Raw genomic sequence first — 66,581 nt, 5'->3', positions numbered from 1 at the left:
ATAGTCCACCTTGACATTTTATTTTCCTCCCTTGTGATGGACACAGCACTGGAAGGGCCAGAGCTCCAGATACCACCTGGTCACGCGAGAATTCCGGGACTTCATTGTCTGGATCCAGGTCAGGGCTCTGTGGTCCATGTGCAGGTAAACTGTTATCCCAAGAAGGTAGTACCAGAGGCTATCTGGTGCCCACTTTATAGCCAGGCACTCCTTCTTGATTTTTGAATACCTGGTTTGCCCACTGACACTTCAGGAGGTTAAGCGTGAGGCCCACATCATGGATCTTCTCCAGGAGTCTGCTAAGATGCTGTATGTGCCCCTCCCAGGAATGGCTGTAGATCACCACTTTGTCCAAGCACAGCAATCGTCACAGTCCTGGAGGACCTTGTCCATCAGCCTCTGGAAAGTTGCAGGGGCCCCATGAAGGCCAAACAACATAACCTTAAACTGGAACAGGCCCATCGGCATCCGGAAGGCAGTGTTCGTCCAGGGGCACCTGCCAATACCCTTTGCAGAGTTCCAAATGTAATGAGCTCTACCTATTCTCTCCAGTAAGTTGTCAATGCGGGGCATGGGGTAGGCATCAAACTGGGAGATGGCATTCACCTTCCTGAAGTCCACGCAGATGCGCAAAGAGCCATCCTTCTTTGGGACAATGACAATGGGGCTGCTCCATTCACTTGACGATGGCTCGACAACATCCATTTCTATCATGGTGTGGACCTCTTCCTTGAGGGCTACCACCAGCCTCTCGGGCACAGGGTAAGGATGCAGGTGCACAGGGTTCTGGTCAGGCTTCAAACGGATGACGTGTTCCACGACCTTTGTTCTTCTTGGCCTCTAACTGAAGAGGGCCAGATACTTGCCAAACAGCTCCTTCAGCTCATCTTGCTTTAAAGTGTATGACCTCTACTCGTCCCTTCCATGCCTCTGGGACCCCGTCCAACACGTCCTCTTTTTCTACTCTGTGGACCAGGAAATACATCCCCTTGGACAGTTCCTCTCTCTCCTCCCAGGCCTTGAAGAGGTTCACATGGTAGGTTTGCTTCTCCTTACCCTTGTTCGGGTGCAGCACCTCGTCGGTCACCGGGCCCATCTTCCTCCCGATTAGGTTCGGCCCTTGCCACTGCGCGAGGAGCTTGCTGGTAGACGAGGGAATAAGATGATGAGTGAGCTCAAAGTCGTGAGGGATCAGGCTACTTCCGCTGCTGCTAAGCAGAGCAGACCATCATCAGTAGTCAAGACTCCAGGCCACCCTCAAAGAGTGGCTACACCTTTGCCGTGTCCCAGAGAGTCAAGCTACCACCCAGATGTGGACTATAGCCAACCTCCTCATCAGGCCAGTGCTGCACCCTCACAGCATTACGTCGGTACAGTGACCCTTTTCCTCCAAGGGCTCACCCTCATGCAGCAGCCTATGAGCCATGAAGCGATGCCAGCCAAAGGCAACCAGAACACCCACCAGGTCACTGAACAGGTCAAGTTCCATGGATACCTGGGCCATAATCTCAACTCCATCCACAGCCCTCTAGAGGCTCCACTGCCGCAGCAGCAGTGCAGACCTACAGAGAGCCTAGGCCAACCAACTAACTTCAACAGCCGAGACCCAAGTCAGATCCTGCCAGCTGACGGGAACAAGCTCTTCATGTATCAGATCCTAGTGGATAACCTAAAGCAAGAAGAAGCCTGCCTGGTGGTAGATTCATATCTCAACTCCCCCATGCCTTACTCAGACACCATGGCAGCCGTGAACGAGAAGTTTGGACAGCCACACCATGCCACTCTGAAGAAGATAGCCAGTGTCATGGACTCTCCCGATGTATGCCTTGGAGATACAGCTGCCTTCAAGAAGTTTGAACTACAGGTCTAATCCTCAGGGGGCATGCTCCGGACACTGGGTCCAGATGGCGACATAGAGCTGATGTGTGAGTCTCATGTGGCATGCCTACTCAGCAAGCTACCATCCGAGATGAGGTCAGACTTCCACTGTCACATGTTTCATCAGCCAGGTACTACATTCACCTTGAGTTCTCAGAGTGGTTACAGTATGTCCTGGTATCAAGAATATGATGGCCAGTCATCAAGAAAAGTGCATAAGGACAGACTTGGGCAGAAGTCAGAAGGGCGAAATGTGCAACATCTATCCTTCACGGAGCTAAAGACAACCCGGAGAATGGATCCGCTGCCTCAGCATTCAATAGTTTGGCTGCAAGAAGAAATATACTGTCCTTATTGCAAAAACCCTGAGCACTATCTCAACCAGTGCTCAGCCATCCAGACGCTCACCAAGTAGCAAGTAACAGAGTGGATGATCAAGACCAACAAGAAGTGCTGGCATAGTGGAAGGGGTCATCAGGCGTCCTAGTGCACCCACAACAAGCCCTGCGGTCTCTGCAAGGAAACACATCTACAAGTCTTTCACAAGGTCACTGCCAGAACCCCCAAAGAGGCACCAAAAGAGGAGAGCTGCTTGGTAAGCACAGTCACAGAGTTGCTCTACTTGGACAGACCAGCTGATTGTAATCACGTCCTACTGAAGGTGATCGGAGTGCTCCTACACCATGGAGAGTGTACCCTAGACACCTACGCTATTCTGGACGACGGGTCCGAGCATACCATGCTCCTTCCAGATGTTGCACAGAAGCTTGGGTTACAGGGGAACACAGAATAACTAGCCCTCAGAACCATTCGCCTGGACATCCAAACCCTCTGTGGTGCATCAGTGACCCTTCTAAACTCTCCTGCCTCGCAATCAGAGACCAACTTTAGAAGAGGTACAAGCACTTGGTTGGTCTCCCCCTACAGTTGTTCATCAAAGCCAACCCTCTAGTCCTCATTGGTGAAGATCATCCTCATTTGATCTTCCCATCAAACCAGTGAGGTTGGATCCTCCTGGAGTACACCACCTGAGCCAAAGTGTTGGTCCAGCACCTCTGACATAAACATCGGGACTGGGATGACCCTCTTCTCATTCAAGATCTTCTCCAGGCTTGGAACAATTGGGAAGGAGAGCTACAGATCCTGCCACGCATCACTCTGCCTAGGTGCTACATACCTGCAGATGTCTACCAGTCGAGTGTCACCAGAGAGGTCCATGTGTTCTGTGACGTTTCAGAGAAGGCCTACAGGTTTGTTGCGTAACTGAGGACAGATGAGTCACAACAAGACCTACCTGTCATTCCTGATGGCCAGGTCCAGAGTTTCTCCCTAGTGACTACATTCCATGCCAAGACAGGAGCTCTGTGCAGCCGTCACTGGAACCCAGCTTGCCAAGCTGCTAGAGAAAGAGCTTACCTTGAAGATAGACCAGACCACGCTGTGGACATATTCCACAACATTGCTGATGTGGTTGCAGTGGAAATCCTGCCGCTTTCAAGTTTTTTTAGGCACCCAGGTGGCTGAGATTCAAGAACTTACAGACCTCCGTGCATGGCGCTATGTGGATTTGGCGAGGAATCCCACAGATGACATCACAAGAGGCAAGACTCTGAAAGACCTTACGGAGCCCAACAGATGGAGCCAAGGACCATCGTTTCTCATTCAAAGTCCAGACGAGTGGCCAGCTAAGCCAAACGTTCATTGTGAAGAGAACATGTCTGAACTCCCAGAAGCCCACCTTCTGTCGTGTCACTGCAGTTGCTGGTCCCCAAGACCCAGATGTGAGCCAGTATACCACATGGCGCGACGAGAAGAGAGGGGGATAATCTTCAAGTGTCTCACCATGAGGGGTGTACAGTCGTGGCCAAAGGTTTTGAGAATGACACAAATATTCATTTTCACAAAGTCTGCTGCCTCAGATTGCATGATGGCAATGTGCATATACTCCAGAATGTTATGAAGAGTGATCAGATGAATTAAAATTAATTGCAAAGTCCCTCTTTGCCATGCAAATGAACTGAATCCCCCCCCCAAAAAAAACATTTCCACTGCATTTCAGCCCTGCCACAAAAGGACCAACTGACATCATGTCAGTGATTCTCTCATTAACACAGGTGTGAGTATTGACAAGGACAAGGCTGGAGATCACGCTGTCATGCTGATTGAGTTCGAATAACAGATTGGAAGCGTCAAAAGGAGGATGGTGCTTGGAATCATTGTTCTTCCTCTGCCAACCATGGTTATGTGCAACGAAACTTGTGCAGTCATCATTGCTTTGCACAAAAAGGGCTTCACAGCCAAGGATATTGCTGCCAGTAAGATTGCACCTAAATCAATAATTTATCGGATCATCAAGAACTTCAAGGAGAGCGGTTCAATTGTTGTGAAGAAGGCTTCAGGGCGCCAAAGAGAGTCCAGCAAGCGCCAGGACCGTCTCCTAAAGTTGATTTAGCTGCGGGATCGGGGCACCACCAGTACAGACCTTGCTCAGGAATGGCAGCAGGCAGGCATGAGTGCATCTGCACGCACAGTGAGGCGAAGACTTTTGGAGGATGGCCTGGTGTCAAGAAGGGCAGCAAAGAAGCCACTTCTCTCCAGGAAAAACATCTGGGACTGCAAAGGGTACAGGGATTGGACTGCTGAGGACTGGGGTAAAGTCATTTTCTCTGATGAATCCCTTTTCCGATTGTTTGGGGCATCCGGAAAAAAGCTTGTCTGGAGAAGACAAGGTGAGCCCTACCATCAGTCCTGTGTCATGCCAACAGTAAAGCATCCTGAGACCATTCATGTGTGGGGTTGCTTCTCAGCCAAGGGAGTGGGCTCACTCACAATTTTGCCTAAGAACAGCCATGAATAAAGAATGGTACCAACACATCTTCCGAGAGCAACTTCTCCCAACCATCCAGGAACTGTTTGGTGGAGCCCCTTGCCATAAGGCAATAGTGATAACTAAGTGGCTTGGGGAACAAAACATCTATATTTTGGCCCAGAAGTTAATTGACAGCATGCCATGGCAGAGGTCTTGAAAAAGAACACTGCAAATATTGACTCTTTGCATCAACTTCATGTAATTGTCAATAAAAGCCTTTGACACTTATGAAATGCTTGTAACTATACTTCAGTATTCCATAGTAACAAAATATCTAATATCTAATGACAGTGAAGCAGCAAACTTTGTGGAAATTAATGTGTCATTCTCAAAACTTTCGCTTTAACCTCCCTGCAGTCCACATTTCGGAGTAGTTTTGGAGAGAGAGATTGGCTCCGTTACCACTACCCTCATAACTACAGTGGGTGTCTAGTCAGTGACCGAAGAAGTGCTCAGAACTGTCCTCATTGAATTGAAGGGTATCCTGAATTCGAAGCCCTTGGGCTACGTGTACTGCAGTATCGCAGATCTGGACCCCGTGACTCTTAACCTCCTGTTGATGGGGCAGCCAGACGAATCCCTGCCGTAAGTGGTGTACCCGGAGACTGAGTTCCTCAGCAGACGTCAATGGAGACACTGCCAGATCCTGATGGATCACTTCTGGGCCAGCTACATCAGGCACTACCTAACCAGCCTGCAAGCCCGCCAGAAGTGGCATGCCATACCTGCCAACCTCAAAAGGGATGCGGTGGTTATGTTGTTGGACCCCAGCTTCTGAGAGCCCTCTGGCCTATCGGACGGATCATTAAAGTTCACCCAAGCGCAGATGGTCATGTGAGTACTGCCGAGGTCAAGATCAAGGACAGAACATACACCCGTCCTGTTGTCCGGTTGGTAGACCTCCCAGCTCTCCCGGACAGAAAGGACGATGACAGTACGCCTGTAGTCTCAAAAGCCATTAGCCTTTCTCAGGAGGAAATTGACGTCGCAATTTGGGGGCGGCTGTACGAAAGACTATTGAGAGTAAATATTAGTTAGAGTAGATATTAGTGTTGCCCTGTGCAGCAGATAAGCTATACATAATATGGCTACAATAGGTTATGTAATTTGAGTTTGTATTAAGCCTATACCTGCCATTTACTATTGTATTTAATTTCCCCCTTTTCAAAACCACACCTCCTTGGTTAACACAATTGTCAAGCCATACACTGTGCTGCTCTATGTGAATCAGCCTCATTAAACCACTTCAACTGGAATCCTACCGGTCTGTCATCTGTGCTCTGACAAGCACCTGGGAGTGAACCAAGTAAGACGTAACCCAAATGAATATACAGTCCACCAAGTCCTCAACTACTCTAGCGGTTAAACAGGAATATGGTTCAAATAGTTTTTCCCATATGGGATTTTAGAAAAACTTAAAATCAGGGCTGTTTCGTGTAGGGCTTACCCTGGCGTGACGTTTTGATAGGCATGTAAATCTCTCTCGGACATGGTGATTTTTTATATATATTCTGCGCTTTTTAGTTAATTTGCCTTGTTAAAGGTTAAATAAAAATGATATATATATTTTTAAATGTACTCTGACTGGAAAATGCTTAGCATCAAAGTAGACATCATGCAAAACTACAAAATCCCTGCACGCCATCTCTAGCTGACGCCTTTGCTAACATGTATTGTGTCAATTTAAAACTTGCACAAGACAGTTCACAGAATTGTCTACTAAAGAAATGTTGTCAATTTATTCAATACTACATTTAGCTAACATTAGATAGTTCATCCAGAGATTCTTAACTTTGCCTTGATTTGGCACGCTCGTCCAGATCATCATGGCATTTGTAGTTCTTTATGATAGCCACATTAGCAGGAAATCAGCATTTCATTTTTGGGAGGTGAATATACTGATAAAACTCACCTTGTCCTAGAGAAATTTACATGGTTATCAAAATATCACACCAGGGTAAGTCTACATGAAACACAGCCCTTATTTTAATAGTTTTCAAAATCCCCTATGGGGAATGGTGGAAAAACAATTGGAACATTTCCGTTTGACTGCTAGGTTTTTAGGTATTACGACTCATACTGCAGCGCTGTCATAATTTGTATATACACTGACTAGACTGACAGGGGGACTGCTTTTTTGGGGGAGTGCCAAAATGGCCGACTAGTGGCTTCAAAGCGTTTCATTGGCCAATACATAAGGTCAGCAATCCAGGGTTTATATTCATTGGTTAATCCTTACCACATACATGAATAGAGGGGTTGGTTGTTTAGCAGCAAAACAGGGTTGGCATAGAGCACTTTACTCTCAAATACATTGATACAGTTGTTGGTTAGCTAGCTAGTGAATTTTAGCCATATTGACATGAAATCAGTAAAAACACCTCAAAACAAGGCATGGTATCATGAACAAGATGAAATGAGCCACTTAAGATAGCAACAATGACAAGAAACTGCCATGTGGGTTATCTGGCCATCCAGAATCACAACACATACACAAACGTACTTTGTTTTCATGACATTGTCAGCTAACCCATCTACACGAAGGACTGCTTCTTCAGGGGAGTGCCAATATGTCTGGCTAGTTGCTTCAAAGCATCTCAGTAGCCCATACATAGCATCAGCAAGTCAGGGTTTATATACATCATTGGTTAATCCATACCACATAGTGACTTCAGACCCCTAGAATTTTTCTACATTGTTTTGTTACAGCCGGAATTTAAAATGGATTAATTTGCAATTGTGTCACAGATCTACACACAATATTCAATAGTGTCAAAGTGGAGTTAATTTATAGGCATTTCTAAAAACAGAATAAAAAAAGTAATATTAATGTTCACTGCGTTTGTTATGGCAAGCCTAAGTTAGTTATGAATAAAAATGTGCTTAAAGTCACAAATTGCATGGACTCACTTTGTACAATAAGTGTTTAACAATTTTGAAATGGCTACCTCATCACTACACCCCACACGGTCGAGCAGTGAATTTCAAGCACAGATTTAACTACAAAGACTAGAGAGGCTTTCCATGGTTCACAAAGGGCACCTGTTTTGGTAGATGGGTAAACAAAAGTTGACATTGAATTTACCTTTGAGCATGGTGTAGTTATGAATTACACTTTGGATGGTGTATCAATGCAGCCAGCCACAACAAGGATAGAGGCGCCCTTCCGAAATCAGTTGCCATGTTCTAATATGTGAAATGCGCATCTCCTGAGTTGGGATCGTAGGTGGTTCAACAAATTTGTCCTTAGTTTAATGCACTATAAATTATTCTGCATGTGTTTGCTATTGTAAATATATGTTTTATTGCCACATACACCGGATAGGGTGCAGTGAAATGTGTTGTTTTACAGGGTCAGCCATAGTTGGACGCCACCACTTTAGCAAATTAGGGATAAGTGCCTTGCTCAAGGGCACAGAGAACAGATTTTTCACCTTGTCTGCTCAGGTATTCGAATCAGCAACCTTTCGGTTACTGGCCCAATGCTCTAACTGCTAGGCCTCAAAAACTATAATGACAGTGTATTTTAAAAGTAGAAATTACAAGACTTCAATGTAATTACAATAACTAACATTGTTACTTGCATAATCACACATTTGCAGAATTAAACTCAGAACACAACAGATCTCAAACTGCTTTTTATTTAATCTTAAATAACAGTACATTTTAATATAGTTTCTATCTTGCAGCCAGCTTTCAGTTGTACACTGACTGACTTTAAATTTAAATACAAAAGGTGAGAAGGGAACAGCTGGGTGGAGAGATCTACAGTTATTTCATGGCAAGAAAAGGAAAAGGAATTTTATTTAATATTTCTGTATTGATTTTCTTTGTTGCCAACTCCAGGCCTAACGCACAAATACAGCACATTTTTGTACAGAATTTTGCAAAGGAAAAACAGAATGGGGGAAAAAAATGCCACTACTGCTAAAGAAAGTGTTTACACAAGGAGGGGAACAGAAAATTCTGTCATTCAAATGCTGCAAGTTCTCTTTTATTATTAAAGGACAGAAATAAAACCTGTGTTACAAAATGTTTATTTTCTTTGTCCCTGGAATTTGTTTGCTACAGAAGGAATGAAAATGTCTTTGTTCCATTTGTGTGTGCATGTTTTAAATGTTTACATTACTTTTATCAAGGAATCCATCCCAAGAATGGATGTTGTAAGACCAGGTAACCATTTGTTATGCTGTGGTGTTTGCTTCTCTCAAGTGCATAGGATTGACATTTTAATTGAATTATGTATGCACAGAGTAGCCAAAAACAAGATAAATACCATTGTAATGATATATTTAACAGGTTATTTTCTTAAAGAAAAACATCAAAAGGACTTAGTTCTATATGCACCTCTTTTTAAGCAATTCTACAGCATGCGATTCTAAGAGTTAACCCACCCATGGCAGAATGCCAAAATATTTTTTATTTTATTTTTTAACTTAAAAAGCTTCGATATCATTATTTTCAAACATTGATTTATACAACATGTCATTCACAGAGTAGTCACTGCATTTCCAAGCACGGAATGGGCACCTCTGTTGAATGAAACCGGGGTAATAAGTAGAGGCCTCCCTACCCAACGAAATCACTTCTCCGGTCGCAACCACGGTCATCAAAAGGGTAACAAAACAGAAATAAAACGAAGAAAGTGAACCAATGGGTTAATCTTCATTTAATTATTCTACATTGCCGCCCAACAAAAGGTGAAGAGAATGGTTCAAATGTTTGTTTTCATTTTGAAAATGAGCATTCATTATCATAAACAGAATATGCTTGGTTAGTTAACTTTTCTTGAAACATTATTCTATACATGCAAAGTTTAAATTTGTGCAAACAAACATTTGTGACTAAACAGAAAAAAATAAACAAATAGTGAAGTATCTTGGGACTAAATTTACAGAATGGCCAGATCCTCCTGTTGGTGGCTCATGGACTCGACTCCCTGCTGAAGCTCAATTCTCTTGCCTTTTTTTCTGATGTGATTAAGATGACGATAATTTGTCATTTTTATTTCCAACCTACAAAACTTGACTCTAAACTATATCAAGACTGATAAAACAAAGCTCTCAATCCTCATTTTACCAACAGGTCACTGATCTAGTTCCCTGAACCAAAAATAAAGGTGGGGGAAAAATAAACATGACCAAAAAGCTATCAAGAGTTAAATCACCGTTGTGTAGATTACCTTCACTCAAACCTGTGTATTGAAGATGGATTACACATTTGCATGGGGGTGAATGTATTTTCTTATGACACAATATCAGAAAATGGTCCCAGGAGGAATGCACAATTCTCTCCCCCATTCCATTCCACTGAAATTCCTCAACTTTTTAGCTGAGTGAAACAATTGTGCTCTTCTTTTAAATGAGAAGGAGAGAATTTTTCCCTTGGTAGTTTTTGGGGGTTGGAGTCAGTTTCATGGTTTTGAGAAGATTGGATATGCAATAAAATTGAACATTTTGGAATAGTCTTCCACTCAACTTCGGAGTCCAGATGCCATCTGAAAAAAGGCGGGACACAAAGAAGAAAATGTGCATTATTGTTATTTGCAACAAAAGTACCTCCTAAAAGTGCATAGTAATTGTAGACAATTAACCTCTTAAATTTCCAAACTTAGTCGTCAATGGTGAGCTACAATTCATTGTTGGCCAACTCCCATGTTCACCTCCAGGATGCAGCAGACACATTCAGACTAAAGTTTTGAGAATTACACAAATATTAATTTTCACAAAGTCTGCAGCCTCAGGTTGTATGATGGCAATTGACATACTCCAGAATGTTATGAAGAGTGATCAGATGAATTGCAATTAATTGCAAAGTCCCTCTTTGCCATGCAAATGAACTGACCCCCCCCCCCCCCCCCAAAAAAAAATCCGCCGCATTTCAGCCCTGCCACAAAAAGACCAGCTGACATGTCAGTGATTCTCTCGTTAACACAGGTGTGAGTGTTGACGAGGACACGGCTGGCGATCACTCTGTCATGCTGATTGAGTTTGAATATCAGACTGGAAGCTTCAAAAGGAGGGTGGTGCTTGGAATCATTGTTCTTCCTCTGCCAACCATGGTTACCTGCAAAGAAACATGTGCCGTCATCATTGCTTTGCACAAAAAGGGCTTCACAGGCAAGGATATTGCTGCCAGTAAGATTGAACCTAAATCAACCATTTATCGGATCATCAAGAATTTCAAGGAGAGCGGTTCAATTGTTGTGAAGGCGGCTTCAGGGCGCCCAAGAAAGTCCAGCAAGCGCCAGGACACACTTCTAAAGTTGATTCAGCTGCGGGATCGGGGCACTACCAGTACCACCTTGCTCAGGAATGGCAGCAGGCAGGAAAAACATCAGGGAGACTGATATTCTGCAAAGGTACAGGGATTGGACTGCTGATGAATCCCTTTTCCGATTGTTTGGGGCATCCGGAAAAAAGCTTGTCCGGAGAAGACAAGGTGAACTCTACCATCAGTCCTGTGTCATGCCAACCGTAAAGCATCCTGAGACCATTCATGTGTGGGGTTGCTTCTAAACCAAGGGAGTGGGCTCACTCACAATTTTGCCTAAGAACAGCCATGAATAAAGAATGGTACCAACACATCTTCCGAGAGCAACTTCTCCCAACCATCCAGGAACAGTTTGGTGGAGCCCCTTGCCATAAGGCAATAGTGATAACTAAGTGGTTCAGGGAACAAAACATTGATATTTTGGGTCCAGGGCCAGGAAACTCCCCAGACCTTAATCCCATTGAAAACTTGTGGTCAATCCACAAAAAGGCAGGTGGACAAACAAAACCCCACAAATTCTGACAAACTCCAAGCATTGATTATGCAAGAATGGGCTGCCATCAGTAAGGATGTGGCCCAGCAGTTAATTGACAGCATGCCAGGGCGGATTGCAGAGGTCTTGAAAAAGAAGGGTCAACACTGCAAATATTGACTCTTTGCATCAACTTCATGTAATTGTCAATAAAAGCCTTTGACAGCTATGAAATGCTTGTAACTATACTTTAGTATTCCAAAGTAACATCTGACAAAAATATCTAAAGACACTGAAGCAGCCAACTTTGTGGAAATTAATATTTGTGTCATTCTCAAAACCTTTGGCCACGACTGTAGAGAACATAATATTCAGTACTACTAAATATATACACTCCACTCTGAAATACATTTGGCAAGGGTGATGAGATCAATCTATATCCTAGCTGAGAAACGATCAACTCCGCTTCTTGTATCGAGGCGGAGTTGAGTTTTGATAACTGGTCATGGGATTTGCTAGCAATAACATTGAGTCACCATCAGTCGTTTCCTGTAAAAAAAAATGTAAATTCTGGAAACACAGTGCCTTCAGAAAGTATACAACCTAAATTCAAAATGGATATCGATTTTTTTTCCTCTCACCCATCTACACACAATACCTTATGACAGTGAAAATGTGTTTAGATATTTTGGCAAATGTACTAAAAATGTAATAAAGAAATATAATTTATATAAGTATTCACACCCCTTTGCTATGACACTCCAAATTGAGCACAGGTGCATACAATTTCCTTTGATCATCCTTGAGATATCGCTACAACTTGGGAGTCCACCTGGGGCTAGGGTTGTTGCGGTGACCGTATTACTGCCACAACGGTGGTCACGAGTCATGAAGGCAGTCACGGTAATTAGGCTTCTCCAAGCTCTGGTGTTGCTCATGGTCATTAGTCATCTATTATCTATAATCACTCTGACATGAATGCAAAAGTATTTGGAAATCTAATCAAACACTTGTGCAACATTTCAATAGGCTATGCAATTGCATGAGAAAACAGAATGATGGCCTCTACTAAAAATAGGGTAAGGTTTCTATAGGCTAGGCCTACTATAGCTCATCTTTTTAAAATGTTTAATTAAGCACATTGCTTATATTTACAGGGGTATAGCCTACCTGGGTGGCATGAAAATAAACAGCTGGAGGCAGGGCTTTCTCCTATAGAGCTCCATTTTTATGGAACGGTCTGCCTACCCATGTCAGAGACGCAAACTCGGTCTCAACCTTTAAGTCTTTACTGAAGACTCATCTCTTCAGTGGGTCATATGATTGAGTGTAGTCTGGCCCAGGAGTGGGAAGGTGAACGGAAAGGCTCTGGAGCAACGAACCGCCCTTGCCGTCTCTGCCTGGCCGGTTCCCCGCTCCACTGGGATTCTCTGCCTCTAACCCTATTACAGGGGCTTACTGGCTTACTGGGGGTCTCTCATGCCGTCCCTGGAAGGGGTGCGTCACCTGAGTGGGTTGATTCACTGATGTGGTCATCCTGCCTGGGTTGGCGCCCCCCCTTGGGTTGTGCCATGGCGGAGATCTTTGTGGGCTATACTCGGCCCTGTCTCAGGATGGTAAGTTGGTGGTTGAAGATATCCCTCTAGTGGTGTGGGGGCTGTGCTTTGGCAAAGTGGGTGGGGTTATATCCTTCCTGTTTGGCCCTATCCGGGGGTGTCCTCGGATGGGTCCACAGTGTCTCCTGACCCCTCCTGTCTCAGCCTCCAGTATTTATGCTGCAGTAGTTTGTGTCGGGGGGCTAGGGTCAGTTTGTTATATCTGGAGTACTTCTCCTGTCCTATTCGGTGTCCTGTGTGAATCTAAGTGTGCGTTCTCTAGTTCTCTCCTTCTCTCCTTCTCTCTGAGGACCTGAGCCCTATAGGACCATGCCCCAGGATTACCTGACATGATGACTCCTTGCTGTCCCCAGTCCACCTGGCCGTGCTGCTGCTCCAGTTTCAACTGTTCTGCCTTCTTATTATTCGAACATGCTGATAATTTATGAACATTTGAACATCTTGGCCATGTTCTGTTATAATCTCCACCCGGCACAGCCAGAAGAGGACTGGCCACCCCACATAGCCTGGTTCCTCTCTAGGTTTCTTCCTAGGTTTTGGCCTTTCTAGGGAGTTTTTCCTAGCCACCGTGCTTCTACACCTGCATTGCTTGCTGTTTGGGGTTTTAGGCTGGGTTTCTGTACAGCACTTTGAGATATCAGCTGATGTACGAAGGGCTATATAAATAAATTTGATTTGATTTGAATAAACTACAGGGAAAGCATCCATTTGCTATTTAAGTGCACAGATGACATGTATTTTGTCCCTCTGTCCCCGTTTTGATACAGGTGCATGATAATGGTCCATTCTAAATTAAAACAAATTTCACACATTATTTAGTATATGTAAAGACAATAATACATTTTAAAAAATGGTCTGATGGGTGACAATATAAGCTTATCACTTTTGAATGATGACCAGCATAAGAAACAATGCCTTTTTTTGCAACTTTGAGTCCTAGTCGTAAAAATATGGAACTACCCAGACTCCGGCTCTGGCCATCTGACCAAACTGAGCAACCGGGCAAGAAGGACTTTGGTTAGGGACGTAGCCAAGAACCCAGTATGGGAGAGCGGCCAGACGGAAGCCACCCAGGAAAAAAAGGCAAATGACAGCACACCTGGAGTTTACAAAAAGGCCTGTGAAAGGCAAAATATGTGGGTTGATGACAAAAAATAAACTGTCCTTTTTGCAAAGCACTATGTCTAGAAAAAAAATGGCACAGCGTATCACCCGTCTAACACCAACCCTACCGCATGGTGGCAGCATCATGCTATGCGGATGCTTTTCAGCAGAAGGGACTGGGAGACTGGTAAGAACTGAGAGAACAATGAATGGAGACAAATACAGGCAAATCCTTGATGAGAACCTGCCTCAGAGTGCAACGGACCTTAGACTGAGGCAAAGATTTACATTCCAACAGGACAAGCATACAGCCAAAGCAACGCGGGAATGGCTTCAGAACAAAAAATGTTGAAGTCCTTGACTTGAATCCCATTGAAGACTGCTTTTCACCGCCGCTCCCTTCGAACTTAAGAGTTTGATCAAATCTGCAAGGAAGAATGGGAGAAATTCCCCACATCCAGATGTGCAAAGCTGATAAACAGACAAAAAAAAAAGAAGTTGTAATCGCCACCAAAGGTGCTCTTACAAAGTCTTGAACACTTATGTAAATTAGATGTTTGTGTTTAATTTTCAAAATATTAGCAAACATTTCTAAAAACATGTTTTCACTTTGTTATTATGGGGTATTATGTGTGTATGATCTTTTAATGGCGTCAGACCGAGGCTCTGCATCTGTCATCGTGCTCCTGGACCTTAGTGCTGCTTTTGATACCATCGACCACCACATTCTTTTGGAGAGATTGGAAACCCAAACTGGTCTACACGGACAAGTTCTGGCCTGGTTTAGATCTTATCTGTCGGAAAGATATCAATTTGTCTCTGTGGATGGTTTGTCCTCTGACAAATCAACTGTACATTTCGGTGTTCCTCAAGGTTCCGTTTTAGGACCTCTACTGTTTTCACTATATATTGTACCTCTTGGTGATAACATTATGTTTCCGAATGACAACTTTCACTGCTATGCGGATGACACAGCTGTACATTGATGAAACATGGTGAAGCCCCAAAATTGCCCTCCCTGGAAGCCTGTGTTTCAGACATAAGGAACTGGGTGGTGACAAATATACTTTTAAAGTCGGACAAAACAGAGATGTTTGTGCTAGGTCCCAAGAAACAAAGAGATATTCTGTTGAATCTGACAATGAATCTTGATTGGTGTACAGTCGTCTCAAATAAAAACTATGAAGGACCTCGGCATTACTCTGTACCCTGATCTCTCTTTTGACAAACATATCAAGACTGTTTGAAGGACAGCTTTTTTCCAACTATGTAAAATTGCAAAAATCAGAAACTTTGCCAAAAATTATGCAGAAAAATTAATCCATGCTTTTGTCACTTCTAGGTTAGACTACTGCAATGCTCTACTTTCCAGCTACCCGGATAAAGCACTAAATAAACTTCAGTTGGTGCTAAACATGGCTGCTAGAATCTTGACTAGAACCAAAAAATGTGATCATGTTACTCCAGTGCTAGCCTCTCTACACTGGCTTTCTGTTTAGGCAAGGGCTGGTAAGGTTTTACTGCTAACCTACAAAGAATTACACAGGCGTGCTACCTATCTTTCCGATTTGGTCCTGCCGTACATACCTACACGTACGCTACGGTCACAAGACGCAGGCCTCCTTACGGTCCCTAGAATTTCTAAGCAAACAGCTAAGGGCTTTCTCCTATAGAGCTCCATTTTTATGGAATGGTCTGCCTACCCATGTGAGAGACGCAGACTCGGTCACAACCTTTAAGTCTTCATTGACGACTCATCTCTTCACTCATATGATTGAGTGTAGTCTGACCCAGGAGTGTGAAGGTGGACAGAAAGGCACTGGAGCAATTAACCGCCCATGCCGTCTCTGCCTGGCCTGTTCCCCTCTCCACTGGGATTCTCTGCCTCTAACCCTATTACAGAGGCTGAGTCACTGGCTTACTGGTGCTCTTCCATGCTGTCCCTAGGAGGGGTGCGTCACTTGAGTGGGTTGAGTCACGTGATCTTCCTGTCCGGTTTGGCGCTCCCCCTTGGGTTGTGCCGTGGCAGAGATCTTTGTGGGCAATACTCGGCCTCGTCTCAGTTGGTGGTTGGTGGTTGAAGATATCCCTCTAATGGTGTGGGGACTGTGTGGGGACTGTGCTTTGGCAAAGTAGGTGGGGTTATATCCTGCCCGTTTGGCCCTGTCCGGGGGTATTGTCGGGCGGGGCCACAGTGTCTCCCGACCCCTCCTTTCTCAGCCTCTAGTATTTATGCTGCAGTAGTTTGTGTGTCAGGGGGCTAGGGTCAGTCTTATATCTGGAGTATTTCTCCAGTCTTATCCAGTGTCCTGTGTGAATTTAAGTATGCTCTCTCTCGGAGGACCTGAACCCTAGGACCATGCCTCAGGACTACCTGGCATGATGACTCCTTGCTGTCCTCAGTCCGCCTGGCCATGTTGCTGCTCCAGTTTCAACTGTTCTTCCTGCGGCTATGGAACCCTGACCTGTTCACCGGACGTGCTACCTGTCCCAGACCTGCTGTTTTCAATTCTCTAGAGACAGCAGGAGCGGTAGAGATACTCTGAATGATAGGTGATGAAAAGCCAACTGACATTTACTCCTGAGGTGCTGACCTGTTGCATCCTCGACAACCACTGTGATTATTATTATTTGACCCTGCTGGTCATCTATAAACATTTGAACATCTTGGCCGTTCTGTTATAATCTCCACCCGGCACAGCCAGAAGAGGACTGGCCACCCCTCATAGCCTGGTTTCTTCCTACGTTCTGGCCTTTCTAGGGAGTCGTGTCCTAGCAATCGTGCTTCTACACCTGCACTGCTTGCTGTTTTAGGCTGGGTTTCTGTACAGCACTTTGTGACATCAGCTGATGTAAGGGCTTTATAAATACATTTGATTTGAATTTGATTTGTATATGTGTAAAATACAAATCTATCCCATTTGAATTCAGATTGTAACAAAATTTGGAATAAGTCAAGGGGTATGAATACTTTCTGAAAGCACCGTACCTATGTTTGTCTGGTACAACTGCTGTTCCTGTGTGTGGGTGCTGAAATCTATACTTATTTTTTTTATCGAATACAACCACCAACTCATCTCAGGGCGAATGTGCAGACTTAAATCGGTCCGTTCTATCTGGGGTCCTTGGGACGTCCCTACTAGAAGAGGTCGACCGATTAAAATTAGCACGGCCAATTAATTAGGGCCAATTTCAAGTTCATATAACAAATCGGTAATCAGCCTTTTTGGACGCCGATTATGGACGATTTCGTTGCAATCCACGGGGAGACTGTGTGGCAGGCTGAACACCCGTTAAGTGAGTGCAGCATCAAAAGGACCGTGTGTATGCAAGGATCCAAGGTAAGTTGCTAGCTAACATTAAACTTCTTATACAAAAACTATGAATCTTCACATAATCACTAGTTAACTACACATGGTTGATGATATTACTAGGTTAACTAGCTTGTTTTGCATTGCATATAATCAATCAATTATTTAAACCAAATTGAACATGTTGAACATGTTTCCTTAATTTGAGACAAAATTGATATAAGTTCAAATAAGTGTTCATTGTTCATTCAGTATTGCTGTAATTGTTATTACAAAAATATATATAAAAAATTTATCAATCTTCCGATTAATCGGTATTGGCTTTTTTTTTTTGTCCTCCAATAATCGGTATAGGCGTTGAAAAATCATAATCGGTCGGCCTCTAGTCCCTACCCTAAACCTTAACCCTTACCTTGACAATTTTACATTTAAATGGAATTGGGACGTCCCACGGATCCCGGATGGCACGGACCCAATTGAATCTCAGCATACGTAGTACAAGCAACCCAAATGAGGAAGACGTTGGTGGATGTATTGGGCTCCCGAGTGGCGCAGCGGTCTAAGGCACTGCATCTCAGTGCTAGAGGCGTCACTACAGACCCTGGTTCGATTCCAGGCTGTATCACAACCGGATATGAATATCTTAACAGACTTGCCTGGTTAAATGGTTAAATATATATAGATATCACACACACATACATTCACTAAAAGCTTTTATTAAAAGTATGAAGGACCACAGTTGTACAGGACAAACAAACATAGGTACAGTAAGCGGTTATAGATATGAAATTTTTTACAAGAGTCAACTGATTGTGACTCAATGTTGTTGCTACCAAATCCCATGACCAGTTATCAAAACTCAACTTCGCCTCGATATAACAGAGCTGACATTTCCTCAGCTATCTTCATCCAAGTTAAACTGGTACATGGTTCCCTATAGAGAAACCCCTTTTTTCCATCAACTGACAGACTGCATTCTCAGACTGCATTCCCACTTTATGAAGTGCAACTACATGGCATCTTTACTTGTTGGTGTTACATGTGAATACAAAGTAACTCATTTGAAACCACAGACTACTTGTCCAGTTTACATTCAGTATAATTATAGTTTCACATAGCATATCTGCATAGTGTTCAGCGGAGTAATTATCTCATTCTGGTTACTGACATAGCTGTACAGGAACTAGATGGCATTTATAGAGGAACTATAGGACATAATGAAACAACCAGGAGAAACAGAGCAAGTACAAATACATTAGTATTCAACTCAACCATGCATTCATGCCTTACTTTACGGTGTCTATGCTACTGTAAATCATATTGAGATGTTTATATGCACTGAAGTTAAAGTCCCCCTCCAGATATTTTGGAACCTTTCCAGTTGAAAAATGATATCCAGAGTAGAACCACAGCAATATACACATATTACATTTAAAGGGATACTTGGCAATGAAGCCCTTTATTTACTTCACCTGAGTCAGATTAACTCGTGGATACAGTTATGTCTTTGCATGCAGTTTGAAGGAAGTTACTAACTAGCACCAGCTCAATTGTTATCTAACGTTAGCGCAGACTGGAAGTCTATGGATATCTGCTAGCATGCTAGCATATACCCATTAACTTCCAGTCATTGAGCTAATGCTAGTTAGCATTGACTAGCGAAACTACTTCTAACTTCCTTCATAATGGACACCGAGACATACACTACATGACCAAATGTATGTGGACACCTTCGAGGAGTTGGTCCCCCCTTTGCTGCTATAACATCCTCCACTCTTCTGGGAAGGGTTTCCACTAGATGTTGGAACATTGCTGCAGGGACTTGCATCTATTCAGCCACAAGAGCATTAGTGAGGCCGGGCACTGATTTTGGGCGATTAGGCCTGGCTCGCAGTCGGTGTTCCAATTCATCCCAAAGGTGTTCGATGGGGTTGAGGTCAGGGTTCTGTGCAGGCCAGTCAAGTTCTTCCACACCAATCTTGACCATTTTTTTTTTTATGGACCTCACTTTGTGCACGGGGGCATTGTCATGCTGAAACAGGAAAGGGCCTTCCCACAAAGTTGGAAGCACAGAAATTTCATAGAAAGTCATTGTATGCTGTAGTGTTGATTTCTAGTCACTGGAACTTAAGGGCCTAGCCCGAACAATAAAAAAAACTGCCCGAGAACATTATTCCTCCTCCACCAAACTTTACAGTTGGCACTACGCAGATGGTGACGCGTGATTAATCACTCCAGGGAACGTGATTTCACTTCTCCAGAGTCCAATGGCGGTGAGCTTTACACCACTCCAGCCGACGCTTGGCATTGCGCATGGTGATCTTAGGCTTGTGGTGCGGCTGCTTGGCCATGGAAACCCATTTCATGAAGCTCCCGACAAACAGTTACAGTGCTGACGTTGCTTCCAGAGGCAGTTTGGAACTCGGTAGTGTGTTGCAACGGAGGACAGACGTTCTGTGAGCTTGTGTGGCTTACCACTTCGCAGCTGAGCCCTTGTTACTCCTAGTCATTTCCACTGGTTTCATTTCCAACCTACAGTTGACCAGGGAAGCTCTAGCAGGGCAGAAATTTGACATGCTGACTTGATGGAAAGGTGGCATCCTACAAAGGTGCCACATTGAAAGTAATTGAGCTCTTCAGTATGGGCCATTTTGCCAATGTTTGTCTATGGAGATTGCATGGCTGTGTGCTTGATTTTATACACCTGTCAGCAATGGGTGTGGCTGAAAGAGCAAATTCCACTAATTTGAAGGGGTGTCCACATACTTTCGTATATAGAGTGTACATGAAAAAATACAGAAGTATCCCTTTAAGCATCAATAAATAAATGTGGAGCAAATCAGCAATATATCTTAGAGTGCCATGGCATGTCGGGCACACTTGTGGTGGAAGGGCGGCTACGCTGTGCAGTTACCTTCAGACTCTAGTTCCAGATCTTGAGGAAGCTGTCCCAGGACCCTGTTGACACGGCCATGCCGTCATCAGTCACACCCAAGCAGCTGACACGGTTGTCATGTCCAGCCAGGACACCTAGGGACAGAGCAGGGTCAGCGGTTAGAAGTCAGGCGATGATATATCACAACACGCTTAGCCAACGCCACTCTATAAAAGACTCCATTAAAGACGTGGCTGTGTATCAGTTCTATTCTGTTGTATATCGGTAAACTCAGTTACTAGAAAATGTTGCTAGTACAAGTGTGTGTGTGGCAGACCCATCCCATCTCTTATCCAGACCACATATGTAATCAATAGAACTTAGCAATTCATGCCTCTGTGGGACCAGATCAACTGCTGGAGCAAGCAAAACAGCAGGGGCTATATCCACAAACCCTGCTGCTGTACAAACTAGCCTTCACTTGTACAATGGCTGTCATGGATTTAACAGTGAAAACTCCCTCTAGCCAATGCTTACATCAGTCCTATGCTTTTGAATCGATGACAGGAAGTCTAAGTGCTCAATTCTGGAAAAGGGTGGATAATTGGGAATTCTCCTGTTCAATCTGCTTTATATCTTGTCTAGTAATGCTGCATGTATGAAGTATCCCTGCTGTGCTTGAGGAACTAGCCTTGCTACAAAACTGATCAATTGCGTGGCTGCAGACGGTACCACCGATGTGCTCAACTAAAGTAACCCTGCTGTCATCTGATACCTATTGAACCCCAGTAATTTCTGTACCAGAGACCACTAGGTGCTCTAAATCAATGTCCCTCAGGGACTCCCCACATCTAGTCCATTTCAACCCACTCCCCCTCCACCAGCCCTGGCTCCTCTAGCTACATTCCACCCTGTTCCACTACAGGGAGCTGTACAGGCCTACAGCGTTTTGGCTGATGACGTCAAATATGTGTACAGCCTTCGCAATAACATCAGGAACCTAGCTTGACCACTGTACTGTACTCCACTGTACTGTCGTCATCATGGTGGCCTCAAAGTATGATTTAAAAAATGTGTATTACATTTATTTTACCTTTATTTAACTAGGCAAGTCAGTTAAGAACAAATTCTTATTTACAATGACGGCCTAGGAACAGTGGGTTAACTGCCTGTTCAGGGGCAGAACGACAGATTTGTACCTTGTCAGCTCGGGGATTTGAACTTGCAACCTTTTGGTTACTAGTCCAACGCTCTAACCACTAGGCTTACGCTGCCGCCCCAATGATGAGGTGGCCCATAGATTTAGGGTCAGTTATTAAACACCCCCCCCCCCCCAACCATTAAGGTTTGGGAGTACTGTGCTCTGATCCTAGACCTGTGATTTGGGCGTTTAAAAAAAAAAACCTCACACCCGCCCGCTGGTCACCTGCACGGTCGGCCTTGAGGCTATCCCACACGTTGCAGTTGAAGTCGTCGTAGCCGGCGAGCAGCAGGCGGCCGCTCTTGGAGAACGCCACTGAGGTGATGCCACAGATAATGTTGTCATGGGAGTAGACCATCAGCTCCTGGTCGGCGCGCAGGTCAAAGAGCCTGCATGTTGCGTCGTCTGAGCCCGTGGCAAAGGCGTTACCATTGGGGAAGAACTGGGCGGGACGGGAAAGAGGGGAGAGATGGTATGAGGCTAGGTCCGATAATATCTTCCTCATCACTCTACGTGCGGTGTATGTGTCCGTGTGTAATGAGCTAGTGCATAATGGTTGCCGTGGCATTATCAAGGTGGGTGCTACACATTGGTAGTGACTTCACCCTTTCATAATGTAAAGTGCTTGGTATTGACCAAGTGACCATCCATACAAAATACACAAGGGACAATAGATACAGATGTAGCATGTCCACATTCACGCTTCTACACGTATCACAGAATCCACCCTTAAGCATGCTAGTGTATATACAATGTCCGTATTGAAGTCTATGTATACACAGGTTGACCGGTGGTCGGATCGTGTGATTGGCTTACGCAGATGGCATTAATGTCCGACTCGTGCCCGGTGAAGGTTTGTCGGCACATTCCTTCTCTGATGTCCCAGAGCTTGGCGGAAGCGTCGCACGCCCCGGACACAAACAGCTGCGTGTCGGGCGCAAGCGACAGGCTCATGACATCGCCGGTGTGGCCGGCGAACGTGGTCGTCTGCAGGCCCGTCTCAATGTCCCAGAGACCACTGGGGGAAGGAGAGGCAGGGAGAAAAAAGAAAGTTTGAGGCGTTTGGAGTGACTGTTTTCCGCCATACTCTTGGGATGCATTCAGATATTCGCCGTTGCGTTTAACCTCAATTTTAACAAACAGTGTAGAGCTGGCATATCCACTCAGTGAACATGGGAAGGGGGAGGCAGGCAGGCACAGTTCCCCCACTCACCATGTGGTATCTCCAGAGCTGGTGACGATCTTGGTGTCATCCACGAAGCGACAGCAGGACAGGTAACCTGGAGGCCACAGCAGAATTAAGTCAGTCATCAGACATGATTTGATTTGAGACAGTCAGCACTGAGAAGCAGTCACAAAACAGGGGAAATGGTCTAAAGCTACAAGGAGGAACTACATTACAGGCCTTGACCCAGTATGTTCATTATATTAGCCTTACCACCAAAAGGGTACAATATAAATGAAGACTATAGGAAATGAACATGTGCAAGTACAACAGAACCCACTCAATAACACAAACATAACTTTTCAGTGAGCTGACAGACATGGGTCCTGTCATGTGAGACTAAAATCAGTGGTATTGAAAGCATTCAAGACTTCCAAGGCACTGGTTAATAAATAAATTGTGTGCATAAACAATACCAGTCTTGTAAAGTGGTGGTTAACCATGGTCTATGATGTGTCACAGGTGCGCTAGCTGTGCGCCTTTAGAAAACACACCCCTCGACTTTTACCACATTGTGTTGTTACAGCCCGAATTTAAAACAGATTATATTTAGATATTTGTTGTCCCTGGCCTACCCCGTAATGTCAAAGTAGAATTATGTTTGTCAACATTTTTACAAATCAATTAAAAATGAAAACGCTGAAATGTAGTATTCAAGTATTCAACCCCTTTGTCATGGCAAGTCTAAATACAGTGTATTCGGAAAGCATTCAGACCCCTTCACCTTTTCCACATTTTGTTACTTTACAGCCTTATTCTAAAAAGGATTAAATAGTTTTTTCCCCTCATCAATCTACGCACAATACACCATAATGACCAATCAAAAAACTAGACATTTTTGCAAATTTATTTCAAAAAAATCTAAAACTGATTTACATAAGTATTCAGACCCTTTACTCAGTACTTTGTTGACGCACTTTTGGCAGTGATTAAAACCTCGAGTTCTCTTGGGTATGATGCTTCGAACTTTGCACACCTGTATTTTGGGAGTTTCTCCCATTCTTCTCTGCAGATCCTCTCATGCTCTGTCAGGTTGGATGGGGAGAATCGCTGCACAGCTATTTTTAGGTCTCCAGAGATGTTCGATCAAGTTCAAGTCCGGGTTCTGGCTGGGCCATTCGAGGACATTCAAAGACATGTCCCTAAGCCACTCTTGCCTTGTCTTGTCTTGGCTGTGTGCTTAGGGTTGTTGTCCTGTTGGAAGGTGAACCTTCGCCCCAGTCTGAGAACCTGCTCCAAAGAGCTCAGGACTTCATCAAGGATCTCTGTACTTTGCTACGTTACGCATTCCCTCGATCCTGACTAGTCTCACAGTCCCTGCCGCTGAAAAACATCCCAACAGCAAGATGCTGCCACCACCATGCTTCACCGTAGGGATTGTGCCAGGTTTCCTCCAGATGTGATGCTTTGCATTCAGGCCAAAGGGTTCAAGCTTGGTTTCATCAGACCTGAGAATCTTATTTCTCATGGTCAGAGTATTTAGGTGCGTTTTGGGAAACTCCAAGCATGCTGTCCTGCCTTTTTTACTGAGGAGTGGCTTCTGTCTTACCCCTCTACCATAAAGGCCTGATTGGTGAAGTGCTGCAGAGATGGATGTCCTTCTGGAAGGTTCTCCCATCTCCACAGAGGAACTCTGGAGCTCTGTCAGAGTGACCATCGGGTTCTTGGTCCCCTCTGAGACCAATGCCCTTCTCCCCCTATTGCTCAGTTTTGCTGGGCAGCCAGCTCTAGGAAGAGTATTGGTTGTTCCAAACTTCTTCCATTTAAGAATGATCAATTTCACTGTTTTCTTGGACCTTAAATAGTGCATAAATGTTTTGGTACCCTCCTTCAGATCTGTGCCTCGACAATATCCTGTCTCGGAGCTCTACCGACAATTCCTTTGACCTCATGGCTTGGTTTTTCCTCTGACATGCACTGTCAACTGTGGGGCCTTAAATAGACACGTGTGTGCCTTTCTAGATCATGTCCAATCAATTGAATTTACCACAGGTGGACTCCAAGTTGTTTAAACGTCTCAAGGTTGATCAATGGAAACAGGTTGCACCTGAGCTCAATTTCGAGTCTCATAGCAAAGGGTCTGAATACTTATGTAAATAAGTTATTTCAGTTTTTTTTCTTAACCTGTTTTCGCTTTGTCATTATCGGGTGTTGTGTGTTGATCATAAAACATTTATATAATCCATTTTAGAATAAGGTTATAACGTAACCAAATTTGGAAAAGGGGACTGAATACTTTCCAAATGCACTAAGTTTAGGAGTAAAAATGTGCTTAAGTCACATAAGTTTCATGGACTCACTGTGTGCAATAAGTGTTTAACATGATTTATTAATGACTACCTCATCTCTGTACCTCACATATACAATTGTCTGTAAGGCCCCGCAGTCGAGCAGTGAATTTAAAACAGATTCAACCAAAGACCAGGGAGGTTCTCCAATGCCTCGCAAAGGACATCTATTGGAAGATAGGTTAAATATATATATTTTTTAAAGCAGACATTGAATTTCCCTTTGAGCATTGTGTATCAATACACCCAGTCACCAAAGGCGTACTTCCTAACTCAGTTGCCAGATAGGAAGAACAACGCTCAGGGATTTCAACAAGAGGCCAAGAGAGACTTTAAAACAGTTACACAGTTTAATGGCTGGCATAAGAGAAACCTGACAGATCAACAACATTGCAGTTACTCCAGTCATAACCTAATTGACAGTAAAAATTAGGCAGGTAAGTAATCCTGCAAAAAATGTGGCAAAGCAATTCACTTTTTAGGCCTCCTGAGTAGCACAGTGGTCTAAGGCACTGTGCTACTCAGGCACCATGGGGCGGCGCACAATTAGCCCAGCGTCGTCCGGGTTAGGGGAGTGTTTGGCGGGCAGGGATGTTCTTGTCACTAGCAACTCCTGTGGCAGGCCAGGCGCAATGAATGCTGACACGGTCGCCAGGTGTACGGTGTTTCCTCCGACAGATTGGTGCGGCTGGCTTCCGGCATAAGCAGCATTGTGTCAAGAAGCAGTGCGGCTTGGTTGGGTTGTGTTTTTTGAAGGACGCACAGCTCTCGACCTTCTCCTCTGCTGAGTCAATAAGGAAGTTGCAGCGATGGGACAAGACTAACCACCAATTGGATATCACAAAATGGGGGAGAAAAGGGGGTGACATTTTTACTAAATTTTTTTATAAATACGCTATTACATTTTTGTCCTGAAATCAAAAAGTGTTGTTTGGGGCAGATCCAATACAAAACATTACTGACTACCGCTCACCATATTTTCAAGTATAGTGGTGGCGGCTGCATCATGTTTTGGGTATGCTTGTAATCGTTAAGGACTGGGTCGTTTTTCAGGATAGAAAATAAATGGAATGGAGTCAAGCACAGGCAAAACCCTAGAGGAAAACCTAGTTCAGTCTGCATTCCACCAGACACTGGGAAATTAATTAACCTTTCAGCAGGACAATAACCTAAAACCCAAGGCCGTGCAGTTGCTTCCTAAAGAGACAGTGAATGTTTCTAAGTGTCCGATTACAATTTTGACTTAAATCTACTTGAAAATCTATGGCAAGACCTGAAAATGGATGTCTAGCAATGATCAACAACCAATTTAACAGATCTTGTAGAATTTTGAAAAGAATAGGCAAATACTGCACAATCCAGGTGTGGAAAAGGCAACGACTTACCCAGAAAGACTAACAGCTGTAAACGTTGCCAAAAGGTGCTTCTACAAAAAGTGTGAATACTTTCGTAAATGAGATATTTTTTAAAATTGAATTTAATAAATTAGCAAAACATTTCTGTAAAAAAATGTTTTCACTTTGTCACTATGGGTTATTGCGTGTAGATGGGTGAGGGAAAAATATATATACATTTGAACCATTTTGAATACAGGCTGTATCAACAATGTGGACTAAATCAAGGGGTATGAATACTTTGTAGGCTGTGTGTGTGTGTGAGATATATATATATATACATACATACATACATACATACATACATACATACACACACACAGGTAGCCTTGTGGAAACTAGGGGTGACTATCGTACCTGTGTGTCCGGCCAGCTCACGGCTGACACGCACGTTCCCCTCGCGGGTCTTGAGGTTGTAGATGGAGCAGACGTTGTCCAGGCCACCGCAGGCCACGTAGTTCCCAGAGGGGGCGTAAGCGCAAGTCATCACCCAGGAGGAGCGCAGTGGGATGGCGTGGACCTGAGGGAGACCAGGCGGGCAGAGAGTTAGAGGGAGCATGGCTCTGGGTCTAATTGACTCCCGCAAGGACCACATTTACTAGGTATCCAAGCTTATATCATACACTACATGACCCAAAGTATGTGGACACCTGCTCGAACATCTCAATCCAAAATGATTGGCATTAATATGGAGATGGTCCCCCCCTTTGCTGCTATAACAGCCTCCACTCTTCTGGGAAGGCGTTCCACTCGATGTTGGAACATTGCTGCGAGGACTTGCTTCCATTCAGCCACAAGAATATTAGTGAGGTCAGGCACTGATGTTGAGCGATTAGGCCTGGCTCGCAGTGGGCGTTCTAATTGACCCCAAAGTTGTTTGATGGGATTGAGGTCAGGGCTCTATGCAGGCCAGTCAGGTTCTTCCACACCGATCACGACAAGCCATTTCTGTACGGACCTCACTTTGTACACAGGGGCGTTGTCATACTGAATAACTAACATGTTGGAAACATGGCACCCTATGGTGGTGCAGCACTGAAAGTCACTGAGCTCTTCAGTAAGGCCATTCTACTGCCAATGTTTTTCTACGGCGTTTGCGTGGCTGTGTGCTAAATTTTTATACACCTGTCAGCAACGAGTGTAGCTGAAATAGCCGAATCCACTAATTTGAAGGTGTGTCCACATACTCTATATATACAAATGTATGTCACATATACTGGATATCCTGTCACAGTCATGAAACAAATTGTGGAAAACTTCAATTTTTTTTGTCTTTAGGCTAAAAAGATTCCTTTTAATTCTTCAAGATGTGGCCAGCCTTACCTTGTTTGTGGTGTAGCTATCCCAAATAATGAGTTTACCATCCTGGGAGGCACTGACTAAAAGCCTATGGGGAAAAAGGATAGCAATGATTAAACCAGTGAACATAGGGTGGAACCATGTGTTGCATTTTAGGGGCGGTGTGGTTTCCAGGCGCTTTTATGGCTGGGGAGCATCTTGCTGCTATCTGGGCGAATCAAAAACAGAGTCGCCACGGAAGCCAGCACCCGATGCACAGAGGGGGCACATTGGCTCCCTTTGGACCTGCTCAGCTTATGCAAATCCTACCTACCTGAGGCGCACAGTAATAAACACATGCTAACACACATGCCAATGCACACACACACTAAGACACCCACCACTGTACTCTACAACATCCCCATCATCATAATAGGACATGGCAACTTTGGAAACAATTAATTTTGACCCGGCACTTATTTGAAACTGGAATTTATTTGCTGAAATCTGGGATGTTGTCTGGGTATTATAAAAAAGGGACAGGCGGCTATTTGAGAGAGTGCATTTAATTGAAGTTATACGGTGTAAAAATGTATTAACACCTATATTATGGATGTGGTGGGTGTCAAAATGCAAGAGGGTTAAAAAAAGAGAAAGCTGCTAGCTTTAGCTCTGGCAGTAATTAGAGTCATACACTTCCTGTCTGTGTGGTTAGAAATCATGTGCTGTTAGTGGAGGCCGATGAAATCCATCTTACATCTTATGTAAGTGACAACACAGCCTTCGTGAACCTCCGGTACACTTGCCTTACAACTCTTGCACACTAAACTGTTGACTGCTTGTCGAAGTAGCGCGTTTGGGGGGAGATTATGTTAATGTCTAAAATAATTAAGCTCGTGTGGATTTATTTTTTTGCTTTTGGGAGGGTTGTGAAAGAATGTTGACTTTGAACCAAGTTGTGTGTGTCAGTGTCCACTCGGTTTCTCCAGAGAGTGAGTAAAATGCTTAACGGAGATTGCAGCGCATTATCCAACCTTTTAAACACACCTGCAATAAAGCAGGACTGGAAAACATTAACTAGCTCTCTTCTGCTAGCTTAGCGCCAGTCCGTTCACTTGTATTTACTTATTACACATTGGCATTTGGATTATTTCTGCTTTTCCATTAGGCTACCGCACATCGACGCAGATTGATGCATTCCAAGTGACTGTTGAGGCTTTGTTGTGAATGAAAAACAAACAAATGGAATCAGAGATGTACCTTGTTGACGCCGTTTGACAAATACTAAATATTGTCTGCTGCGTTGCACAACCTGAAAGGCAGCAGTTAAAACTCACTGTCTAAGATAATCCTTATAGTAGGTAACTGGAAATGAGATGGTTTGGTGATTGACAGACTGTCTCGTTGAGGGTCATCATTGAGGGGGTTGGGTGAGAGACTGGGACTCTCGCTTTAGAAGGCGTTCCTCTTCACTAAGTCTATGGTTTATAAATCTATGGTGTAAACCTGAAGGAGTCCTGGGCTCATATTCATAAACCCTCAGAGTAGGAGTGCTGACTTAGGATCAGTTTGGCCTTTTCAGACCAATGAAACATACAATGAAAACAATAACAGACACGTTGACCTGATCCTAGATGAGCACTCCCACTCTAACAAACACATTGGGCACAATTCAGACTTAGGAAATGTACGCCTTTGCTACGTACTTCTCAGTAGTTCGTATTCAAACTTACCTTATACAGGTGTGTAACAGGTTTTACAGGCGTGGTTCCCTTGTGTGTGCTGAATAAATGTAATTAAAACTCTGAAAACCCTCCCACTTGCTGGCCAACCGATTTTATCTTGGAGTTTGCATTGAATAGGGTTTTCAGTACATTTATCTTAAAGGAAAACTCCACCCAAAAACTATATTTTGGTATTTGTTTCAGTAGTCCGCTGTTGACAGTCTCAAAATGTTTTGCTTGTCAGCACTCAAGTTTAAAGATACTATATGTAACTTTCAAAATACAGAAATCATCCCTGTACGATTTCTGTATTTTGAAAGTCACACATTACTTCTGACTAGTAATACATTTCTTTTTAGAAACATTACAAGGCTTGCGCATCGGTTTTTTCTGTGTTTTGTTGGTGTAATTTTAGAGGGGGATAAATATTTTGTCCGGTAAAAAAACATCAGAAGTGGCTGATAGATTAAAAAAAAAAAAACTACCTGACGCAAACGGGAAAGTGTACAAAAAAAAAAGAAAAGTTATGCCCTGTCTAAAATGATCCACTATTGTTAGCAACCCTCAGGAACAACTACACGGACATCACAGAGGAAAGGTAAAGACTATAAATTGAAGGAAGCGAACACTAAAATGACAGTTATAAATGTATGTGGGTATTGCTGACGGTGGCTCCGGATAGGCCTACATGTCATGTTACGATTTTCAGTTTGATTCCATATGACACATTCATCTATAGGGATCATAAAGGTAAAATCTAAAAGAATTGCTGTGTATATTTACAATTCCTTTCTAACAGACTACTTACTTAGCTAGCTCTTATCAATTTATAAATTACAGTGCACGGAGATTATCGGAAAAAATAAAGTAGACGCGCTTTAAACTTGGAACCACAGGTTCGCACGACCTTATTTATGGTTTTGTCACGCGTAAAGGTGTTAGAATTATTAGGGCATAAATCAAAGTCAGATTACGGCGTATCTGTAGACACATCTCCACCCTCCAACGAATAGCAGGTGAATAGCATACTATTCTCATGCTTAAATTCAAGGTCAGAATACGCATTGAGAGAAAAATGCATAAAAAAAGGAAATTACGTTCCATTTACGCATGCATAACGCGAGTCGGAATCCCCCCCTTTATAAACTGAGTCAATTAAATGAGCGCCACAGGGCACGGGGCTATAAATAGCAGTGGGAGGAACACAGACCATGAGCATGAATAGCACCCGACTGCGGGTCAATACTTATTTTCATTATGCCTTCCCTTTTGGACAGCTGCACTTCGCTACAGGTAGACTAATTAGATTATTTAACCCACCAAAGCAAAGACAAACATTAGGGCTGGCACAATTACCGTATAACTGACGGTCATGAAAAATGTGTGTGTGGAACGAACAGCCAACTGGGCATTTGTGAGGTTGAGTCCGTTTCTGCCATAACATGGACTCTTAAACAACGTGAAACTTTCCCTTGTTACTTCTTGCTGAAATAAGCAAATGAGTCTTCTGTTGCCTGGGCAATGCCCCCGACAACGCAGCAGCAGCAGCAGCACAGAACGAGAGTGAATAGAAGAATAGGTCTGGGTACCTCTAACCCTGGCAATTTCACTGGTAAACTCATGGGTACACTCGCAATGGCTGCCTGGTATTGTGATGTAATACTTTTCATGGTAATGCAGAATGTTAATTTCAATGTGAATCATGCAATGGATTTTTTATTTTTTTTGCAATGTCAGTTGAGTCAACAAATCACAGCACATATTTTACTTTCTGCTTTGCTCCTATGGGTACACTTGCAATGACCGCCAGTCCATCCATTATGCTATCATTGACTTGAATGAGAATCCCGTTCTACTCATTATATTTCTATGGCAGCACATGCAGTCAGGAGAGGAGGAGAAACTGTGCGTACATTTAATTTTTTGCTAGTCTAACTGTTATTACGGTGAATTACCATCATCCAAAATTACATGACAGTCACAGCCATAATACACATTAATATGAAATGGGGGGGTGACTGTTGGGGACTAATTATTTTAATACTTTTTCTGTTGCATCATTGTGAGCTCACCGGTTAAGAATGGTCTATTCTTTTAATTAGGGTGGGGCGATAAAAATAAATCGGAGCAACAAAGCGAGATGACAAAGCAGTTTGGTGTGTGGGGTGTGGCATCTCTGCAGAGCGAAGCGGCACACCTGCGGTATTGTAATTAGTTGGCTGGTTACTGAGGTGAGGTGAAAGCTGCAGGACTGGGCTGGGGGCTCCTAGGACGCCCCCCTATCCCACCCCTTACACACACACAATGATACCGGCACAAACATGCAACACAAACATAGAAGCGCACACAAAAACACACCTGCAACCATATTCAGAGGTGACTGTAGAGTACGCACACAAAAACACACCATTACAGATGTTAGGTTTTTTTTTTGGGGGGGGGGCCATCTTGGAATAGTTTTATACAGGAAAACTACACAAGACAACCTTTTATGGTCACTTCCTGGATTTTGGGGGGGGGGGGGGGGGGGGGTATTTAGTGGCTAAATAAGATTACCTCGAGTCAGTGCCCCAGTGCATGGCATAGATTTTTGCCAGATGCCCCCTCAGTGTCCGTCTTGTGCGCATCTGAATTCGGCCAATTGGGTCGATGTTTGCTGTGATCTGAAGGGAAAGGGGGGGAAACAATCAATGACCATGACACAATAGGCTGTGTATCTCCATGGGAAATGGGGATGCCCTTTACTAGGTTCTATACTGTGAAACCATTGCCTTTATCAGCTCCCATGATGTTGCATTTACAGAAATATAGAGTGGGTGCTGCTGCTTCCAGGATTGCAAGAGCAGTCTCTATTCTTGTGAGCCATCTCTGCTGCTAGTTACGCTCAGCCTTTGAGCTGTGGACTCATTGAACCCCAGTGCATCTCACCTATCGCAATTTAACCATTACTCAGCTTTGACAAAACATTTAACATGACACGTTACCTGTATCCTGAATAATGAAGTTGACTTCAGTGGTTCCCCATCCCTGTGTCTGAACTGCACTCTAAGGGATCTGTTTGTTTCAGAGTGATGAAGGTGGAAAGGGGTCTTACCTGAGACAGGGTAGCATCCGCACACGCTTTCCTGGCATCCTGGAGGTAAAAAAAAAAAAAAGTTACATTTAATTAGCAAAAAAACAAAATAGCCAAGTCTTAATTTTATCCCAAACGCTTTTGATAATGTAACAATATCAACCAAAAAAATATATACACCTCAATAACCGAAGTGGTGAGCCAATAATTTCAGTGATCAAGGAGACAATTACCATTCCCACTGACCGGATAAACATTACCACTTACTAACACTACACAACCAAAAGTATGTGGCCACCTGCTCGATGAACATCTCAATCCAAAATCATGTGGAGTTGGTCCCCCCTTTGACGGAATAACATTCTCCACTCTAATGGGAAGGCTTTCCACAAGATGTTGAAACATTGCTGCGAGGACTAGCTTCCATTCAGCCACAAGAGCATTAGTGAGGTCAGGCACTGATGTTGAGTGATTAGGCCTGGTTCGCAGTGGGCGTTCTAATTCACCCCAAAGTTGTTTGATGGGGTTGAGGTCAGGGCTCTGTGCAGGCCAGTCAGGTTCTTCCACACTGATCGACAAACCATTTCCGTATGCACCTCGCTTGGTGCACGGGGGCAATGTCATGCTGAAACAGGAAAGGGCCTTCCCTAAACTGTTGCCACAAAGTTGTAAGCACAGAATCATCTAGAATGTAATTTTATGCTATAGTGTTAAGATTTCCATTCACTGAAACTAAGGGGCCTAGCCCAAACCATGAAAAACAGCCCCAGACCAGTATTCCTTCTCCACCAAACTTTACAGTTGGCATTATGCAGTCGGGCAGGTAGCGTTCTCCTGGCAGTTGCCAAACCCTGATGTGTCCGTTGGACTGCCAGATGGTGAAGTGTGATTCATCACGGCAGAAAACGTGTTTCCCCTGCTCAGAGTCCAATGGCAGCGAGCTTTATACCACTTCAGCCGACGCTTGGCATTGCGCATGGTGATCTCAGGATGGTGTGCGGCTGCTAATCCATGAAAACTAATTTCATGAGATACCCAACAAACAGTTATTGTGCTGACGTTGCCTCCAGAGGCAGTTTGGAACACCTGTAGTGAGTGTTGCAACCGAGGGAAGATTATTTTTTAGGTGCTAAATGCTTCAGCACTCAACAGTCCCATTCCGTGAGCTTGTGTGGACTACCACTTCGCAGCTGAGATGTTGTTGCTCCTTGAGACTTTTCCACTTCACAATAACAGCACTTACAGTTGCCCGGGGAAGCTCTAGCAGGGCAGACATTTGATGAACTGACTTGTTGGAAAAGTGGAACGCTATGACGGTACCGCATTGAAAGTCACTGAGCTCTTCAGTAAGGCCATTCTACTGCCAATGTTTGTCTACGGAGATTGCATGGCTGTGTGCTCAAATTTATACACCTGTCAGCAACAGGTATGTCCACATACCTTTGAATATACAGTGTCTTCGGAAAGTACTCAGACTCCTCGACTTTTCCCACATTTAGGTTACCTCCGTATTCTTACATGGATTAAATATTTTTTCCAGTAATCTACACAGTCCCCCATAATTATTGAAACAAATAAACTATTTACCTAACTATTCAGACCCTTTGCTATGAGACTAGAAATTGAGCTCAGGTGCATCCTTTTTCCCACTGATCATCCTGGAGATTTTTCTACAACTTGGAAGTCCACCAGTGGTAAATTCAATTGATGGAACATGATTTGGAAAGGCATACACCTGTCTATAGAAGGTCCCACAGCTGACAGTGCATGTCAGAGAAAAACCCAAACCATGAGGTCGAAGACACCTGGAACCATCCCAACAGTGAAGCATGGTGGTGGCAGCATCATGCTGTGGGGATGTTTCCAACAGCAGGGACTGGGAGACTGGTCAGGATTGAGGCAAAGATGACCGTAGCAAAGTAGAGAACTCCTTTATGAAAACCTGCTCCAAAGAGCTCAGGACCTCAGACTGGTGCGAAGGTTCACTTTCCAACAGGACAACAACCCTAAGCACACAGCCAAGACAATGCAGGAGTGGCTTCTGGACAAGCCTCTGAATGTCCTTGAGGGGCCCAGCCAGAGCCTTGAATCCGATCGAACATCTCTGGAGAGAGCTGAAAATAGCTGTGCAGTGACATTCCCCATCCAACCTGACAGAGCTTGAGAGGATCTGCAGAGAAGAATGTGAGAAACTCCCAAAATACACGTGTGCCAAGCTTGTAGCATCATACCAAAGACTCGATGCTGTCAACAAAGTACTGAGTAAAGGGTCTGAAAACTGAAATTTGCACAAATTTGTAAAAACCAGTTTATTTTTTGTCATTACGGGTTATTGTGTGTAAATTGATGAGGGGGAAAAAACTATTGAATCAATTTTAGAATAAGATTGTCATCTAAAGAAAAAAGTGGAACAATGGGTCTGTAGTGTACCTTCAACTCCACCGACTTAGGCTCAGTTTTGACTAATCCCATTTAATATATATAATAATATATATATACAATATTAATATATATACCCGTATCAAACAAATCTAATCTGTTCCCTAAACCATTTCCTTTCAAGTCAAGATAAATGTTAACGGTCAGATTGTGCCAATGGATGTGCTAGTTGCTCAATCCATGACACAAAAATCAGCACGCTAAACCTATATAGATTAAAAAACAGTTTATCATTGCAGTAGCACACTGACACTAAACAAATCAAGCTATAGACATTGTACAAAACATTGAGATCACCATCCTAATATTGAGTTGCATGCATCCCACCCCCTTCTGCCCTCCGAACAGCCTCAATCTGTCGGGGTAAGGTGTCGAAAGCGTTCGTTCCACAGGGATGCTGGCCCATGTTGACTTCAAAGTTGTCCTTCTTGATACACACAAGAAATTGCTGAGTGTGCAAAACGCAGCAGCGTTGCAGTTCGACACAAACCGGTGTGCCTGGCACCTACTACCATACCCCGTTCAAAGGCACTTCAATCTTTTGTCTTGCCCATTCCCCCTCTGAATGGCACACAGACACAATCCATGTATCAATTGTATCCAGGCTTAAAAATCCTTCTATAACCGGTCTCCTCCCCTTTATCTACACGGACTTAAGTGGATTTAACAAGTGACATCAATAAGGGATCATAGCTTCCACCTGGATTCTCCTGGTCATTCCGTGTCATGGAAAGAGCAGGTGTTCATGTTTTGTACACTTAGTGTACAAAAGAACACTAGCTAGCTAAAGGCTACATATTTCAAGCTATTGCATGATTCATATGAGACACAAAACAGAAAAGCACCTCAAGGACACAAACATGCAACACTTGAACAGACCACGCTCAGCAAACATTTACATAAATCTCAGGAACATACTACACATTAGAGGTCGAACAATTAATCGGAATGGCCGATTAATTAGGGCCGATTTCAAGTTTTCCTAACAATCGGATATCTGTATTTTTGGGTGCCGATTTGTTAAAAAAATACACTTAATTTCAATGGTTAACTGCCGCGTTCAGGGGCAGAAAGACAGATTTTCACCTTATCAGATTGGGGGATCCAGTCTTGCAACCGTACAGTTAACTAGTCCAATGCAATAACGACCTGCCTCTCTCTCGTTGCACTCCACAAGGAGACTGCCTGTTACGCAAATGCAGTAAGCCAGGGTAAGTTGCTAGCTAGCATTAAACTTATCTTATAAAAAAACTATCACTAGTTAACTACACATGGTTGATGATATTACTAGATATTACCTAGCGTGTCCTGTGTTGCATATAATCTGACTGAGCATACAAGCATCTAAGTATCTGACTGAGCAGTGGTAGGCAGAAGCAGGCGCGTAAACATTCATTCAAACAGCACTCCCGTGCGTTTTGCCAGCAGCTCTTCGTTGTGCGTCAAACATTGCGCTGTTAATGACTTCAAACCTATCAACTCCTGAGATGAGGCTGGGTTCTCTAGAAAAGGTTGCGATTCTGTGATTCACAGTGAGTTTGTGTGTCAAAACAGCTGGCTAGTTAGCGCGCGCTAACAGCTTTTCAAACTTCACTCGCTCGGAGGTTGTTTCCCTTGCTCTGCATTGGTAACGCTGCTTCGATGTGGTGGCTGTTGTCTTTGTGTTGCTGGTTCGGGCCCAGGGAGGAGCGAGGAGAGGGACGTAAGCTATACTGTTACACTGGCAATACTAAATTACCTAATAGAACATCCAATAGTCAAAGGTTAATGAAATACAAAATGGTATAGAGGGAAATAGTCCTATAATAACTACAACCTAAAACTTCTTACCTGGGAATATTGAAGAGTCATGTTAAAAAGGAACCACCAGCTTTCAAATGTTCTCATGTTCTGAGCAAGGAACTGAAACGTTAGCTTTCTAACATAACACATATTGCACTTTTACGTTCTTCTCCAACACTTTGTTTTTGCATTATTTAAACCAAATTGAACATGTTTCATGATCTACTTGAGGCTAAATTGATTTTATTGATGTATTATATTAAGTTTAAATAAGTGTTAATTCAGTATTGTTGTAATTGTCATTATAACACATATTTTAAAATCGGCCGATTAATCGGTAACGGCTTTTTTGGACCTCCAATAATCGGTATCGGCATTGAAAAATCATAATCGGTCGACCTCTACTATACATTCCTCCAACTTGTTCAACAAACTCACTGTTAAATCTACCCACAGCACACTACCCAAATCTAGATATATACACACACACGCTGAATCTGTGTTTGCATTGTTGTATCCTTGAATCCTAGTGGGATAAGGAAAAAGGCAGGGAGGTAAGAGCTAAGCCAAACATACTACAGCCTCAAACACAGCTCTAACTAAATTAGTATTCTAATTCCTTATTCTTTGATCAAACATGCATAGTGCTGTCATCACTCTGTATGGAAGGTGGGGCCAATCGCATGAGAAAAGCAAGGAAGGTGGGGCACAAGGCCCTGTGAGTTTAACTTTGTTCATTCGGCTGAATTAGGATACACTATGAAAACAATGTGAGTTTGACAATATTGCAATACTATTTTTGCGCTAGTTGACTGTTCCTGCACCAAAACTCCAGACTTCTTCCTTCATAGGTTGTTCACCATCTGCATTTTAAATAGGAAGCCAATTTGTTTACGGCACTTTTATTTTCCATGAATGATCAAGACGTATTTCCTCAAGGCTCTATTGCCCCTTTGCAGCAGACATAGTGAGCAATATGATTGGACCACGGAACTGCAATAAAACCACAGTACTGAATCGCAAAAATACATTAAACCGTACTCACTTTTGCCATCCAGCTTGCTACTAGTATCTTGCAGAGAGATTTCACAGCAGCTAGCGAGTTATGAGAGAATTGGCTGTGACTAAAATAGGTGCAGGAGTAGTTATAGTTTGAAGCATTTTAAAGTGCAGAAATTTTAAATCGTATTGTTCAGCTGAGAACAATGTTTTTGTTAGACTTTCAGGACAGCTGGTGAATTGTAGTTCCCTCTAGTGGTGCCATGTAAAATCACTGCACAGACATTCCCAATGCATTTATGAGAAGAAAGCAGGGAGAGGACGATTGTGGAGGACATACTCTGATCTGGTTCTTGAGCTGATCGGCCTCCTGGCGTAGCTGGTCCAGTTCGCTCATTTTCCTCTGCTAATGGTGTGCCTCGCTCCGCCGCCGGGACTCCTGCTGATCTGAGGAGCAAGAAAGAGGGACAAACTCAACACCTTGGTCACACACCGTTTCTCCTATTAGCAAATAAAGGTACTCACCAGACCAGGGTTCAAACTGTATTTGAAATCCTAAAGAAGTCCTAAAAAGTACAAACCCAGCCCAACTCCAGGCAAGCTCATGCTCTCTGAACCCAGGTCTGGTACACACAGGCAGCTCAATAAACAGCTGTTACAGGGGCCCTAACAAGTCCATCAGCTCAAAGTGAAGGTCCAAATCCCTGAGACAGGCTAAATATGATTGAGACGCAATTCCTGAAACAGCAAGGACAAGCTCAGAGAAAGTAGGGTTGAATGTTCCAGAGACCATGTTATGGTAAGCTGCTATTTCTAAATAGTAGCCTTTAGATGTTCAAGCTAATACCTTAGTGCTGTGAAAGATAGGAGAAACTGAAGCGATGTTCATGTAACATCCAAGAAAATAACTGCAGAGAAGAAATTGTTCACCATTTGGACTCAGCAAACACGAGCTTCAGTAAAATACACAGCAAAGCATATTCCTGCTCAGAATCACACAACATCCCTCTGAAAGATCCATAAGGCACACAAACTCACTGTGAATCACAGAATCGCAACCCTTTCTAGAGAACCCAAGATGTGTCCTTGCCAGCCTGAAACGGTTACCTAGCAACAGGATTCTGCAGTTAGTTTGTGCTAAAGATCACTTTTTTTTTATTATGCAAAATCTCTCCCCCTCTCTATACACTAGCCAACCCAAGGCAAACATCTGGCACTTGGAGGCCGGTAGCCATTCCTGGACAACTGAGGCTAAATTAAAATCCATTGGCAGAAATCCATTCAGTCTGCGAAACCCTTGAGAACATACCCCTCCTTTGGCTTGCCGAATGGAGAGAGTGCTGTAGCGTGAAACGAGAGGAGCCGAGTGGGTTCTGTGAGTTAGTTCTAGCCCAGAGGTGCTCAGGTGAGAAGGGCAGGCACTAGTGCAGCGCTCAGATGCTCTGGCCCTGGTCAGTGGGCTCAGAACTCTCCTTCCAATGTCATCCCTGTAATCCTGGGACACAGTTGATTCAGCTCCTCCAGCTAAATCCGGTTAAGACAAAACCTGCTGATGATCCTAAAAGCAGTGGCTATCCCGCTGACCCCAATCCTTTGGTCAACGGGCTTATCCCTGACACATTCTCTGGAGAAAGAACAGGAAATACAAAAACAAACGTATAGGCTAATTAGTGTAGGTATAAATGCTGCAAGTTGAAAGTTCTGCATATTGACTGTCTGGGTTGAAGATCATTATTGGCTGATGGAGACTGCTAAGCACTAATGCTACCACGAGCACTATGCAACAATGCTCATCTTACATTTCTACCAAACGGTTCACAAAAATAAGAGAGATCATTGTCAATATCAACCAGTTGCCATTGATTTTTACAAGACAAATTGTGGTCTTCTGTGTTCGTACAATGACAGGCTTCCTTCCAGCTTTACGAGTCACAGGTTTGACTTCGATATGGGTAAATGAATTCAGCCAATGGAGGAAATTGCTGACAATCGCCAATGTTCGTAGGTAATAGATATAAAGTAGAGCATTCCTTTAAACTTTTGTGCCAACCATTACATCCACCTTTGTCATTAACAACTCACAGTTAAAGAAACACTTGGCTAAACACTACTAATATCCACATTTCTGAATTGTATGTAGACCACCGGTACTCAAATTCTAATTGAGAAGGTCCGGTCACACAAAAACTTCCTAGGTGGCAAAAGTCTGGATAGATATTATAATTCATCGGCGTTGTAACAAACTCCCACCACGCGACCCAAGCAACACCAACCCTAATTTATTTATTTTTTTGGTGGGGGGGGCAGCCCGGCCCGTATTGGCCCATATCTAGGTCCGCATCTGGACTGCGGTCCACCTATTGAGTATTGCTGGTGTAGACTATCACAGTTGTACAAAACATTTACCATCCTGTCTGGATTTTCCTTACCTCCCTTTCGCTCTGTCTTTTCCGTACAGGTTGTGGGTCCTAAGAGCTTGGAGACCTTCTGAATGACAAGACCTTTTCCTTTAAACACCTGACATCTCATCAGCTACCTGCCACCTGATTGGCCCATGGGGCTAACTACGTCTGATTCTAAGCAATGCGACTTAGCCCCCTAATCTTGTTGATAAAAATGTGTCATGGTAATATCTCTAATTCTTCTAGTCTTTTCCTTGACGAGAGCCTTGGTGTCAGAGCCAGTTAGCAGGACCTGCGTGTGGCCTTTTCACAGAACCAATGCTATACAGACATGGGCCTCCAAACTCTACATAAAAACCTGTCGCTATTTTAACCAAATACACTTACAAGAAACAGTGGAGTGAGTAGTAGGGCCTACTGTGAGTATTCTAAACTACATGATGCCTTGAATAGGCTTAGGGATATCTAGGCTGTAGTAATTGGACCATATTGGATGCTGGTGGACAAAATACATTTGTAAATCCTCTTACAATAGTCCAATAAATGCAAACAAAGTGCCGGTAATATTCAAATTGAGATGGAATAAGTACCAGCAAAATTAGTCAAACTGACAGCAATTAACCCAACCATGGTGGCAGAAATATGAGTGGGGCTCTATAAATGGCACACCAAACAATTAAGGCAACAGGGATCTTGATCCAGAAGGGGATTGAATGTATCTGCTGTAACCAAGAATCTTATCCACAAGCAGTAAGCATAGCACATACCACCGCAGCCCCAGCGAGGCAGGGGCGCCACCAACCTAAAAATAATACATTATTTTTGGTATTAAAAAACTACGTAGGTATTTCAAAATACCCCGGTATATCGCCCAAGCCTAATTCAGGAGGGTTTTTTCTGTTCCAGTAGTGGGAGTGTGTTGAAACATCTGGCAGCCCCACTGATAGTGTGTCTCTACACTGCTGCCTTCACTCTCAGCCGGCTATTTTTAGAGAGGTGGAGGACGAGGGAAGCAGACTTCACATTTTCCAGCCAGTCCTATCAGTTCCATCATCTCAAGCACATGCAGTGACAAGGGGAGAGGGAAGTGAAATTAGACTCTGCACCAGAGCTTTAAAGACATTTCTTCCTATAAAGCAAAACAACATTTAGTTCTGTATCAAGCCCTGACTTCACATTGTACGGCCATTTGACATAGGGAAGCCTAAAAACCTTAAACCGCTGAGGAATGCCTTCATTTTCAAAAGCATCTAGTAGCAATTGATTACTTCCATAGCATAACAGCTATAGATTTGATCAGAGTAAAAGTGAATAACAGACATTATTAGGCCTCCTTTTCAATCCCATTATTGGCTCAGAGAAAGCAGTCAAATGAATTGATCTTTCAGAACCCAATTCCTCCTACCCCCGATATGCATGTTAGCGTTATTCATATTAACAATACCATTAAAACAGACCTGATTTATTCTAAATGGAAAAATGAATCAGAACCCGTACGTACACATGAAAAGGTGGCATGAAATTGTTAGGCCAGTAACAAAAAGGCCACTGGTTAGAATCCCGAGCGGACGAGGTGGGGGGGAAATCTGCCGGTGTGCCCCTGAGCAAGACACTTAAACCTAAATGACCTTGTAAGTCGCTCTGGATAAGAGTGTCTGCTAAAATAACGTAAATGTAAAAACAAGGCTCGACTCAACATGAATTGATGTGGGAGGTTGGTGGGCTATTGTGGTGTAAACCGCAGAGGGACGGGAAGAAGAGGGAAGCTCCTCCCCATGGCACGAGGTAGAGGACTGAGGCAGGCCGGGCGGGTAGGCAGGGAGATGTTCTAGTGCACAGGAAGATACAGGGAAGGGAGGTGAAGGACAGAGAAAGATTAACCTAATGAGAGGGAACAAGCAGAGGACGATAGGGAGGAGAGCGGCTAATTAACCCCTTGGTGAAGGGGAACAGGGTGTGGTAACCTTCAAGGCATTAAGAGCCCGGTGGAGCAGACGCACACACCCAGTCACCTTGCTGCTGCTGGGAGCCTCTTAAGTTCGCAGCCTAAGAGATCGGTGCTACTACAGATGAGCCACACACTGTGGCCATTCACTTAACCCAAAACCAACCATGACATAACTCCATTTGCCTTGCAGTCATTGACTCCAAAGTTTATCTTGGCATACATCTTTTATTACAGACTATAAACAGAGATTCAACCAAATGCTCATAAATAAGTTACGCGGACATAGCCAATGATTTCTATGGGTTTGATCTCAACTAGCCTACCTGGTTAAATAAAGGTTAAATAAAATTTCAGTGAATTTCAATTTCAGGGTTTGAAAGCTTTGCGCTCACCTGATATGGATCAATTCAAGACATGGCTGTCCAAAAATATTTTCTCTTGTTGAGTTAATCGCATGGTTCTCTAAATAATTACTATTAATTGCAATTCCATAAAAAATATTATACATTGGTTGTAGTCAATGTATTTTGATTGTTGGGGAACAAAAACTGTATTCTAAGAAAATAACAAAATTAGCTAGGTCTGATATAAATATCATAGCCACAACTATTAGATCTAGCCTACGCTACTTCTTATCCATGTTTTTCAACAAACTAGAATTGGTTCTGTTCTGGTTAACATAGTTGTAGGAAATGTTTGCTAAATCTAGACCGAAAGGTTGCAAGTTCAAATCCCCAAGCTGACAAGGTACATATCTGTCGTTCTGCCCCTGAACAGGCAGTTAACCCACTGTTCCTAGGCAGTCATTGAAAATAAGAATTTGTTCTTAACTGACTTGCCTGGTTAAATAAAAGGTACATTTTTTATTTTTTTTATTCAGCCATGGCACTCTAAACATTTTTGTTTGGTTAGCTAGCCAACATTAGCATACCCGGCTAGCTACTTCAGCGCAAATTGTATTACTGTTACCTAAAGAAAAGCATGAGCAAGTGTTTGTTTGAACTTTCTATAAGTTTCCCTTCAAAGTTGTTGCTCGTAACTGTGCGCATAGTGGATGGTTTCAACACCAATAGAGAAAGACTGCTCTACAGCTGGTGAGACCACAGAGAGTGCCGGGTGTTGCGCTCAAAAGGAAGGGTGCGGAAGCACAGACACTTGGGTGAAAAGAATGTAAGTTGAAAAAATGGTGTGTAAAAAAGGTAACTATAATCAACACGTTAACCTTTATTTTAACTAGGCAAGTCAGTTAAGAACAAATTCTTATTTACAATGACGACCTACACCGGCCAAACCCGGACGACGCTGGGCCAATGGGACTCCCAATCACGTCCGGTTGTGATAAAGCCTGGATTCGAACCAGGGTGCCTGTAGTGACACCTCTAAACACTGAGATAGATGCAGTGCCTTACAACTGCTGTGCCACTCAGGAGCCCCCAATTCCAGAGTAACAAGGTGTTACCCAGAAAATAAAACTAAGGTTTGTTCTCTAAATACAGGAAATGTCTCTGAAAACAGACAGAGCCTGCGCATGTTTCAGCACAAGTACGCCTGATACCATGGACACTTCGCATGAGGCTCTGACAACCATTGATTTTTTTCACTTGCCTATTTTAGCCATGAGGACATTCTAATGACTTCGCTGCCTCTGGGGTTAAAAAAATAATCTCATGACCGAAAATCAATCTCAGATGGATTATCTCAGGCCAAGTTAACCTCCCCTTTCATGTAAGAAAGTCATGACCATCATGCTTTTAGGAAAAGATGATCATTTTGTATTAAACTGAGTTTGACCAATTCCAGTCCCGTTTCTTTGGGAGTTCAGGGTCCTCCCCAGTATAATTTTTATGTAGAAGGACTGAGAAGCTCAGGTGTGGTGACTTTTAAAAGGACATTCTACAAAAAAATAAAATGCTGACACCACCTTAAACAATTTCCACCTCCGGAAATAAGCCCAATAACGTGGTGGTAAAAGTTTTTGAAATTATTTTAACATTTTAATGTACATTCTCCGTTTCCACAATCTGGTTTCTTAGCTGTCATGGGTGCACCTCAGCCACGCTAAAGGTCCTAAACGATGTCATAATCACCATCGATAAAAGACTATACTGTGCAGCTGTATTCATCGACCTGGCCAAGCTTTCGACTCTGTCAATCACCACATTCTTATCGGCAGACTCAACAGTCTTGGTTTCTCAAATGACTGCCTCACCTGGTTCACCAACTACTTCTCAGACAGAGTTCAGTGTGTCAAATAGGAGGGCCTGTTGTCCGGACCTCTGGCAGTCTATGGGGGTGCCAAAGGGTTCAATTCTCTGGCCTACTCTGTGTCTGTGTCTGTGCATACATGCATACATACATAAATGATGTCGCTCTTGCCGCTGGTGATTCTCTGATCCAGCTCTACGCAAACACTATTCTGTATACTTCTGGCCCTTTGGGCACTGTTAACTAAGCTCCAAATGAGCTTCAATGTCATACAACTCTCCTTCTGTGGCCTCCAAATGCTTTTAAATGCTAGTAAAATGAAAGGCTTGCTCTTCAACTGATTGCTGCTAACACCCGCCCGCCTAGCATCACTACTCTGGACGGTTCTGACTTAAAATATGTGGACAACTACAAATACCTAGATGTCTGGTTAGACTGTAAACTCTCCTTCCAGACTCACATTAAGCATCTCCATTCCAAAATTAAATCTAGAATCGGCTTCCTATTTCACAACAAAGCATCATTCACTCATGCTGCTAAACATACCCTCGTAAAACTGACTATCCTACCGATCCTTGACTTCAGCGATGTCATTTACAAAATAGCCTCCAACACTCTACTCAGCAAATTGGATGTAGTCTATCACGGTGCCATCCGTTTTGTCACCAAAGCCCCATATACTACCCAACACTGCGACCTGTATGCTCTCGCTGGTTGGCCCTCGCTTCATATTCGTCACCAAACACACTGGCTCCAGGTCATCTATAAGTCTTTGCTAGGTAAAGCCCAGCCTCATCTCAGCTCACTGGTCACCATAGCAGCATCCACCCGTAGCACACGCTCCATCAGGTATATTTCACTGGTCACCCCAAAGCCAATTCCTCCTTTGGCCGCTTTTCCTTCCAGTTCTATGCTGCCAATGACTGGGACAAATTGCAACAAAAAAAAAATCACTGAAGCTGGAGACTCATATCTCCCTCACTAACTTTAAGCATCAGTTGTCAGAGCAGCTCACAGATCACTGCACCTGTAAATAGCCCATCCAACTACCTCATCCCCATACTGTTATTTATTTATTTGCTCCTTTGCACCCCAGTATCTCTACTTGCACATTAATCTTCTGCACATCTATCACTCCAGTGTTTAGTTGCTAAATTGTAATTATTTCGACACTGGTCTATTTATTGCCTTTACCTCCCTTATCTTACCTCATTTGCACACACTATATACTTTTTCTATTGTGTTATTGACTGTGTTTGTTTATTCCATGTGTAACTCTGTTGTTTGTGTCGAATGCTTTGCATTATATTGGCCAGGTCGCAGTTGTAAATGATAACTTGTTTCCAACTAGCCTACCTGGTTAAATAAAAGGTGAATAAAAAAAATAATAATAATAATAATAATACTGGACCATGTAAGGCTGTAGACTAAGTTAATCCACTGGTGGCACAAACATCTTCAGTTGATGGCCCCAGCACATGATTTGGTCGCACCAATGTTTCGCTTCTACCCGGCGATAATGACTTGACCTGTGTCCCATAATGTACTTGCATTCCATACAGAACCAAGCTAATAATGATTAGCCATCTTTTAAATGAGCATGCTCTTGCAGGGCTTGGCATTCAGGTAAATTTGGCAGTGGCATACGAATGAAAAGAATACTGGCCAGGGAAAGTGGATGGTGGGGGATTATTTAAATGTTCTTTAAATTTGTGGGCTGAGCAAATAGCCTTTAGACTATAATGGAGCTGGGCAATATGACAAATATCGTATCTCAGCATTTATTATTATATATATTTTTACATTTAAAAATTGGATGGTAATTTTATGTTTTGAAATACAAAAGATGAAAAAATGTGCTTTATGAGTAGTGCGTGACCCTAGGGTGGCAACACAAATTCTAAGTGATTTCAATAGGTCTTTGACTGTTTTATACTGTTCAATTAAAGCAAAAATACTTTTCACACATTATCATCAATTTCTGCAATCATTTGAGAATTTCAACACCGCCACTTACGTTTGCACGGTATGGGAAAACAATCTAGGTTCATTTTTAACCAAAAGTTTAGAGCAAAACCCTCAGGTGAACTGTTGGAATCATGGAAACTATTATTCTAATTCTAGCATTGGAATATAATTGCGGGCACTTTGAAGACAGTTTTATTTGACATGGTCACTAATGAAAATGTTATTGTAACTGGGTAGGAACCAAGTGTGGATACGTGTTTCCTAGGGGACTATAATCTTTAGCTAAATTGAATGTTCTCTTAGCTACTTCATATAGCTAACATTCATGCTTCACGTATTCCTATTCGATTTAAAAGATACTGGTCCACCATCACTGGTATTATCAGGCTGTACAGCTAATTACGTTTGCTCTGACAAACTAGTGATTAGCATTAGCAGCTAACATGATTTAGGTCAAACTTGTTAAGCAAAGACAAACGGTGTAATATTACAACGCTAGTGGATATATATTAAGAAGCAAAGTGAAAAAAGCATTTTTGTCATTAACATTGTTGCATATGCTGCATTGTCCATGCAGACTGAACGCATGTGTGTCGTGGTAGAAGAACCACAAACACTCATTGAGTTACAGGGAGCATGGCTAGGTCTGTGTGGAAAGAGGCACAAGAGAGAGATGACTCAAGTAGTGAACTATAAAAATGGATGTTACACATGGCGTATCACATTTAACAAACCAAACATTCAAATACTGTTATAGAAGGTAAAGTAAAAACCGGTCCGTGTATCAATACCGGTATATCATACATTACGGTATACCGCCCAGCACCACCCTATAATGACCTACCCCACATATACAAATAATAATTACATTTTAACTTGACAATATCATATATGAATTGTTTAGGGGGGGACGACGACGACGACATACTTTACTTTAATGGAAACCCTACAAAAACATGATATTCTAAGCCCACAACAATTCTTAACCTAATCAGGAGACCACTTTTCAGGTCAGAGAATAAATAAATAATAATTTGGAGGGGGTAGTTGCTCTTTAAATTGTGCACCAAGCAATAGACTTGTTTGGCTAGCTGTGTTTTTTTTAGGCTTTGGCGGTATACAGGGTTATATGGATAAGGCCACAGGATGGTTTTTCAATACCATTCAACCTATTTATTTGAAGTCTAATACATTTGAATATTTGTAGATACTTGAAGCAAATACCTGCAGTCCACTTGCGCAATACGTTAGGAGATAAAAGAACATTGCGTTCTTCATTTCACCAGTCACATTATGTATCTTACGGTTGTCCCCAGTCACGCTGTGTTTGTTTACAAGCACACAACCACGAGAGACCATAGGCGTGTGAGTCACTCACTGTCGAGCAGCATGCACCAGGTTATCTAATTACAGTATGGAATTCACAACTAAATGTTTGCCAGCTAGTTATCTTATAACTACTAAATTCACTGTCTAAAATGTGCTAAAAGCTCCGTAGTTTGGTTTGCTAAATAAGTAGCTAGTTAGCTATCTAGCTAAGTGGTTAGCTTCTAACAAAATCAAGCATTTGCTTGGTAACAGCAGAAGATCACCCCCTGTATCAAGAGCTTTGCTGGCGAATATTCATTTGTGCCTGCAGCAAACTGAGTAGAATGAGTTACTTGTATAGTTTAGGATGTTAACATATAGCTTCAATAAAGTTCCAACCGGAGTATTCCTTTGTGTCTTCATGAGCAATGGAACGCAAGTGGATACCATGAGGAATAAGCGCGATCAGAAAATGGCTGACTGCCAGACACCTGACAGATTCTGCACTCATTCACTCCCACAACACCATAGAAGTCTCATTCAAGTTTCTATCGATGGTTGACATCTAGTGGAACCCCTAGGCAGTGCAACATTAATATCTCAAGGGGATTTCATTGGCGACTCTGGTGAATACATGCAAAGCTCAGATTTCTCACTTCCTGTTTTGATTTCTCCTCAGGATTTTGCCTGCCATATGAGTTCTATTAGCACGCACCCCGCTAACTAGCTAGCCATTTCACATCAGTTACACCATCCTAATCTCGGGAGTTGATAGGCTTGAAGTCATAAACAGCTCAATGCTTGAAGCACAGCGACGAGCTGCTGGCAAAACGCACGAAAGTGCTGTTTGAATGAATGCTTACGAGCCTGCTGGTGCCTACCACCGCTCAGTCACACTGCTCTATCAAATCATAGACCTAATTATAACATAACACGCAGAAATACGAGCCATAGGTCATTAATATGGTAGAATCTGGAAACCATCATCTCGAAAATGAGACGTTTATTCTTTCAGTGAAATACCGAACCGTTCCATAGTTTATCTAACGGGTGGCATCCATAAGTCTAAATATTCCTGTTACATTGAACAACCTACAATGTTATGTCATAATTATGTAAAATTCTGGCAAATTAGGCGGCCCAAACTGTTGCATATACCCTGACTCTGAGTGCAATGAACGCAAGAGAAGTAACACAATTTCACCTGTTTACTATTGCCTGCTAACCTGGATTTCTCTGAGCAAAATATGCAGGTTTAAAAATATATACTTCTGTGTATTGATTTTAAGAGAGGCATTGATGTTTATGGTTTAGTACAGTCGTGCAAAGATAGAAATAAATAATAAGAAATAAAGGATCAATAATTGTTAAGAAAACTTAGTGGCTAGTGGCTACTCATTTCAGTATAGTGATTTCTTTCCTATAGAACCTGGAGTTCACCCTTTCCTCTGACATGTAGTCAATTGGTCTCTTCCCAGTCCAGTCCCATAGTGCAAAATTGTGAAATGTGTTGCCTCACATGTAAGCATGCCAATGACTATATGTAGTTTAGGTCCAGGCTGTAGTGTGTGTGTGCTGTCTCCAGAGTGAGTTTCAGCAACAATCATGCATGTCAGTCTCCAGTCATAGCATGTAGTAGAATTGCAATGTGTTTATAAAAAGGACAACATTTTCCTGTGCAAAGAAAGAAATGTAGCCTCTATAGCCTACCCAGTGTTTTTTTGCTAACAGTGGGTGATTTAATATTAGCCAAATTGACTATCCAATAATCGCATTTGGAATAGTAGGCCATCTTGGATAAGTTTGCAAATGTGAGGGTGCATGGAAAATTTGCTTCCCAAAAATGAAACCCAAACCTGAAACCTTATGTTAGAATAAATACCCACATTAACTTTTCCTCAGCCAACAAGACAAGTAACGAAGAGCTAAATCACTAGCCTGTCAATCTACTATCCCACATAGTAGAAAAGTTGACCTATTCTATTGGTCAGCTTGTCGTTCTGTGCGAGACAGAAATAGCCTATTCCAAACAGACTGTTGGACAGTTGAGGGACGATCAATCCCAAATTCATACAACCAGTAGGCCAAGGCTAAAGCAATGAGGTCATGCAATACATCAGAACGTTAAGCATAAAATGTTGATAACCTATTATTTCTTCACATTGTATGCGTACAAGGCAGTAGGCTACACCCAAATGTTCATCCATAATGCAATTAGCGGGAAAACACCCTTGAGCGGTTTCATGTGACCAAGATAAAAAAATCATCGGCAACACATTTTTCAATTGATTATATGACTAAGATATTGCCTTTACCCGGTAGCCAATGAAAGTTGATTTGAAAACAAATAGATCATGAGAGAGAGAGAGGCTACTGGTTTCAATTGCATATGGAAGTCTTTATAACATTTCCTGTACGTTTGTTTGATTTTGGCTAGGGTTCTTAGAATGTAGGTAGCCCAAGACATGCCTCATAATATGTAGTAAAACATTCAAGTTTCAAACAATTAAGTAAACTCAGCAAAAATAGAAACGTCCCTTTTTCAGGACCCCGTCTTTCAAAGATAATTTGTGAAAATCCAAATAACTTCACAGATCTTCATTGTAAAGGGTTTAAACAATGTTTCCCATGCTTGTTCAATGAACCATAAACAATTAATGAACATGCACCTGTGGAACGGTCGTTAAGACACTAACAGCTTACAGACGGTAGGCAATTAAGGTCACAGTTCTGAAAACTTAGGACACTAAAGTAGGCCTTCTACCGACTCTGGAAAAACACCAAATGAAAGTTGACAGTGAGAGGACGTTTCTTTTTTTGCTGAGTTTATAACAGAGAACAGGGACCGATCATCCTGAACAAGCCAGCCATGGTCAAACACTGGAGTTTTGCTTTCAGACTGGTCAGATAGTCGTCTAGTCACCTGTGAGACTCTTTTGGGAGGATGCGCTGTCGCCTCTTCCGCTGGATGTTTCGACAAGGAGAGCCAAGTGCAGTAAAGGAAACACCCTTTGAGAGGAAACTCCTGTTTTAGAAACTCAACACTGCACTTCCTGGGGTAGAGGCAGTGTGCTGACATGCAACAAATCAGTGGCTGCATAATCAATGCTTGGAGTTTGTCAGAATTTGTGGGGTTTTGTTTGTCCACCCGCCTCTTTAGGATTGACCAAGTTCTCAATGGGATTGTCTGGGGAGTTTCCTGGCCATGGACCCAAAATATTGATGATTTGTTCTCCGAGCCACTTAGTTATCACTTTTGCCTTATGGCAAGGTGCTACATCATGCTGGAAAAGGCATTGTTCATCACCAAACTGTTCCTGGATGATTGGGAGAAATTTATCTCAGAGGATGTGTTGGTGCCATTCTTTATTCATGGCTGTTCTTAGGCAAAATTGTGAGTGAGCCCACTCCCTTGGCTGAGAAGCAACCCCACACATGAATGGTCTCAGGATGCTTTACTGTTGGCATGACACAGGACTGATGGTAGCGCTCACCTTGTCTTCTCCGGACTAGCTTTTTTCCGGATGCCCCAAACAATCGGAAAAGGGATTCAGAGAAAATGACTTTACCCCAGTCCTCAGCAGTCCAATCCCTGTACCTTTTGCAGAATATTAGCCTCTACCTGAGAGAAGTGGCTTCTTTGCTGTCCTTCTTGACACCAGGCCATCCTTCAAAATTCTTTGCCTCACTGTGCGTGCAGATGCACTCACACCTGCCTGCTGCCATTCCTGAGCAAACTCTGTACTGGTGGTGCCCCGATCCCGCAGCTGAATCAACTTTAGGAGAAGGTCCTGGAGCTTGCTGGGCTTTCTTGGGCGCCCTGAAGGCTTCTTCACAACAATTGAACCGCTCTCCTTGAAGTTCTTGATGATCTGATAAATGGTTGATTTAGGTGCAATCTTACTGGCAGCAATATCCTTAACTTATTAAAAGCTTAACGGAAGAGTGGCCAGGAAAAAGCCGTTGCTTAAAGAAAAAAATAAGCAAACACGTTTGGTGTTTGCTAAAAGGCATGTGGGAGATTCCCCAAACGTATGGAAGATGGTACTCTGGTCAAATGAGACTAAAATTGAGCTTTTTGGCCATCAAGGAAAATGCTATGTCTGGCGCAAACCCAACACCTCATCATCCCGAGAACACCATCAACAAGGTGAAGAATGGTGGTGGCAGTATCATGCTCTGGGTATGTTTTTCATTGGCAGGGACTGGGAAACGGGTCAGAATTGAAGGAATGATCTATGGCGCTAAATACAGGGAACTTCTTGAGGGGAAACCTGTTTGTCTTCCAGAGATTTGACTGGGATGGGGATTCACCTACTAGCAGGACAGTGACCCGAAGCATACTGCTAAAGCAACACTCGGGTGGTGTAAGGGGAAACGTTTAAAGGTTCGGAATGGCCTCGTCAAAACCCAGACCTCAATCCAACAAAGTTGTGATCCTTAACATTCAGAAAATCCCTAAACAATTTAAAATTAAAATCCCAATTCAGTTATCACAAAACATATTTTCTGTGTTATAGCTGATAGGCTGTAAAGGATTGGGGAAGATGTGTAGTTCAAATAAAACCAGAAAGTAAGAGGCAAACTTTAGGTTTCCTTGGTGAATTTGCAAGACTTGGCGAGATGCAGATTACCAAAACATATGAGCATGCTTCTGCCCGCTCTACCTAACGCTAGCTGACAGGGGAAAAAATACAGAATATTTTACGCCTGAGCAGAATTCTGTCGAAGGGTGAAAACCTGATGTGGCACTTTGTTTAACAGTCTGAAATGTTATCTATTGTCGCTATCGTCGTGTTACTGTACCTGCGTTCTATGTCTGTAAAGGATTGTGGTACACTACCGTCTGGCCATGGAGTGCTGCAGAGATGGTTGTCCTTCTGGAAGTTTCTCCCATCTGAGAGGAGCTCTGTTTTGGTACCCTTTTCCAGTTGGATCTCTACAGAAGTATTGGCTTTGTTTTTGCTCTGACATGCACTTTCAACTGTTGGACCTTTATAGACAAGTGTGTGCCTTTCCAAATCATGTCCAATCAATTGAATTTACCACAGATTGACTCCCAAGTTGTAGAAACATCTCAATAGAAACAGGATACATCTAAGCTCAATTTTGAGTCTCATGGCAAAGGGTCTGAATACTTACGTAAATAAGGTATTTGTTTTAATTTGTAATACATTTGTAAACATTTCTAAAAACCTGTTCACTTTATCATTATGGGGTATTGTGTAGATTGAGGAAATTACAAATGTAATCCATTTTAGAATAAGGCTGTAATGTAACAATGTGGAAAAGGTGAAGGGGTCTGAATTCTTCCCAAATGTACTGTATAGCTGGCAAACAGTAGTGAACTTCAAACAAGTGTAACTTGATCAGCTCACATAAAAACGATTTGGGATCGGTGTCCCTTCCACGGGACGGTTGAGCTAACGTAGGCTAATGCGATTAGAATGAGGTAGTAAGTAACAAGAAAATTTCCCAGGACATAGACATCTGATATTGGCAGAAAGCTTAAATTCTTGTTGATCGAAATGCACTGTACAATTTACTGTAGTGATTACAGTGAAATAATACCATGCTATTGTTTGAGGAGAGTGCACAATTTTGAACGTGAAAAATTATGAACAAATTCTTACTTACAAATGATGGCCTACCAAAAGGCAAAAGGCCTCCTGCGGGGATGGGGGCCGGGATTAAAAAAGAAATAAAAATGTAGGACATAATACACATCACGATGAGAGACAACACTACATAAAGAGAGACCGAAGACTACAACATGGCAGCCACACAACATGGTACAAACATTTTTGGGCACAGACAACAGCACAAAGGGCAAGAAGGTAGACAATACATCATGCAAAGCAGCTACAACTGTCAGTACGAGTGTCCATGATTGAGTCTTTGAATGAAGAGATTGACAGAACTGTATACAGGGAAGCATAGAGGGCAGTGATGTGTCCTGTAAGGAGCAATGGTGGCAAATCTGATGGCCGAATGGTAATGAACATCTAGCCGCTCGAGAGCACCCTTACCTGCCGATCTATAAATTACATCTCCGTAATCTAGCATGGGTAGGATGGTAATCTGAATCAGTGTTAGTTTGGCAGCTGGGGTGAAAGAGGAGCGACTACGACAGAAGAAACCAAGTCTAGATTTAACTTCAGCCTGCAGCTTTGATATGTGCTGAGAGAAGGACAGCGTACCGTCTAACCATACTCCTAATTACTTGTATGAGGTGACTACCTCAAGTGCTAAACCCTCATAGGTAGTAATCACACCTGGGGGGAGAGGTGCATTCTTCTTACCAAACCACATGCCCTTAGTTTTGGAGATGTTTAGAACAAGGTTAAGGGCAGAGAAAGCTTTGTTGTAGAGCATTTAACACAAAATCCAGGGAGGGGCCAGCTGAGTATAAGCCTGTATCATCTGCATATAAATGGATGAGAGCGCTTCCTACTGCCTGAGCTATGTTGATGTAAATTGAGAAGAACGTGGGGCCTAGGATCAAGCACTGGGGTACACCCTTGGTTACAGGCAGTGGCTGAGACAGCAGATGTTCTGACTTTATACACTGCACTCTTTGAGAGAGATAGTTAGCAAGCCAGGCCAAAGACACCTCTGAGACGACACCAATACCCCACAAGAATAAAATAGCTGCAAAACATTGCTTAAAATCAAGGGCAATGGTGACATCATTGAGGACCTTAAAGGTTGCAGTGAGACATCCATAACCTGAGAGAAAACCAGATTGCATACCAGAGAGAATACATACTATAGACATCAAGAAAGCCAGTCAGTTGGTTATTGGTAAAACTTTTGATAAACAGGCAAAATAGAAATAGGATCAGCTTGATCTCCCCCTTTAAATAAAGGACGAACCGTGGCTGCCTTCCAAGCAATGGGAACCTCCTTAGGGAGAAGAGACAGGCTTGGCGGTGATATGGGCAGTGATCTTAAAGAAGAAATGGTCTAAACCATCTGCCCCAGATGTTTTTTGGGGGGGGTCAAGTTTAAGGAGCTTCTTGGACTCAGTGACCGCTTGCAGGGAGGAACTTTGTAGCGGGGCAGGGTAAAAAGAGGGAGGAGCATTGGGGGTTGTCGCATTAGAAGGTGTGGAAGATAAGGAAATGTTGGACAGGTTAGGAGGCATGGCTGAGTCAAATAGGAATCCTGACTTAATGAAGTGGTGATTTTATAGAGCGCAGCCATGTGCTTAAGAGTAACAACCACATCAAAATGAAGGGACATGGGCAGCTGTGAGGAGGGTTTGTTCTCTACGTCTTTAACTGTTTTCTAGAACATCTTGGGGTTAGACCCACAGAGTGAACTGCTCCTTAAAGTAACTAACTTTGACCTTCCGGATAGCCGGAGTACACTTATTTCTCATTTGCCTGAACTAGAGGCAGTCAGCCTGGGTGTGTGTGCCGAGCCTTTCGCCAAATGCAACTCTTGAGCTGGAGTAACTCTGCAAGATCACGGTCAAACCAGGGGTTAAACCTGTTTTTTTTTCAGGGCGTGTTTGTTAACAATGTGACTGAATTGTTTTTAAATAAGGTCCAAGCGTCTTCGACAGAGGGGATCAAGCTGATTCTATACCAATTTACAGAGGCCAGGTCATGAAGGAAGGCTTTCTCATTAAAGTTTTTTAGCAAGAGTCTGACAAATCAGGACAGGTCATTTCACTGAGCAGCCATTACAAACACAGGCTGTAAAACAGTGATCACTAAGGTCATTACAGAAAACACCAGACTGGGACCTTTCAGAATTATTTGTGAGGATAACATCGAGGAGTTAGCCTTTTCTAGGTGTTTGGAGTCGAACCTTGTTGTATTGGTAATAATCTGAGAAAATGTTGGGAGTCCCATTGCTTTAGGGCTTGGTCGGATGGTTTAAGCATGCCCCAGTTTGTCACCTAGCAGGACGAATCCAGACTTAGTGTCAGGGACCAGGAGAGAGCTTAGGGCAGGTAGGGTACATGCCGGTGCTGATGGAGGATGGTAACACCCAGCAACAGTCAACAAAGAGCTGTTTGAAAGTTTTTAATGCTTAAAACAAGCAAATCAAATTGTTTGAGGACAGACTTGGTGGAGACAACTAAGCACTGAAGGTGGCCCTTGGTAAAGATTGCCACTCCCCCACCTTTGGAAGATCTGTCTTGCCGAAAAAGGTTATAACCAGAACGGTATTCAAAACACTCTCTTAACCACCTCTCAGTAATGACCAACACATCTGGATTGGAGCTGTGAACCCACTCTTTCAATTCATCCATTTAGGTAATAAGCTTCTAGTGTTAAAACCTCTCTGGGATATGTGGGACGGTAGCGTCCCACCTGGCCAAAAGCCAGAGAAAATGCAGAGCGCCACATTCAAATAAATCACTATTAAAAATCTAACTTTCATGAAATCACACATGCAAGATAGCAGTTGGATGTTTTTGGAACTAGTGAATGTAATGCGCCAATGTAAACTCATATTTTGATAAATATGAACTTTATCAAACAAAACATACATGTATTGTGTAACATTAAGTCCTATGAGTGTCATCTGATGAAGATCAAAGGTTAGTGATTCATTTTCTCTCTATTTGTAGTTGTGACTGGTTGGAAAATCTTTGGCTGGAAAAATGGCTGTGTTTTTCTGTGGATATGTGGTGACCTAACAATCGTTTGTGGTGCTTTTGCTGTAAAGCATATTTTAAAATCGGACACTGGTGGGATTAACAACAAGATTAACTTTAAAATGGTATGAGATACATGTATGTTTGAGAAATTTTAATTATGAGATTTGATGTTTTGAAATTGGCGCCCTGCACTTTCACTGGCTGTTGTCATATCGCTCCCGTTAACGGGATTGCAGTCATAAGTTAATTGATATGCATTCCAGGTGACGACCCCATGAAGCTTGTTGAGAGAATGCCAAGAGAGTGCAGAGCTGTCATCAAGGCAAAGGGTTGCTACTTTGAAGAATGTCAAATATAAAATATTTTGATTTGTTTAACACACTGGTTACTACATGATTCCATGTGTTATTTCATAGTGAAGACAAACTATTATTCTACAATGTATAAAATAGTAAAAATAAAGAAAAACCCCTTAAATGAGTAGGTGTCCAAACTTGTGACTGGTACTATATATCTAAAAAATGTTAACCAATACTTTGACTCAAAATATTAATATAGCATCCAAAATAATATAGCTGTATCTAAATGTATACATTTTTGTGACTGGGTTCCTCTTTTTTTGGATGTTGATTGTATAAATCTATATATTCAGTTGCAGTGTGTTAGTGTTAATCAGTCTTGCGGCCTGCCTCTGCAATATATACTAGGCCTAGACTACAGTATCAGCACTTCTACCAATGCTGGTAGCCTCACTAATGGTGATTCAGAGTTTTGTGACTGTTTGCACCAAATATAACTTTTCTCATTCACTTAATTAATTGACTGAGAGTCTTGGTACAATTGAGAGCATAACATTAAAGATGGTCACACAATGCTTTTACTTGTGTACACGTTGATACAAGGGCCCAGCACAAGTATCCTTTGAACATATAATAATAATACATGTGAAATGAGTCCCATTGAAGTCAGTAAGTCAGGACCTCAGGGGTGATTGACTGATGGGGATAGAGGGGATGGGTTGGCCATCATATAAGGTCCCATTCACAGGGGACACTAGCATCAGGACTCCATACAGTCTACACAAAAGCATTTCCACCTCAGCAGCTACACGTGTACAGCAACTCATGCCCTTGCAAATTCCCTGACAACTGGGTCGAAGAACCCCACTACGGTTAGAATTGTGGCTTCGATAAACAAGCATCCTCTGCTGTTGAACCGTGGGGCTGACTTCAGAACAGATCTGGGGAGGATAACGCAATTCAATTAAAGCAATTCAATTAAAGCATTAGGAGGTCCAACATATGACAGCACACATACTGTATACTTAGGCACATGTTTGTTATATGATGCACGTGCATAGAAAAGCTGTCCATCCTCAGTCAGTTGGCTGGAAGGTTGGCATTATTTTCATTAGGCCTAAAAATACTAATGGCTTTTGAAATCGCCTAAATGCAGAAAAGCAATGGTATACAGTTATGTTTTTAGCTATCAATGCAAACCTCTGCTTTCTGTGGAAAACACCTGAAGGTATACACCACATTGATGGGAGTGGCAGTAAAGTTTAATTGATTGATTCGTGAAACATACCATGATGCCACAAGTTTCTAGGAAGGGAGGCTGGGGCAGGTGGAAATGGTAGGTGTGCCATTCAATCAGGCAGATACAGTGCCTTGCAAAAGTACTCATCCCCCTTGCCGTTTTTCCTATTTTGTTGCATTACAATCTGTAACGTTCAGCTGAGCCGTTGTGGCTAGACATTTCCACTTCACAATAAAAGCACTTCCAGTTGACCGGGGCAGCTCTCGTAGCGCAGAAATTTGACAAACATACTTGTTGGAAAGGTGGAATCCTATGACGATGCCACGTTGAAAGTCACTGAGCTCTTCAGTAAGGCCATTCTACTGCCAATGTTTGTCAATGGAGATTGCATGGCGGTGTGCTCGATTTTCTACACCTGTCTGCAACGGATGTGGCTGAAACAGCCAAACTCACTATTTGAAGGGTTGTCCACATACTTTTGTATATACAGTGAACATCTAGTATGACAAGTTTCATACCGGTTGTATTTCTGCCTGCTTGAACAGCAAATAGTTAAAATACAAAATAATACATTAAATAACCCTGGGAATCAATATAACAACGCCTTGAGAAGCAAAGAAAAACATACAAAATAAGTTACCCCTTCCTCTGCGAGAAATGGAGCTGTTGGGAGTGTATGTAACCCTTCACCTGCCATCTAGCACCTAAATTCTCAGGCACCCCTCACCTCTGCAGCCTGGCAGGCCCATCCTTGGCCTCCCAGCCCTCCCCACACCTTGCAGCATCGTCCCTGAGCATGAGGCTGGAGTCAAACAGGTTCCACAGGATAGCGCCCGTGCTGGCAGACATACTCCAAATGCCATGGCGTGAAAGCAGTCATTAAGGGAGGATTAGGGGAAAACAGTCAAATGCTCATGGTAACAGCCAGACCGGTCTGCTAGACAAAAAAAATTAACTCAACCACTTTTTACATCCAAACATACATAAACAAAAAGGTGTAGTTTGTGCTTGTGACACATGCCCAACTTGCTTTTCCATATCAGAAAAACAAAAAATCAGGTCAAGCTTGCCCAAAGCCAAAAGCATGACTGTTTAAAAAGAAAAATACACTCCTTTGATTGCATTAATAAATTTACCCCTCCTCCTGCTGCTGCTCTCTCTCCCAGATTCTCCCCAAAAAGAGAGGAACAAGTGTATGTGTGAAGTGTCACATGACAGCCAGCCAGTCCTTTTTATTCCAGCGACTTACTGTGTGTCTTTGTCATATAAAAACTCACTCCCGCCTTCCTATCAAAGGCTCAGAATTCTGGTTTGGTGACATTTCCCCCCCGGCAGTCAAATCTATGGGGCTGAATGTAAATAGAAAACAAGAGGCCTTTATTCAAAGAAGCAGAGCTCTGAGGTTCCCCATGCAAAGTGCTGTTTCAGGTTGACAGGACTCCATAGCAGTGGAACGACCAACGACATAGGAGTAGAGGGGTCAATAACAGTCCTGTCGCCACTCACTTTGACTATTCAAAACATAGTGGCCCTCAGCCGTGCAGTCATCCCTGATAAGCCAGGGCCATACAGCGTGGACCATCAACCAAACTAGCTTGTGAGCGGAACAGTTACCACAACAGTTCTACTGGTGTACGGCTAACCGAAACAACAGAGGTTATCAGACACATTGGGAGCACTAACAATACAAATAGAAGAGGAAACATATTGACAAAGGACATGTTTGTCCTCGGGTAAAACATAGGACAGAATTGCAGATTATGTTGCTGACAGCTAAAATGATATAACACAAGGTAGTTGTCACACTAGTCAATCTAGTAAATCTATGTCTGTTTTCAGTCACTGGACATTCCATAAATCAGCTGTAACAACAAGACACCTGGGTTGCCCAGAATAACCAGGGTGTCCTTTTCTCTGGTCACACCCCACAGAACCGGCCACGTCATACAGCAGAGAGAAGAGAGGCAGGAGAGAGAGAGAAAAGAGGAGAGCTTGTTTGAAGAGTACCCCCCCGACAGTTTTTTCCCCTCTAGTCAGGAACAGAAAGAGAAATTAACTCTGCTCAGGCGTTTCTTTTACGCCTGCTACGTTAGGTTGGCCGTGTTGTGACCCTTCGGGGAATGGAGGGAGGAGATGGATTTAGGGAGTGAGTGCAAAAGACTGGGTGGTACTTGAGATATTCGACTGCATAGAATCTCAGAATCATTAGCACCGGTGTAAATGGATCAGATTTGGCCAAACAGGACAAGGCAGCTCCCCTTTGCACCCTAAAGTAAAGACGGGCTGTCAACCTGCTCTGCAGGTGGGGTTGAGGAGGGGGTAAGGCCACAAGCAAGGAAAAGGATGTGTCTGGGAAATCTATTGGAATTACATGGTTCTGGCAGTTTGGCCGCTGAAGTAAGTGAGCCCAATAGTAGCAGTCAAACAGCTGCTGCCTGTCCTGGGTGATCTTGTTCGACTGTGCTAAAATGGAGTGAGGAACATGGAAGACAGAAAGACACAGCATGAGAGAATAGTTTAGTCTGACAGGAAATCTCTGCTCATGAGCGGTGTCCCGCCTACCGAGGGATGTTAATGTCCATTGGAGTTGCTCAACCCCAAGTACTGGGCTGCTAAGTTAAAGGTCCAATGGAGTCTTTATCTTAATATAAAATCAGTTCTGGGTAACAATCAAGTACTTTAATGTGATTATTTTTCACAATTTTAATTGAAAACAAACAAAAATAGTTTCTTAGCAAAGATACATTTCTCAAGCAAATCTTTGCTAGGACAGTGTGGGGGTGGTCTGGGGAAAACTGAAAACTGGCTGTTATTGACAGAGGGGTTTGGAACTTTCTTATTGGTCTATTAACTAAATTACCGCCTGGTAATTTTTCCAACCTCAGTGTAGAAATATATATAAAACACAGGAAGAAAAAAGGTACTGCACTGGGCCCTTAAATATTTCCCCAGTAAGAACATATTCTTAAAGGTAGACTCAGCTAAATAACATTGCCATGAACGGCACCGCAGATATTGAGACGAGCGAGATGAGACTTCACTCTCACAAAGTCACACAGTATCTGCGCATGTGCACGGGTTCTCTTCACGCTGTTACAGCGTGGCAACCACGGGACCAAAACAGTGGAGAAGTTGAGCCTTGCGCTTCAAAGCTTTTAGATGTTGTGGAAATTGACCCACTATGCTGTTTACTTTCTGCATATAAAGTACATCATATCGCCGAGTCTACCTTTAATGTAAACAAATCATACCAAGACTTGTATGTTTATCTTTTAATGTAATGAGTGTCATCATTGTTATAAAGCACAAATGATATGACAACTCACAATATAGCTATGCAAAGCAGATATCCTAAATCAACAACTGTCTGGTCAAATGAAGGGTGTAAGTAAGAAACCAACATTTCACCGAGAGATGATCCCAACTAGTCTGGCCGTGGCAGCCCCAGTCATAACAGGGAAGGCATGTTATTGTAATACTAAGAAATTCCATATGGCTAAAAGCAGGATCATAGGAAAAGAGGAAAATCAGCACTATCACTGACCAAACCCCATAATCCCAAAATCTGAAATCCAAAAACTAAGATTTTAATCCCATTCATACCATGCGCTCACAGAAATCCAGGGGGATGAAAATCTGTATAAAACAAAACTAAATATCCCTCCTGCTTCACAAAGGACAGATAATTCAGCTCATCCCCTGATAGTGATGCTCATTCTAGTGTCATCTCTCAGGTGAACAAGTTTGGCCAGGGGGCCAAATGCCACATTCCGATTGTGCTTCTGGAACCTGATTGTAAAGGCGAATGTTAGTGAGTATGACCGTCATCTGAAGTGTCAACTCTGCTAGTCTGGGAGACACTGACTGAAGTCTCCATGAATGGCACTATATGTATAGACTACTCCCTGTTCACCCTCCTGGACATTGTGAGATGTCATGTGTTACAGAGTGGCCCAGTTCCTGCCAGATGTCAACACGAGGCAGTGGATGATATAAGGCTACAGCGGGGTCGCAGTCAAAATGAAATGTGCACATTGACACGAGTGAAAATATTTTTGTCAACAGCTTACTTGAGACTGACACTGAATAGGGGGCAGTAGTGTGTGGATGTGTGCAAAGCATCTTATGTTCTACTGCCGGTGTGTTGTGTGTAGTGTGGTGTTCTGACCTGTAAGCAAGTAATGGGATGAGAGCTATGCGATGAGAGAGCCTGCAGGCCTGAATACTTTAGTCACTGATTAGACTCAATCACACTTGCATGATGAGAGAAACCACAGTGGAGCTCAGATTCCTGTGAGTAAGACTGAGAAATTAGGTGACGACTATTCCAGGACTACAGTTAAATCACTTAATCTCCTGGCACAGCCATAAAAGTGAATACATTCTTCAATCTGCTGGATGGCCAGTACTGTGTAAAGGTGTAGACATGTGGGGAGGATTCATGAATTTATGTTCAAGTGCACCAAAACAAATGAAAAACACATCCACGTTCAGCAAATAATATCCTACAACTTTGAGAGACAGGTACTCAGAACTGCTAAAAAAAGGGTTAGTTATGGAGTCGGCAATTGGGCCAATCCCTCTATTGAAAGTAATACGATATTTTATAATCAGTGTCCACAAATCCTTACAATGCCCTTTTCATCCATGGCGAGTGCCAACACAGCATGTTTTGCTCAAAGTCACATTAAGTTCTTTAAGTAAAAAAGATACATGAAGTAGGGTAGCCTATACTCAAAATGTGACAATGGTAAAGGACCAGCCCCAGTACACTGACATTTAAAGTACACAGAAACCGCAAGTATTATGGTTCCATTTGGATACATGTAAAGAATAAAATAAAGTAAAAAATACAAGATAAAAAAAGGTTCCTGAACTACAAGCTCGCTGATCAGTACAAAATACATTAATCTTTATATCTTAAATTGTTACCTTGATACATACATACACTTGAATATAAGCTGCCATATACTCGTACTACCTTAATACTTTACATCAAAATGAAACAGCTAAAGCGCAAGTGCTTTTGTGTACCAGATTTTAATACATATTTGTAGATTCCTGAATTTAGCTGCTCACTGGCTAATATTCGAGATGTACTAACGTTACAACCGTCCACCTAAATGTTGTCCCACATCCCACAGTTGAAAAACACCTCTCTTTTATATAATTTGTATAATTTATACATGATTCAGAAACTAATATATTTACTCAAATATATGTTTATTAACCACAATTATCGATGTATATTATGGTACCCATGAATCCAGCCGAAGCTGGGCTGATGCCTTTCAGCCAGAAAAAAAAGCGGTGTGGAAATGGGCTTTGAACGCCATCTTGTACGTTGCAGCTGCTTGGGCCCTGAATACAGGAACCCATTCATTCAAGGAGGGAAGCGAACTAGCAAGATTAATTCATCTTTGTGAACCAGAAATTACAAATATCCCTTTTGAAAAACGAAAAATGTTTAACGTGACAAAGATATTATGGAACAATCAAATAACTATATTGGAAAATTGAACCTGGTGGCGTCCTATATGGTCTCAAAATGTAACAAATATGCGAGTTCTTTCAACCAGCGATTGACAATGGCAACATTGTTGTTACTCGTTCCTCAACAAGACGACCATTTCTGGTTCGACAAAACTAAAAGCCCCGTTTAGAATGTTTGCCGCTTGTAATGTTGACATAAAAAAATCCCCTCCCTACACTTTCTTTTCAGTTCTAGAAAGTAACAGGATTAGCTGCTTCCTCGTTACCCATTTCCTCTAGTCTACTCTATGAAAGAACATTCACACTGGAGCGGACAGAGGTATGGCTATTCGGTGTAACTACTTGTACAGTAAAACCTATGGCCAGGTTGAACAGATTGTAGAAATCCAATTAACGTTAATTTACTTCCTCTGTATATCAAATGAAGGCCAATCAAATGCTGCCAGCCCGTACACTAATAAAGTAGCAAGCTGGCTAAACATACTGCTTACTAGTTAGCAATATAACGTTAGGTGGCCGATTTATGCAATAGCTAGCTCGTCATACATTAATAGACAAGCTTGTTGCTGATTTTAGGTGTATTAAGGCCATAATCGTGTACCACCATAGTTATCACGCCAGATACGATAGCTAACTGTAACGCAAGATAATTTGGTGGCTGGCTGACATAATGGCTGTTCAGCGAATGACAACGTAAACAGATAGCTAGCAAACTAGGCGATAGGTGTCGAATGTGTCCAGCCTAAACCCAACAGCAGCAGCTCCATCTTGGTTGGCTACTGTTGCAGGCTCACACGCACAATCGGAAACATGTCAAGCTTCTTGCTAATTGCAAACGTAGGAAGTAGTATGGCTTTCTATACCGTCTCCGCCTGTGTTATGGACTACGAAAAAGTGTGTGTGGGGGTGCACTGTTAGCTAACTAGTTAGCTTTCGGCTCCAGTGATGTTGAAATAGCCATTTTTGGTCTCCTATTACCACCTAACGTTACTTGCTACAGTTGTATTATAACGCACAAATCCTCTATGCATTATATGACCACTTAATCATTGGTAAAAATGTCAGATGCATTAAAACATTATGCATCACCATCTATGACATGTGGTATAACTTAGTTAACTAAATTAGTATTTAAGATGGTTGGATATAGCTAATTTGCTAGCAAGCTCGTTATCTAGGAATGTCAGTAAACGTCTAACACAATCATATTGATTTACAAAAGCCAATTAGACTGCATATTAGTTAACTAGCTACGTTTGCCATTTTGTTAGATGCGTGAAAAACAGTGCAACTCAAATTCAGACGTTGACAGTTTTGTTAACTAGCTTTAGCTAGTGATCTTACGAAAGAAGCTAAGTTCCACTAGCTTTGAGGCTTACATTTAGCTGCCAGCTAGCTAGCCCACTCACTGGTATTGCAAAACCTAAGCCATGGCAAATAGCTAAGCCACACCATAATAAAAACTTTGCATAAAGTTAGTTATATTGTGACTACCTACAACCACAACTCAAATAAGTACAACATCGAATAATTTAAAGTGTGTTTTGTGCTTTTCCAACTACCTACCTACCCACACCCCGTTAGCTTCAACCAGCGAGTCACTCAACTCAATTTAACCCCTTCCGCCTAGCTTCCTAGCTAGGCACCCCAGACAATGTTAGCTACAGAAGTTAGCTACGTCTTTAGAAAAATAAGTTGACATTAATGCGTCCCGACTCATAACTTACTTACCCGTTTTCAGTCGAGGGTATCCGTTGTTTATATCGCATTGACTGGAAACAGCGAAGATCTACTCCTCTCCACCTAGCTAATACACAGACTAGATCTAGCAAGCTATCGAGGAGTGGCACTCCCCGAACAGAGGTTTCGATCCGCCAAGAGGAGACACACCGGCACAAAGATGAGGAAATGTTCACCCTACTAAACCAACGCTTTGTGGAAAAACACTGCGTTTGAGAGTCTATGGGTGGTCTTGTATTTCACAACAGTCTCGTTCCAATCTTCTAACTATCCTTCTGGTCTTTCCCACCGTAGTTCCCCTGTTCTCTCTTCACACCACCAGTATCTCAAACGCTTCCCCCGGCCATCAAACAGCAGAGATGGGCGCGGTAACCCTGCTCTCAGCTCTAGGAAACCCCACGTTACGGCTACGTCATAGCGCAAAAATCGGATCATTTGGTGGATTTGGTACAAAATTGATGTAGTTTAATACGAGAAAAATATCCCGCTTCAAAATATTGTATTTTCATATTTTAGTGTGTACTCCCTTGAAATTCCATTCATGAACCTTATAGCATTTTTGTGATAAAGCAAACAAGATAGACTACTACTTGACAACCACCAGTCTACTCTAGCTAAGGTAACACGGTACAGCTGGGCAATTTAGGGAAGTAATCAATAAAGACTCTGGCTGGTCAGGCAGGCTGGACAACAAATAGTGTTTTCATGATTTGCTGGTATTCTAAATGTTCTAGTATTCTGATTTCAGCGATATAGTTGTGCATACAGAGCTCTCCATTTGGCAAATCTGACCATAACTATCCTCCTGATTCCTGTTTACCCACAAAAAACTAAAACAGGAAGTACCAGTGGCAAGCTCAATAAGGAAGTGGTCTGATGAAGCGGATGCTAAGATACAGGACTGTTTCGCTAGCACAGACTGGAATATGTTCCGAGATTCATCTGATGGAATTGAGGAATTTACCACATCAGTCATGAGCTTCATTACCAAGTGCATCAACAACATCATCCCCACAGTGACCATATGTTTATATCCCAACCAGAAGCCATGGATTACAGGCAACATCCGCACTGAGCTGACGCTTTCAATGAGCGGGACACTAATCCAGACACTTATAAGAAATCCTGCTACACCGCCCGACGAACCATCAAACAGGCAACGGGTCAATACAGGACCAAGATCGAATCCTACTGCACCAGCTCTGGTGCTCGTCTGATGTGGCACGTCTTGCAAACTATCATGGATTACAAAGGGAAATCCGTCCGTGAGCTGTCCAGCGATGTAAGCCTACCAGACAAGCTAAATACCTTCTATGCTCGCTTTGATGAACCATGCACGAGAGCACCAGCTGTTCCGGATGACTGTGGGATCTCGCTCTCCATAGCCGATGTGAGTATAACCTTTAAACAGGTTAACATTCACAAGGCTGCAGGGTCAGACGGATTATCAGGATGCGTAATCCGAGCATGCGCTGACCAGTGGGCAAGTCTCTTCACTGATATTTTCACTCTCTCCCCGACCCAGTCTGTATTACCTACATGTTTCAGGAAGACCACCAT

General features: G+C 42.8%; 1 protein-coding gene across 6 annotated transcripts; it reads right to left on the bottom strand.

Annotated features, from left to right (window-relative positions):
* Positions 1 to 8,370: 8,370 nt before the first annotated feature.
* LOC109869645 (guanine nucleotide-binding protein G(I)/G(S)/G(T) subunit beta-1) lies at positions 8,371 to 65,428 on the bottom strand. Of its 6 annotated transcripts, none has more exons than XM_031803993.1 (12): positions 40,231 to 40,287; positions 39,111 to 39,425; positions 38,142 to 38,248; positions 32,603 to 32,641; positions 32,065 to 32,171; positions 27,830 to 27,893; positions 26,864 to 27,026; positions 22,813 to 22,879; positions 22,416 to 22,617; positions 21,825 to 22,041; positions 20,438 to 20,553; positions 8,726 to 10,244 (listed from the first exon to the last, which is right to left on the bottom strand). In XM_031803993.1, the coding sequence occupies exons 3-11, from the start codon at positions 38,196 to 38,198 to the stop codon at positions 20,447 to 20,449; spliced, it is 1,023 nt and encodes a 340-aa protein (XP_031659853.1). In that variant the 5' UTR covers positions 38,199 to 38,248; positions 39,111 to 39,425; positions 40,231 to 40,287; the 3' UTR covers positions 8,726 to 10,244; positions 20,438 to 20,446. The 6 variants fall into 6 exon arrangements, with proteins under 6 accessions (XP_020315506.1, XP_031659853.1, XP_031659852.1 ...); XM_031803997.1 differs by lacking the exon at positions 8,726 to 10,244 and adding an exon at positions 18,228 to 18,728 and having other exon boundaries at positions 40,231 to 40,283; XM_020459917.2 differs by lacking the exons at positions 39,111 to 39,425; positions 40,231 to 40,287 and adding an exon at positions 65,013 to 65,428 and having other exon boundaries at positions 8,371 to 10,244.
* Positions 65,429 to 66,581: the final 1,153 nt, after the last annotated feature.

Source organism: Oncorhynchus kisutch, linkage group LG24, assembly GCF_002021735.2.
Source record: "Oncorhynchus kisutch isolate 150728-3 linkage group LG24, Okis_V2, whole genome shotgun sequence".
In the NCBI taxonomy this organism is placed as follows: domain Eukaryota; kingdom Metazoa; phylum Chordata; class Actinopteri; order Salmoniformes; family Salmonidae; genus Oncorhynchus; species Oncorhynchus kisutch.
This window is presented reverse-complemented; position numbering and strand designations above follow the sequence as displayed.

Excerpts from the sequence above, each read along its gene's own strand:
- LOC109869645 (XM_020459917.2), bottom strand. The coding sequence starts at position 38,198 with ATGAGCGAACTGGACCAGCTACGCCAGGAGGCCGATCAGCTCAAGAAC. Across the intron at positions 32,172-32,602 it reads CGGATGCTACCCTGTCTCAG|ATCACAGCAAACATCGACCC; the intron begins GTAAGACCCCTT and ends CTTTCCCTTCAG. Across the intron at positions 27,894-32,064 it reads CACTGGGGCACTGACTCGAG|GCTTTTAGTCAGTGCCTCCC; the intron begins GTAATCTTATTT and ends TTTTCCCCATAG.